The following is a 72,089-nucleotide window of genomic DNA, read 5'->3' as shown; positions in this document are numbered from 1 at the left end:
TTTTTTATGGGACTAAGTTATTACAGTCTCTTGGACACACATCTCTGTTCATGATGTACCTTAATCATTCATCCCAGGTGTTTACAGTTTTTCTCAATTGTTTACACACATTTTCTGGTACTTGAGACACAATTACCACAACATGTAACCAATTCACCAACCCCCTTAACCAATTCTGCTAAACTACAAGCACAATTCCTGCTTTTCACTCAAATTGCAAATCTAAAACACACTTTTCTCAAAACACTACACACAATTCTCTGCTGTTGGCACAATTTTCATGCGGACAATATCTTGTTTTCACAAGGAACACACTGCTATACAAATATGCACACTGACTCATCACAAGGGCAAACACCCATCACACAGTTTTACAGTCAGCCATCAGAGCTTTAGCATAAAAGGGCAACAGGTGAGTTCTTCTGTGTTGGAGCAATGGATGCCAACATTGGAAACGGAGGCAGAGCCAGAGGAGTCAGAGTAAGAGTAAGAGGAGGAGAACGAGGACGAGGAAGACGAAGGACCGTAACCTCTGATGAGATCCGAGCCACTTTGGTTGATCATGTGGTCAACCATGGTCTTACAATGAGGGAGGCTGGGCAAAGAGTACAGCCAAATTTGAGCAGGTACACTGTAGCATCCATCATCCGGACTTTCCGAAATGAGAATAGGTAAGAAATCTTCTCTCACTAGAAAATGGCAGTTTATCAATGCAATCAGTACTCAATAAGTACAGTAGTAATATTGCCTGTGGATGGTTTAGTTGGACAGTAAAAATCCTGTAAAGTATGTTTCCAGTATTTAGGAAATGTATACCTACTTTGTATTCACATTATTTTACTATTTGTTTGGCAGAGCTGAAAGATTACCAACACGAGGAGGTTGGGAGTGTCTTATGTCTTCTGAACAGGAAACTGAAATCCTCAGCATAATGATTTGTGCTTCACAATAGTGACCACTCCATATTTATTTCTGATATTGTAGAGGCAGCTGCAGTGGAGCACCAGTTCATCTTCATTGATGAGGTTGGATTCAGCCTCACAAAAAGACGAAAGAGGGGAAGGAATATCATTGGCCAGCGTGCCATTGTTGAAGTCCCTGGCCAGCGCGGAGGGAACATCACAATGTGTGCAGCGCTTGGCTACCATGGCATCATCCATCACCATGCTACCCTTGGCCCCTACAACTCCGCCCATCTGATCACATTCCTGGACGCCCTACACAACATACTCATTCCACCAGATCAGGTATATGGTCCAGAACAGCCCAGGTACGTTGTCATTCGGGACAACGTAAGTTTCCACAGGGTTGCTGTGGTTCATAACTGGTTCACTGGCCACCCACGCATTTTAGCTGTTTATCTCCTTCCATATTCTCCATTCCTCAATCCCATTGAGGAATTTTTTTCTGCATGGAGATGGAAGGTGTATGACCGACAGCCACAAACCCGTATACCTCTTCTCCAAGCTATGGAGGACGCATGCGGAGATATAGCATGATTCTTTTCATGGCTGGAATCGCCATGCTAGGAGATATTTCCCCCGCTGCTTGGCCAGGGACAACATTGCTTGTGATGTGGATGAGGCGCTGTGGCCAGACCGCAACAGAAGAGAGGATGCAGCATAGTTTTCTTTTTTACTGTAACTGTATACAGTAAATTCTTCAGTTGTATGTAGTTTATGTGTGCAACTTTGTGTTGGTTGGGAATGGGATAAACATTGTGTACAGTGTTTTGTGGTAAAAATAAAATAATTTCTACCATGTATTTGTGTGTTCAGAGTGTAGAAACAATATTCTGAAATAACACATGCATGTATATGCTGTCTGTAGTAGGTGTAACACTGAACCAAAAAGGCTTTAGTCATTATGATGAATGGAGAAGATGTGCTTTCCATTCATCATAGTGTTTTAGATTGAGCACATAAGTGTCTGCTGGTTCTTGTAAATGTCTATTCATATGATGGTTTGTGTGTGTCATTTGACAACAAAATCACATTTTGAGGAGAAATAACATTGTTTTGAATGGGAAGTTTAATTTTGCAGGTTAAGTGAGGGGTTTTTCCCATTGTGCATTTTCAGATTTGTGTGTAGAGTTCTGAGAATATGAGGCATGCTTTCAGGAAATGTGTGTAAACAATTGAGAAAAACTGTAAATGAACCTTTCTGATGAGCGGTTCCCTGTTTGGTGTGAGGACCAACTGGACAAAATCTTTTCCCGTTGTGTGTCACTTTCATACAAGACAATACTGAGGGGCTGTCTGTGAATCTTTAGTAACAAGCTCACTTGTTACTGAGCTCCTGTTTCAGCTTCTTCAACAAACACAATGAAATAATGCCTTGCTCTGTTTTCAGGAGCCTTTATTTCTGTAGCTCTAAAAATGAAAGCCAACTTCTGTTTTCTTTTCTTTTGTGAAACCGACCAAATCAGGGCGTGATCTCACCTTCGGCTTCCTAACGTGACCCTGCTCTCAGGCGCCTCTGCCAGTCTGATCAACTCACACCATTTGGTTCTAAGCACCATCTCCTGATTCAAGTGACGTGCTCTGAGGGACACTTTCACAACACTCACTTCTTGCTTTGTTCTTTTTGAGGTACTGCAGATTGGGTTAGAACTTTAACTCTACAAGAAATTACGATTCTTCTCTCTCTCTTCTGGAAAGGCTGAAGTTTTATTATAAAACCATCAAAATTAAATAGAAAACTTTCAGCCAAATCAAGGCTCATGGATTTCTGAAAATACCATCAGCTAGAGCAAATTACAATGGTACAATGCTTTGGTGAAGTGGAACTAAAGCTTCTTTTAATTTGTTTGGAATTTTAATGGTGTGGCTTTGTGATTACAATAAAAACACTCCTGAAATGTCCTCTTGAGCTAATTACTTTGAATCCAGTTTTATTCAAGTCTGAGCCTTAGTTTTGTGGCAGAATAAAAAGTATTTGGTGCTCTTTTTTCCTTACAGATTTTCATGCTTTATTTTTATTTATTTTGCTCTGTCATGACCTTTCTGATCTGTCATTTTCCTTTATGCTTGCTCACTTTCCTTCACATGTGTTTAAAGGACTCAATTGTGTTAGGGTACTTTTCTGCTAAGCTCTATGAAAACATAAAACCCAGAGAAGTATTCATGTCAAATATGTAAGCACCATTTGTTGTCAACCAAAATCCATTTGCCTCAAATCAGATAATATAATACGCTGTTTGCTTTTATCAGGAGAAAATAAAATGCATTGCATTTGGTTGATATTCAAATGCACCAAGATACAAAGAAGTTTTTGTTAATACATTTCATAGACATAAACAATTTCATCTTAGTTTAAACTGAGTTATAATATAAATGCGATGGCTTCAGATAGCACACTCAAAAGTCCAGTCCCAGGTTGTAGAGCCAAACACCAAATTCAAAAATTTGATTTTATTTTTCCTAGAAATTCAAACAGGAAAATATGATTATTTTTGCTTTGAAAAATAAAAAAAAACCTCTTGAGGTGAGGGACAATTACATTTAGAAATCTTGGGAAATAGTACATTTTTAGGTTCTATTCATGGGTGTTTAACAGATGTCCATTTTCTTTGATCATGAAAATTAATCCAATGCTGAATTACCCCAGCATGCCACTAGATGGGGAAAGCACATAACAGGGAGAACTTTAAGTAGAGAAGGAATGTGTTCTAATTTTAAAGATTTTGTCCTTTTGTAGTCCTTGAACAGAGTTTTTTTTTTTTTTTTTTTTTACCATTTACATTTAGGAATATGAAAATTCTCATGTGTAAAATCCAGAAATTTCAAATTAATTTTTAATATTACCATTAGTAGCACAGAATCAGTACCGTTCATAACAGAGTTCAGACACTGTCATGATCTGGGGAATACATCTAACCCAAGACATGCAGAAAAACAACAGCTCACAGATTGATGGTAAAAAAAAAATAAAATTTATAAACGGGAACTGAAGGTGCACTGGTAAGTCCAGTGGGGATCGAGAAACGGGAGCACAGCATCTGAGGAGGGGAGAGCAGATACAGGTGAGTCCAGGGAGGTAAGTCTTAACTTGGTGGGTGCAGAGAAAAGACTTACCTGGAGATGGGGAAGAATCAGAATGAGGGAGGGCAGGTTGAGAGCCAGGGTATAAAGTGAGGGGTCCAGGAGAGGGAGCGTGAGGAGGTCAGGAGAGCCAGTCAGTTAGGATGAATGGAGAACGGTTGAGAGCTGCAGAAGTCCTATGAAGCATGGGTGAGTAATCCAGAGGAGTCGCTGAATCAGAGACGTTCCAAAAACCTGGAGACAGGTAATCACAGAAATCCAACGTTCACAATAGTCCAAGAAACTCAAGAGCACTACCAAGCAGTAGTAATCATCCGGCGTCAAGGTGTGTTCTCCATCCTCCTTAAGTAGCCGGGCCCACTGATTGCCAACGAGATGCAGCTTGGAACCTCCCTCTCCTGCAACACACAGCTCAGAGGTGGAATAAGGAGGAGTACTCACCCTGGCTCATGACACACTCCCACTGACATCAATGAAAATAATGAAGTAAAGCGAGTCAGCTCAATAGTTCCAATCACCAGACGTTCCACCACTGAATGCTGTTTATTCATGATGTTTCTGAGGCCTAGTCCACACGTAGCCAGGTTTTTTTTTTAAAAAACGATTATCTGCCCCTCCAAAAACTTGCATCCACACCACCTCGTTTAAAAAAAAAAACTCTGTCCACACATACCCGGATAAATACGTTGTTAAGGACATACCAGACCTGTAGGCGGCAGTACTTCCCCCGTTCTTAACCTCGTCCTTCGTCTGTGGTCTTCCACAAGGAGCAGTAATTCCGCTTGCAAAAACAAACAAGCAAAAAGTGCTTGGACAATTGATAAAGCGAGCGCAGCTCTGAGGGCATCTATGCTGTCGGCTAGTGTAAACACAGGTCGCACACGTGATGTCAGCATTTTTTTGTCACGGAAAGTGACGTTGCGGAGCTTAAAACTCCGGTTTTGTCTGTCCACACACAGACACCCAAAACGGAGAAAACGCAGATCTTCACTTTGGCCGGAGTTTTTAAAAAGATCTGTTTTCATGTGAAAAACCTCCGTTTTCGTGTGGATGGCAGGCCAAAACGTAGAAAAATATCTCCGGCTACGTGTGGACAGGGCCTGAGTTATGTTCACCTGCAATGTGAGGAACCAAGTGTAAAGGTATGGCTCACAAGAGTCATTAGAAAAGTAGACTTGTTATTCCAACAACTCTCTTATATTAACAAAGATTAAATGTTGAGCTCATAAAAGAAGTCAAATTAACAAGACTGAGCTCAGGCAAATAATGCCTACCTCCCTGGCATATATATTATGATATATTATTTATTAATGTATTTAAATATATATATATATTTTTTATTTTTTATTTTGTGTGTGTGCATGTGTGTATTTGTTGTCTCTGTGTGTGTGTGTGTGTGTGTGTGTGTGTGTGTGTGTGTGTGTGTGTGTGTGTGTGCGTGTTCCTAAGGAAATAGGTTGTGGGATGGGGGGGGGGCGCAACTGTCATAATTATTTTTATATTTTTGGGTAAATGATGGGATTGTAGGTTATATGGGGTGATTTTAACCTGTGAAGCACTTTGAGCTGTATTTTTTGTATATGAAAAGTGCTATACAAATAAAGATTGATTGATTGATTGATTGATTGATTGATTAATTGATTGATTGATTGATTGATTGATTGATTGATTGATTGATTGATTGATTGATTGATTGATTGATTGATTGATTGATGTGAACAAACCTACTGGCTGCACAAGCATTACTGAACCAACAGGAAATGACACATGGGTAAAATGGCTGATTAAGCCAGTAGAAAACATTAGGAGTAACTAAATACAATACAATACAATACAATACAATACAATAACACAAATGATAAGAAAAAACAGAAGTTCAGTTTGTTTCTAAACTAAACATTAAAGAGGAAATTAACATGATTAAAGTTAACCACAAAATGTCAAAATGCAAGTGCTGGTTTAACTACCAGAAGAACACGGAATTCCCCCACACCAGAAGGGACTGGTGGTGTAGTTCAATTATCGTCCCAGTATTTAACTGCTCTGAGCAGCTGCCTTCCTTTGTTGACATGGGACTAGACAGGAAATCACACACGGTTTCAGTGTAAAATCCCCACTAATTTTCTAAATAAACATCTATTGCATTGTTCCAAAAGTGTAGCAGTGTGTTCTTCGTGGCTTTAAGGCAGACACTAGGGACTTTTTCGCTCATCCTTTGCCCCACCGACGTTTGTTCACACACAACAGAGAAGTGTGTGTGTGAAGAAGCCCGGCGCTACCCAACTATGCTGGCCCAGATTTGAAACTGGCATTGGATCATTAATGGAAAAAGATTTTATGGGATTAAGAACACAAATCTAATCCCGTAAGATTCTGGATACAAGTGGTTGAAATACTCTTCCTCTAAAGTGGCCTTGTTCAGCCTTAGGGTGAAAGTGAGGAGCTTCGTCATCCAGAGAGATCGGAGCAGAGCCGCTGCTCTTCCTCAGCAAAGTGAGGGGGTTCAGGTATCTGATGAATAATTGAACAAACAAGTAATCTGAGGATTTGTGAGGATTCAATTACATGAATTTTAGCTTGCTGTAAAAAGAAAAGTAATGAACATGTAAACAATCGCAACCTTTTGCAAACTCTGTTTCATCAAATTGTTTAGATATAAGGGCCTCGTATGATTAGGGATCAGTTTCTGTATGACGGATGCTTTTTAGTTTAAAATTAAATATTCTAAAACTTTTTTTAGTTTAAAATTTAATTGAATTAGTCAATAATAATATTCACATTCATTGATTAAAATGTAATGATATTTTAAGCCATACCAACTTGAACCAAAGAAATAAGAAAAAAAAAATGCAAGCATACAAGGGCTGAATAACTGGGCTGAAGCTTGCTTCACAACACAGAGAAAAAATAAAAACAGATCATGTTTAAATTAACATACTAGTGAATATGGGAGAAGTGGAGTATAATGACAAAAACATCATAAAACTGTCCATCAGAGAGGAGTCGGCTTTATGAAGGTGCAGCTGCAGGCAATAAATGATGAAGACATCAAGCGCTTTTTCTCTGCTCTGTAATTTCCTGAAAATTGAAAATGAGACTCGTTTTTTTTGTCCTTTATATGATGAGCTGAAGAAGATTCCTTGCAGCATAATTGCCTTAGTGTCTTGCTTATTTGCCTCGAATGGATGATAATGAAACACTCCAGAAAAGTCTGAATGCTAATTTTGGAAAATGAAACAACGAGGTGACAAGGACAGCCTCTTGAAGAAACCTGAGCTCAAGAAGTCCACGTTAAACCTTAATCTGGTCCCATTAAAAGACATTGAACATTGTCTAATAGAATCATTTGTAACATGACAACAAATCACTGTTTGAGTTGACCTTCATGGTCTTTGTTGAGGATTTGTTTCAGATTCTGAGAAAAGCTCTCAGATTCTTCCTGGAGTAGTAACGGCAATAAAACCAGAACTGGTAGCTGCGTTCTTTCATCATCACCAGCATGTGAATGTGTGTGCACGAGTGAATGTGTGTGCACGTGAGTGAATGTGTGTGCACGTGAGTGAATGTGTGTGCACGTGGGTGAATGACTGTGTTATGAAACAAACTCAAACTAGTATTTTTTAATTACCTACCTAATGCTCTGATCAATCTGGTTTAAAGGCAGATTGAAGGTTGGGATTTTCTTGGGCTCCATAAGCCTCTGAGCCGTTTCACATTGCATGCATCTGCGCTGAGGTCAGATATATTTACCAGGTTGCTTTAGGAATTCCATTTGAATCACAATGCTCCGTGACATGAATGCTGCCGTGCGAAGCAAACAAGGTCATCCATAATTGAAACTGTGACATTGAAAAGGCAGAACAGAGGGGTAATTAATGGGCTGTCTTGGAGTTTAAACATGAACCTATTCTGCCCCCTGGTGTCAGATACAGCTCACATCCTACCTTATGTGCTGTGAAACACTCTGCACTATTTAAACCCCATATAGGAGCGCCTCTGCATTTAAAGATAAGAAAAGGAAAAAAATAAAAATTAAAAAACACAATAATACAAGGATTACAATTAGCATAACCAAAAGGTGTAGGTTGAAGCCTAGCTTTTTATGCCTACACTATTTACCCTGTAGCATTAAGGATTGGCTACATATAAATCAAATGATCAATAAGATGTGATGTTCCATATAAATATGATATTAATCTTATTGGTCTTTGAATGTTTAATAAGACTTTAGTTTCTTTGACTATTTAGGGAACACACACCACATTAATTCAGAAAGAGTCAAGAATATAGTTATAAAAATGATTTTAATTCTATTTTCCTAAACTAAATGATTGTACATGACAAAGTATGACTGAAATGATGGTTAGACAGATAACAAATGATGAACAACATGATGAAATGTGAGCTAAATATTTTAGCAAAACATTTCTTAAGTATCTGAGAGAGCTTGTGGTGTCTGGGTTACAAAATCAATTTGGTTGTATGGTTTGATGAGCTAAAATTTATTTATGAAACCATCTGACGCAATCGTGCAAAGTCTACACACCCTTTGTGTGACAGTTGCCCATCGGTGGTCCGGACGAAAGTGGCACGAGTGGTGAGGTTCACCTGACATCGAGATCACAGGAACCCAAAGAGCTGCAGTTCCCTTTGAATTTGGATTTCTAGTCCAGCCATGAGGTGCAAGCAGGGCCTGCAGGTTAGATGTCTGTCTGAGGTGTTGAGTGGCCCTTAAAAGAGCCATTGTGTCTGCTATCACTCACAAGTGTTGCAGAGAGGCTTTGACCTTGGGGTCAAAATAATGGATGGTCTCAAAATGCTTGTTCACCCGAATGGCCTTATCGACTGAACGGCGAAGACTCAGTAGAGCAGGAAGTGTTCTCGCTTTTATTAACTTTTGTTTATAAACTAAGACAAATTGGATTTTGACACGTTTAAAAGGCATTACCAAAATACATCAGAAATCATGCCTTCCCTCAGATCTTCAGAGATCATATTAATCTTTTCTCTCTTTTTTTTCTCCGTGTCCTGTCTGGCTGTGAAGCAAACAGAATTAATGTCTGAATTAGTGGTGTGTCAGTCGCGAACGAACCGGCTCTAAGAGCCGGCTCTTTGAAGTGAACGACGGGAGCCGGCTCGTCATTGGGAGCCGTCCCCTCCCCTCCCCCCTCCCCTCTTGCTTTGGTGAAAGCTACAGGTGATTGGTCAACATGTGTAACTGTGTGTCCAGACTGTCCACTCACAGAGCAGTAGGGGTGGGGAAGAGGGAGGATCAGACTGAGACAGACACACAGCAGAGCACAAGTGGGTGGAGGGAGACGAGAGGGAATGAGGAGGAGGGAAAAGGCAAGCGAGAGGGAGGAGAGTGCAACGAAGACGGTGAGAAAATGAGCGCCAGCCATCGGAAAGTGGAGATTTCTTAAAGTGTTCAGTTATTAAATCCATAGAAATTATAAATATTTGATATATTGCTTTTTTTTACATTACTAAATTATTTTACATATAGTTTTGCATTATTTTGGTTATAAATGTACTCTACGCAACATAAAATCTGAGGAGCCACTTGGGAGCCGAAAGAGCTGGCTCTTTTTGGTGAGCTGAGCCAAAAGAACCAGCTCTCTAAAAGGAGCCGGAATTCCCATTGTTGCAAGTCCGAGCAACCAGTCAAGGCTTAGAAACAGTGGTCAGAGACAAGGGTCGCACAAGGGTCAAGAGGACAAGAGTTCAGGACTTGCTGGTGAGGGCAGAACTAGGCAAAGGGTCAAAAGACAGGCTGGCTTCTGTGGATCCACCCATGGACACACCCCTGGGCCCGCCCCTAACTCCACCTCTGGCGGGAAAAGAAGGACTGGCATGGAGTGAGAAAAAGTCCAACTGAACCCAGGAGCTCTCAGGAATGCTGAAAGAAGATCTACAATTTGCTACCAATATGAAGATTTATGACCTGTGCTCTCATTCCAGGAGTGCAGCATGTAACTTTTGTGCCCTCATGTGAATACTGCATGTAGTGAAATGATACTAAATGTCTTATGTAGAGCTAAAAAAGTGTATTTGGTAAATGACCCCTTGACCTAAACTGTCAGGAGAGAATGACTTGTGACTCTTACATTGTTTAGAGCAGTCTCAGAAGTGATATAAAAGGATGCAGCTCAGATCGAGCGGGGCTTCGTTCTTGGGGAGATTCTGAGAAGACAGGAGCTAGTGTAAACTAACTCTTATTTAATCATTTTGAACTAATTCCTCCGTGGGGGATAGCAGTTGTTTTTTATTTACACATTTTTGTATTTTTGATTTTGTAATAAAAATTTTTTGAAAAAGAAACATAATCCTGATTCTTTCAGGTTTTCTCTAAAGCTTCACGTTTGGGGCCCTGGCCATAAATTGCACAGAGGTAAGCATGTCGAAGATCGGTCTCTGAATTATCAGGACTTACTTTACAGTTTATAACAGAATAATATAAAGAAACCTTAAGATAAGGGAAGTTTTAACTTCCCCCTCCTTGCGAGTAACGAGTTGTCTTAAGGGCGATAAAAGCAAAATATTCGAGGTTATTTTGGCTCTGATTGCAGGTTGAAAAAGTCTCTAATCAGCTGGAAGGTTGGATTAATAAATAAATTGATAAACTTATGATAGCCTGATCAACTAGCATAAATCATTTTATAGTTACCAACCTCCCACATAAGCTGTTAGAGGCGCAATTAATTCCGGGTGATCCAAACAATTGCTGAGAGGCTTGGCTTGCCTCCAGACTTCTCTCTAGTATCTTAACCAAAAGGTAACGAGTTTAAAAGAAGTGTAGCACTCTGGGGCTGGCTATTCGTGCAAGTCATTTCACCTTTAAAATAAAAGACAAGATTCTAATTAGATAGTCCAAACCCGGATCTAGTACGATTATACTCGTCGATACACCCCCGAACCCTGATGGATGCACCGTCTCATAAGTTCTAACGGAACTGGGTTTTAAAGGAACCGGTAAATGGGACGGGCACACGACATGGCGCCTGCAACGTGGGGCTAATCGGCGAAGGTTCAAATATTAGATACCGGACTATTCGACGTAGAACTATGTCTTTTAGGCTGATAAAAGCTTACGCATTATGGACCTGATACGCTTATAACCTTGGAGCGAAAACCGCACCAATTTCTCGAAAAGGAAAGAAATTTGGGAGAACGGACGATTAACTCAAAGAGGTATAAAGAAATCACGGCTTTCCGACGTAAGAAAAGCCAAGGATAAAAGCTAGGCAAAAAATAAAAAGGAATAAAGAATAAGAATAAAGAATAAGACGTGAAAACGAATAAAAATAAAACAAATAATAAAAAAGAGAAACTTTCAACCAGCCATGGCAGATAGATCTTTAACGGTAAAACCGGAAAATGTTCTCCTTAATGTGAGATTTGTCACCGGAGAAATAGCGACATTTCAAGGTGAACCACAAAGCGTTTTAGCAATATCCTGTAACCGGAGTTTTCATAACAAGGCCGAAACGGCTCAAGCCGCAGCGGAGCGCTGTCCGAATGCTGAAACTCAAGTAAAGAATAATCATGTATTTCCGTTAGTGGGTGATTTGGTGATTCTAGCAGAACAACAAAATGATCCTGTTTTTAATCAGATAGCGTGGTGTTGTTGGGAAAATCCAGCGAAACTCCCCACGGGCGAGCAGTATGAGATCCTTCTGGGATTACTTGAGCAAATACCAACTGGACCGGAACCTTTAGTTCTCACTCCATTTGGAGTCGGGCAGTACCGATGTGATCAGGGAGCGATGTACTCTGCTATGGCGGAGTTCGTGGTTCAACGGGCTAATAGTAGAACAATTTACTTCTTATCTAGAAGCAAAAATGAGGCAATTCAAATGAGACAGGCGTTATGTAACCGACTGGGGATCACGGAGCTCCAAGCGGAAATGTACCGGAGACGAGCTGCAGTTGAAATGTCGGACTCCTGGGATGAAGCCCAATCGGTTCCGACCGCGCCCCCTTTGTATCCAGCGCTCCGCGGGGAATTCCCTGTGAGCCCCGGTTCCGAGAGCGGATTTCCTCCACCCCCACCGAACCCGCCTGACGCGGTTCGGCCGGCGCAGTGGAACCCGTTTCTACATGTACAAACCCCTTCTCAGGTGCCCATGAGAGGAGCGGAGAGACCGCCCACTGAACAGCATGTTGCTGCGTGGGACAAAGACGAGACTCAGAGACGGTCAGGGGCTGAAAGGACTCCAAACCCAATTCCTTTTCCCCCGTTAGAACCGCATAGTCCCGCGGCTCCTCCGAATCATGTTATGATAGGTCAAGAACCGGTGATAATTTTATCAGGCGAGAAAATAGATGCGGAGATCCGAGAAGAAGATGTGTTGATCTTTCTGAAAGATCCACAAAGTTCTGCCAGTACTACGTCCTCATTAAGTTCTCTGAGGAGACTTTTAGGGGCAGAAAGCAGAAGTTCTATGATTCCGCTGGTAGATCGTAATTACGAAGCTGGAGAAATTACTACTCTCTTAGACAAGCAATTAGGGAATCTGGAAGGTCGTGTCAGCGCTATTTCCATAATTAACGTAGACCCTCATAATCCCGACATCTCTTTTCACCAAGCTTGGGAGCGGGTGGTGTCAGAAGCCTTGGATTTAGGAGCGCGACGGCTAGTGTTTAAGCTTAATAACAAACCCCAGGTGTGTCGGATAACTGAAGCATATGGTGCAGGTTTGGTAATTTATTCCGAAGCCTCTAGCAGGCTAGGAGACATCCCGGTTGTAATTTTAGTGGATAAGTCAGCCTTGCCGCGAGTAGAAAAGAAAGTCAAACATTGGTTTGAGGCCAGAGACAGAAGCAGCGAGAGTGAGGCTGAATCGGAGGAAGAACAGGGTTCCCAACTGGTGGTGCGTGGCACACCCAAAGGGACGCTCAGGTCAGAATGCGAATCCCATCAAAAATGCAGCACTCGGATCCCTGGAGGCAAAACACCTGAAAAAGTGAGTTGGTTATCCCCAGTTACAGCCCATGAGCAAGGTGAGAACAGAGAAAATGTAGAGCAGCAACCCCAGAGAGCAGAAAAAGGAGATGAGACAAATCCTATGGTTTATGGCATTAGAGGACTAAATAAGAAAAGCCGTCCAGTACAGATGAAATATTATGACCCTCAGGCACCTCCTAACATAGGCCCAGTTAGACCGGTTCCAGAACCAGGACGAGGCCAGTTTGCAATTAATACAGAGGGAGACCAGAATTATGCAGGAGAAGAAGCAGAAAATCCTTTTCCAGACTGGTACCCTGTAGATGGCTTCACGGCTTCAGCAATTCAAGCAGCGAAAAGTAGGGAAGAAGTCATGTTGCAACCAGGATGGGGGCAACCTTTTAAGCATGCTTATTTAGGCCAAGGATATGATTTTTATCGCGGTGGATGTATGGCTAGAGATTCGGCAGTGAAAACTCACTGCTACTCGCCGTGCAGCCCCTCCCAATCTTTGGATGTAAACCGAAGCACACCGCAGGGAGGACAGCTTAATCCAATGCCTAAAGAGAGAATCCTAGAACAGGAATATTCCCCATATTGGCAAACTGCTCAGGAACAGTCAAGAGTAAGCTTAGGACATTTTGATCATACCATTCTGCCACAAAGAGCATCGGGTGAGACAGACGCTGGGTATGTACAGAGACTTCAGGATCGAGGCATGACGATTGAACAACTTTCAAGTCCAGAAATTTCTCAGGTTATAGCATTAAAGAACGATCTGCGTTTAACCCCAGGAGCCTCGTTGATGTCCCTGGCGGAGAGTTCTCCCAGAGGGATCGGTGAGGATTCTGGTGAACGACGGAGGAAAGCTTTAAGCTCTGAAATCAGTACAGGAAAAGTTACATTAGCTGGGTGTTTGGGAACAATCGCAGGGCTTTCACAGGTCCAGCAGGAAAAACTTTTAGCTGATCTGCCAGGGGGATTAATGATGGCTGCGATGTGGCCTAATCTCTCCCCTGCAGAATAAATCAGACAAGCGCAGGCGTGGGATCGCACGAGGGAATTTAAGCAGTCAAAAAACGAATTAGGACGGCAGGCCGGAAACAGATTGAAAGGTCAGATACCATCCCCTCTGCCCCCTCCGCACCAACAGCAAGGGAGCCAATCAGTGAGTTCTCAACCGAGGCAACTCCCACCCAGAACAGAACCGAATCAGAACCAGAGAACCAGGGGCCAAATGGACCCAAATGCAAGGCCGTTTTTCATGGGACCCCCCGGCTGCCCTGTGGCTCGACCCAGGAGAGCGAATCCGGAGGAGTGGGCCCGGATGACCAGAGAACAGAAGGAGAAATTGATCCAATCAATCAAAGATTGGGACGCGAAATACCACAATCAGAGAAGACCGCCACCACAAAAGTAGAAATAATTGAGGCGCTCTCATCTCATACGCATTGGGATGGGGAGTGGCTTAAAGTAAAATACGAAAATACAAAATACATTTTAGATACCGGGGCATTAATATCAGTAAAGCGTGAAAATAATCCGATGGAACAAATAGGATACAAGAATGTGATACTCGCAGACGGCTCTGTACGTAACATGGCAGTTCATAAAGATGAACAGGGAATTCTTTACATAAAAGGTGCAGAAAACTTAATTAGTTTAAAGGATTTGGTTAAAATAACGAAAGACCCAGCACTGCATGTGAGTTTTTTAGGTGAATTAGATATGGATAGTCTCATTAAAGAACAACTGGAGAAGACTAGTTTGGACCCGCACAAACTCAGAGAAATAATCCAAAAAGGTAATTGGGCTACACACAAAAATGATTGTGGCAGAGTAAAAGAACAATGCATTATTAAAGGAGCGATGCCTGCCAGGGAAAAGCAGTATCCGATCAGAGAAGGAAGAGATGAGATTAGATGTACTCTCGCTGAGCTTAAAGAAAAAGGGATAATCGAAGAGAAAGATACATTATCCACCTGTCTTCCCATTCAAGCTGTTCCTAAACCTGATGGCACCTACAGACTGGTACACAATTTAAAAGGTTTAAATAGAGTGACTCCGCACGACGTGCGTAAAACTTTTGACCCATACATGCAGCTCCGAACCATGCCTATTAAAAAATATAAAACATGCATCGATTTGGCTAACGGTTTTTGGTCTGTACCTTTAGCGCAAGAAAGTCGAGCTAAAACTGGATTTACATTTGAAGGAAAGCATTTTCAATGGTGCGTTCTACCTATGGGATGGGTAAATGCGGCGAATAAATTTCAAGGTGTCGTACAGTCATATCTGGAAGGTTTACCTGTCGTTCAATATATTGATGACATATTTTTCACGCATGATTGTGAAAGCGAACACCTGAAAACTTTGGACGAGGTGGTGACCAGACTGACATATGCAGGATTCAAACTCAACTTGAAGAAAAGCCAGCTAGGACGCACAAAAGTCACGTTCCTAGGTTTTGAGGTGTCAGATTCAGTGTCGGTACCTTTCACCTATTTGCAAAACATAACACCCCCGCATGACTTACTGACGCTGGAAGGTGTAATCGGACAGCTTCAGTACATTTCCAGCAACGTCCGTGATTTTCGAAACATCATTGATCCCATAATGTCACTTAAAAAAGGTCTCAGAACCAAAGTGGGTCAGAAACTGGTGACGCACAACCGCAAACTGAGCTCACAGGAGCGTGAGACTTACCAAGCAGTGATGGTTAAAATAGGTGCTAATCTAGTGAATCTTTCAAATAGAGAGCATCACGAACCGTTAGCTGTAAGAGTGATTGTAGGACAGGATTTCACAGAGTGTTTATTTCAGAACTATGACAGCAAGAGTCTGATAACATGTAAAGGCTATAAACTCGCACCAACAGAAACCCGTTACACGCCCAGCGAAAAGGTGCTGACCACCCTGATGAAACATAAAGATATGATGTTCGCTCTGGCCGGATCGCAAAAAATCATAATTCAATCTACTGATTATATGATTAAAGAACTTCGGAAAGATCTCCTCCCACAGGCGAGGGCCGTTTTACCCAGATGGGCAAAGTGGGAGATGTTATTGGCAAACCCGCAGATTCACGTGGAAGGAGAAACAAAACTTAAGCCTGACAGGAAAGAGGTTGTTAAACCCATAAAACCAGAGGCAGTTTACTACACTGATGGATCTAAGAAAACAGCAGATGCAGACTTCTGTAAGTGGGGGTTTGTGAGACTGCTAAAGGACAGGAAATATCAACAAGCTGGACAGACTGTCGGATCCGCTCAAACTGCAGAATTGACGGCCGTTGTCATGGCGCTTGCTGACGCGTGTAAGCTGAAGCTCAGATCAGTAAGATTGGTCACAGACTCTAAATACGTTAAAGACGGGCTGGATGATCATTTAGCATTTTGGGAAGCTAAAGATTTCCAGAAAACTGATGGAGAAAGATTGGAACACGCTGACTTGTGGACTTTAGTATCGTGTTATAAGAAAAAATTACAGATTCAGGTGACACATGTGAATAGCCATACAAATGGAAAAAGCGAAGATGAGATCGGAAACGCAGAAGTGGATGAATTAGTACAAGCTCGCGCTTTGTTTCTACCCACAGCGTTTTTACAGAACAGGAGCGCTGCAGCTGATGAAGAGCTGGTGACATTTGCGCATAAAAATTACGGACACGTAGGAGTATTACGGTTGCGTGAGATTTTCAAAAAAGAAAATATTTCTGTACCAAAGCTGAAAGAACTAACAGCACGAGTAAAAGCGACGTGTGAGTCGTGTAAAGTAAAAGGAGGGGCTCAACCCGTGATTTATGACCATTTGCCCATCATGTGTGATGTGCCGGGGGTGCATTTCAGCACGGATGTTGGTGAATGTGCCTCTAGAGGAGTGAACGGACATAAGTTCTTTTTGGTAATCAAAGATAATGGACCAGGTGATCAGAGCAAGATAATACCGCTGAAACGTGTCACAGGAAATACGGTCAGCATGGCCTTATCTCTACACCTGCCCCTCACGTGTGAGTCACTCCGTTCGGATGGAGGACCTGAATTTAAGAATGACAAAGTTTCTTGTCTGCTTGAATCGAGAGGGATAAGACACATTTTTTCTATCCCTTACGAGTCCCACACTAACGGAATAGCAGAAAGAGCAGTTAGGACGATAAAAAATCACATCCTGACTAACCTGAGCCCCCGATGGGATACCCCGGAGGGAGTTTCAGAACTAAATGTGATCCTTAATATGACGAAACTGAAAAGAACTGAGAAAAAAACTAACCTGGAACACGTCTCTGTGTTACAGAAAGGTGAAAGAATTTGGGTCAAAAGAGGACCGGTTCGAAAAGGAGATTGCATTAAGCATAACGTAAGTGGTCCCTTTATAATAAAAGACGTAACTGGGAACGTGGTTTTAACTGACACTGGTTTGCGCGTTCACCCTCATCAAGTTATAAAATAACTCTGAAAAATAAAAGTAGTTAATTGAAAAAATAAATAAATAAATAAATAAATAAATAAATAAATAAATAATTTTTTTTAAATTAATTACTTGATTAAAGGTAATGGCTGGGCCAAAATCTAGTGAAGAAATGACTTGTAAGATCTCAGGTGCTACGGGCCTAATTTTGCTAACGAAGGGGGATTGTGTTAAAGATTGTAAAGTGGCTATGTTTCCGGGCTTCATAGAATCTGCAAATGCGTATCGTTACGCGCAATGGGGAGGCTTGAAGCCGGGCACATGCGTGATATGCGGATATCTGTGCACCCTAATTAAATGGTCGGGGCTCCGGGAGCAGAAGCCCACTCACCTGGAGAGAGGAACAGACTTGCATACAGGTGCGGTGGAGCTGTCTGCTCCCATTAAAATATGTTTTTGCGGGACCTGCTTGAGGAATAATCCAGGCATCATCTCCTGGCAGGTCTGTGAATGCACCCACAGAGGTGAAATCAAAGATGGGTGCTGTTTCACGAAGAATGGTGTTTTGACTACCTGCTTACCGACAAGCCAGCCAAGTATGTTTTTTGTAGGAGAGCTGCTCAGGAATCCAAGCCTGGTGAAGCCGGTTAGAGATTTATGGGTGGAAGCTTATCCATTTGTGTTCAAGCTCAAGACCAGAGAAAAAGGACTGGAAGAGCTTCAGGCTCGGTCCAAATTTGAGTCTATTAAGAGCTTGATATTAGGACAGCAATTTGGTACGCTGGCTGATGCATGGGAAACAGGTACACAGATTGGGGTAACTCAAGAGTATAAAGACGACAGATGGGGAACTTATCTGTCAGGGACTCTGGACTGGCATACAGGATTGTCTGTTCAGGAGCCCCCAGGGATGCGTAAGCGTGTGACATCATACCTGGTTGAGCTGAAGAGTCTTGGACCAGGGGCGGAGCGTAAGTTCATGCCTTATCAGTTAACTTTGATAGAGGTAATAGACCTGTCGGGTCGCGTTTGCAGCTCGGCTGTTAACATAGTGACCACCCGGAGAGGAGAGACATATTGGCCTAAGATTTATGGGACTGCTCACACTAGAATGTCTCGTAGAAGGCTGGTCCCCAATCTGACTCTACCTAACTAGAGCAGGGCGCTTTCATTTCCTGCTGATTTTTATGCTTCTGTCTTACAGATGTTATCTACGCAGAAGCATAGGAGGGAAAGCAGCAGAAAACGAAAAGTGGTCAGGTATGCAACTCCGGCGGGAGTTGACCCCAAAGTTAAAAATAGAAATGTAAATATTCCGAAAGGAAAGGATTGGATAATAAAATGGATTAAATGGGCCTTTTTTATCCTTTTCGAATTTAGCCTCATAGGATTAAGTATAGCGATTGCATATGGGGTACATGTATATCTCCGAACGTATCATGTGTCCTCAGTGACATATAACATAACTCACGGAGGACCACAACAATTAATAGGGAATTGGAATGTATCCAAAATTAAGCTGTTATGGCCCAAAGAAGATTTTACTGAGAATATAACCACCTGCATGATAGCAACACAGATTGGATTCAAGATTTGTAGTGTAACAGGGAACAAAACTGGCTGCCTGCGCTTGCCCTGTGGAGAAAATGGATTTGACCGGATCATGGCTACACCCTCCGTGACATAATTTTCTGCAGCAGAGCAGGAGGAGAAGAATAACACGGAGTGTGGTGAGACCGGCCCATGGGCGGAGTATATGGCAGTCTTAATGGATCAGACAGGATCCACAGAGCTTGATCGATCTTGTCAGATAATATTGAGGAAAAAGAAAATCTTAAATCAAACTTCAAGTGAAGTAGAGTTGTGGGTTTACAAATATTGCCTTAGAAATAATTTAGAATGGGGACACAACTTCACCACTTTCAAAGTGATAAAGATAGAAAGATGGTGGCCTCGTAGAATCGAATTTGGGTGTTTTCAGACCAAAGACAGTAGTTTAAGTTCCTGGCAAACAGGAAATATTACGCATTGGTATCAAAGATTATCAAGAGGGAGGGAACGAAGAGATGTTTGCCCGACCCCCCCTCCTAACACAACACTAAAATATGATTCCTTGTCCATGATAGGAGAGAGTCACATGTGGCAGAAAGTAAAAGATAATGTGATTAAATGGTTATCAAAAGTACCCCCTGCAATGTCTGATCCCCTGGCTGAGGCAGAGGAAGGTGAAGAGACCGTTCCTCTCTTTCTAGAGCCCGGTGTGCGGGGTAAGAGATCTACTTCAGACTTAGCTCGACTCTTACGTAAAGGTCATAGTGAATATGCAAATTACACAGGATATCAGAATTATATACTTCCCACTAATAGTACATATTTTAACTGGACATTTTTCTGCCTCCATAATGAGGTAGGCCTTCAGCCACAAGGATGGGAACTGCATCCAATACGACACACTCTTTATACAGAATGGGTTTATGAGGTTCCTAATTTTAAACACCCAAAAGTAGTGCAATGGATGAAAAAGGATCAATCTGATCCCACTAACTTAGATACAGGATTTCATGCATGGAATGAGGAAACTAGACTCTGTTTAACCAGGAAAGCGAATAATAGCGCTGTATGGCAAGGAGGCGAGCCACTTAGAATAAGGATCGCAGGAGCATATTATCAAAAAGGTACAGCTACTCCTGATAGTATAATTGAGGCAGACTCCATCTTCGAAGCAGTAAATGAAATGATTAGACCAACCCATAAGAAAGATTTTTATCACAGTCCCACATGGGCTAGAAATTACACCTTAATGCTTGAAGGATGTCAGGTGGAAGTCTGTAATAATACTAAAGGGTTAACTAGAAGGATGTGTATTTTTTGGTATTCACAACTATATGGATTAACAGTTGGAGGTCTGCGTCCAGACACATTAGGAGATCGAGAGTTTTTTAAACCTAGGCCTCCTTATCTAAACATAGCTACTTTAGGAACTGGAGAATTATGCTATAAAGTCTTACGTGGTTATATGCAAAGAGATATTCCAGAAGATTATAGATATTATAGAAAAGGAATGTACGAGACATATCCTATGACATACTGGTATGGAGAGGGATATAATAAGCAAAAATATGATTATTACCCCCAGGACACAAGGATTGAAGCAGAAACCTTTGAAAGAAAATTAGTGGGAACTAAAACTCTTGTGATGGAACATGGTCAACTTCGAGTTAAAACAAATTGGTTTTCTATTGATAAAACAAATACTTGGGAAGTAAATGATACAAAAACAGGAAATGGTCTTTTAGATCGTATAATGATTATGAATGATAAAGTTGGAGACTTAGTGCCACCTGGATTTACAGCGCCAGGAACGACGAAGTGGGGAGCGTTTAGTCTGGTCAATTTCAATTACCTTAACGGGTTAGGCATAGACCATCATGTGTGTTTTAATGAACCGAGAATAGGGAAAAATCCTCAACCTGAAAGATTCACAATTGACCCTGATGCACCCAAAGAGTTTCCTAACTTCAGAAATTTCCCAAATTGGGATCTGAGAAGTGGTTTTTGCTCACCATTTCGAAGATCGTTAGATCAGCAAAAAGCTGACTGGTTTGATTATTTTGCATATGGCATAAATGGCACATTACGTCATGTGAGTCTGATAGTACGTGGTGTGAATGAAATTATGAGTGACAGTGTAGTGCAGGTTTCTAACAATGTAATTCAAGGAACTTCTGATTCAATGGGCATGTTGGTAAAAGGAGTGAGAGAGCACATCATTAGGCCTGTCTGGGACGCTCTGTTCTGGCCCCTCTGCGCTCTCGGATTAATGTGTGGGGTGATTATTTTAATAATCGGTATGATTTTGGCCTGTAAAAACAACAAGTGGCAGTTGACAGGAAGAAAGCTGTTAGGAGAAAGGAAAAAGGACCTGGTAGATCCAGATAAGATGGGAAGAGAGGTGTCAAGGTAGAGGGAGTATTAGCCCCCCTTCTTGTTGCTCCTGTTTAAGTGCAGGCCTCTCTGCACCGCGTGTCACTTGCTCCTTAACTGTCAGTCTGTAACTTGAGGTGAACAAATGGCTCATCAAACTCACCCTGAATCTGAGCTGATTGACGCCCTGAATCTGGAGGTATGTCAGGATTTTGTAACTATTTTATCCAGTTTGTCTTTAAGATGCTGTAGACATTTCATAACTGGTGTACACTTGTTGTGAGGATTATTGTTGTAAAACTATGCCTGCAGATAGGAATTGTAGTGTGGTTCTTCCTGCAGCTTCTGATGATCTATTTTCTCCTATAATTAAGAAGTGTTTATGCAGTAATGCAGTTACTTATTGCTTCATGGAATGAGTTATATATCTCATGTGGAACATATTTTATGTTCCTTCCAGATGGACTCAATTCGGCAGAATATCATAGAGGGATTAATCCCCTCCGCAGGTCCATCAACTGTTTTCTCTCTGAATGGCGCATACTATTTGTGCACCGTGAATCGCGGGAGGGATGGATTGCCTCAGACTAAGACAATCGGGCTCCAGTGTGAACATGCTACGATGAATAAACGCTGCGTGTCTTGCAGGTTTATTCAGTACATCCAGACCAAATGGAAAAGGGATTCAAGCGGGAGACTGATCAGGAAGACGACATACTAATGTTGTCCTCCCCGGGAGTACATGCCCTGCTTGAGCAGGCCCACGACGAGGAGCTGACAACGGCGCCCTCATCTGACGTGGCTGAAGAGGTTGTATCAGTAATGACGGCAGCTTCGACATGCGTCCCGTGTCCTGATGTGATATGTGAAATCCCTATGGTCTGTCTAAGTAGTGAGCCAGCAGGCATTCCTTCCCCTGTCCGAATTGCACCTGGGAGAGAAATGAGATGGAGAATTAAATCCCAGAAGGGGTGTTACTTTGTTTGTCAAGGCAAGATTATAGATTGCTTTCAGTTTATGAATATTTTGTCTGTAAAGACTGGATGGTTCGGCCCAGAAGTCTGTAACTCTTTTGGGACCGCACCTTTGTTGGATACGAAAAATCATGTTTTGGTTTTCAGCGCCAGCTTCCCACCTCAAATGATGGGATCGCTTCCGCGTGGAGAGGCTCCAGTGATGGATTTATCTTTATTCTTTCTGGGCGAAGATCCCACAGATGGGAGAAAGCAGTTTAAAGGTTATGTAACAACCCGCAAAGGGACCTTGTGCTTACCCGTAGCTGATGATGGCATTATGATGAGAATGAGGGTTGATGTGGAGGCCACAGTTAGGTGTCTGAGTGTTCAGCCGTTCCTGAGTGAGATGGATGCTAGATTTATGAAAGCTTGCATTGCTGCTCTATCTTTTTATGGTCCTTTGCCTCAGTTCGTCCTCATGGGGGATGTTGCAAGTCCGAGCAACCAGTCAAGGCTTAGAAACAGTGGTCAGAGACAAGGGTCGCACAAGGGTCAAGAGGACAAGAGTTCAGGACTTGCTGGTGAGGGCAGAACTAGGCAAAGGGTCAAAAGACAGGCTGGCTTCTGTGGATCCACCCATGGACACACCCCTGGGCCCGCCCCTAACTCCACCTCTGGCGGGAAAAGAAGGACTGGCATGGAGTGAGAAAAAGTCCAACTGAACCCAGGAGCTCTCAGGAATGCTGAAAGAAGATCTACAATTTGCTACCAATATGAAGATTTATGACCTGTGCTCTCATTCCAGGAGTGCAGCATGTAACTTTTGTGCCCTCATGTGAATACTGCATGTAGTGAAATGATACTAAATGTCTTATGTAAAGCTAAAAAAGTGTATTTGGTAAATGACCCCTTGACCTAAACTGTCAGGAGAGAATGACTTGTGACTCTTACATTGTTTAGAGCAGTCTCAGAAGTGATATAAAAGGATGCAGCTCAGATCGAGCGGGGCTTCGTTCTTGGGGAGATTCTGAGAAGACAGGAGCTAGTGTAAACTAACTCTTATTTAATCATTTTGAACTAATTCCTCCGTGGGGGATAGCAGTTGTTTTTTATTTACACATTTTTGTATTTTTGATTTTGTAATAAAACTTTTTTGAAAAAGAAACATAATCCTGATTCTTTCAGGTTTTCTCTAAAGCTTCACGTTTGGGGCCCTGGCCATAAATTGCACAGAGGTAAGCATGTCGAAGATCGGTCTCTGAATTATCAGGACTTACTTTACAGTTTATAACAGAATAATATAAAGAAACCTTAAGATAAGGGAAGTTTTAACTTCCCCCTCCTTGCGAGTAACGAGTTGTCTTAAGGGCGATAAAAGCAAAATATTTGAGGTTATTTTGGCTCTGATTGCAGGTTGAAAAAGTCTCTAATCAGCTGGAAGGTTGGATTAATAAATAAATTGATAAACTTATGATAGCCTGATCAACTAGCATAAATCATTTTATAGTTACCAACCTCCCACATAAGCTGTTAGAGGCGCAATTAATTCCGGGTGATCCAAACAATTGCTGAGAGGCTTGGCTTGCCTCCAGACTTCTCTCTAGTATCTTAACCAAAAGGTAACGAGTTTAAAAGAAGTGTAGCACTCTGGGGCTGGCTATTCGTGCAAGTCATTTCACCTTTAAAATAAAAGACAAGATTCTAATTAGATAGTCCAAACCCGGATCTAGTACGATTATACTCGTCGATACACCCCCGAACCCTGATGGATGCACCGTCTCATAAGTTCTAACGGAACTGGGTTTTAAAGGAACCGGTAAATGGGACGGGCACACGACACCATCACTAGTCTGAATGCTGGTGACAAGCCTTACAGATTTACTCTCAGGTGGAGCATCAAAGCTTCTGCTTTTAATGTCACGCCTGATACTTAAAGGGACTTTATGGAGTTTTGAATTTATTTTTTGCTCACGATTGCCCCCTCAGGCCAAAAGCGTAATGGCAGCTTCAATAGTAGGCTCGTGCACGAGACGCGCATGCTGTACGTGCACACTCCTTAACGAAAATAACAGCTGAGACAGTCCCGCGTGTGTGTGTGTGTGTGTGTGTGTGTGTGTGGGTGTGTGTGTGTGTGTGTGTGTGTGTGTGTGTGTGTGTGTGTGTGTGTGTGTGGGTGGCCTGGAGGACAGAGGACAGGAGAACGCGCAGCTAATTAATTAAATAATTTGGTTCGGTACCTTTTCTCTTCAGAGCAGCCAACAAAGGTTTATGATGGGTCAGTCCTGCATGCTCAGATCATGCCCCTCCCTTGCTTGAAAAATTGTTCCAAAATGAAAGTTGAACCCACATCTTTTTTATCTGTGAATTCAATGCCGTTCGGCAAGTCTCAAATAAAAATGTGGGCACCTTACTGTAAAAAAAAATACAATTAATGTAAAAAAGAAACTCTAAATAAACTATGTTCACACCCAGAATCAAACCCAGGTCTCCTACACGAGAGCCCGATGTCTAACTAGATGAGCTAAAGCACCAACGACGTCTTTGGTATCTGTAATATTTATATTCACTGACGTCGTTAGGTCTGTTTTAGGGGGGCTTCAGCCCCCCTAAAATATCACAAGCCCCCCTATCTTTGAGTTTTTTAGGGCTGGGACTTTAACGCGTTATTTTGATTAATTAGAAAAAAAACGACACGCTAAAAAAATTTCACGCATTTAATCGCAGCTTGCATTTCGAGCACGACGGAACCTTTGTCATTGCACGACTTCCTCGTAGACAGAATATCACTGACGCACACAACAATGCACAGTGCTAATGGCTACTAAAACGGAATAGTTGCCTTGCTTGGACTGATGCAGGATTTAGAAAACACATCCGCCTCTTTTCTTAACTTGAAAAAAAAAACTTCCAGACAACAACGGAGTCCGTGTCGCGGACATTTTTCAGAGATCGTCTCTTCTTCGGCTGCCCGATGGCACTGGAAACTTTACAAAAGTTGCGGTAAGCTATATTTTTAACATTTACGTAACATCTGTGCAGCGCTGAAAGCACCAGACAGAATAATTCTGTGCCTTAACAGTAGTTCATGAAAGTAGTTAAACAAATGAGAGGCACCTGGCTGCCGCTGGGAGAACGCTCCGTGTTCTCACTACTCTAAACAATCACAAACAACGTGAAAGTTAAAGTTGAACACAGAAGTTTAAGTTAAAACAGAAACACTCTAAAACTTTTCTGATGATTTTCTAAACAATTGTGTCGGGGAGTTATACGTTTCTGAGACGAGTCTCTGTCTAAACATCACATGCATTACTATCATTAAGCAGCGAGGTGTGTTGAAGCTGTCATCAGCTAAGGGGCGGATGCTTGAGTGTATCAGGGGCAGCGAGGAACGAGGAAGTTGTGATCAGGCTGGAGATCACACCAGATTCGCTGCTGCAGGCGTGAATCTGCGGGTCTGCAGTATCCCCGTATTAACGTGACAGCAGAACTTCCCATGTAAGGAAGGTCCGCTCACCTGTTCGTCAGATCATTATTTCCTCGCCATGATCTTTTATCTTCCTATCATCCTCCAGTCATCCAACTGGAACCAGTTGGTGTTTCTGATCATTCTCAGAATATGTCATACCTGCTCTGGTGTTAAAAGTTAGCACATTTAAGTCCTAGTCAGGGGTGTCAAACATGTGGCCCGCGAGATGGTTGTGTAAACTTTATTTTCATACTTTACAGTGTAGAGTGAAAATAAACTTATCTTTGTGAGCAAGTTTTCTCTGTAATGAGTATAAATAAAACAAAGCTGCGCTCAAGGCTCACACAAGAACTTGAATCCCATCCTGAAGTTGGCCGCCACTCAGGATGTGACTTCTGATATTGATGTTCTGGTGAAAGCTAAAAGATGTAAAGTAAAATGAGTCAAATATACTTTAAGTGCTGCATGAAACTGATCTAGCCATGTGATCTGTAAGCTCTTTGAATCGCTAAGGAATGTTTTTTATTTTTATTTACTTTTCAAATTTTCAAGTACACTTCAGGTGTTGTACTTGTACTATTTTGGATACACTGACCTCAGGCTCCAACTTTGTTTTATATTGACTGTATTAAAACAAAGAAACCAATCTGAAGTTGTTTTTAATTTACCGGTCCAGCCAACTTGGGACTAGATTTCCCTCAATGTGGCCCCTGAGCTAAAATGAGTTTGACACCCCTGTCCTAGATCATATTTGTGCCTGTTCTACTGTCATTTTGAAGGATTATTATTTATGTGTTTTTACTACATTATGAGTAGAAATGCTAATAAAAACTCCCAATTATACAAACAAGTAAAACTGGAAAAATTAGAATCTGGTGCAAAGTCAAATTTATTTCAGTAATTCAACTAGACAGAGAGACTATTTAAAGGCTCAGGAACCCTTTGCAGGCATTTTCTATTTGTAATTATAAATTTTAGTTGATTTGGGTCTTGTTTCAAATCACACAGTGACATTTGATTAACTAAAATGCATTTTTTTTAAAAGCTTTAGTTTTACAGTAATAACTATGTCTAATGTTTAATTCTCTGTCTCATAATTTTAATTAAGTTTTGCTTTGAGAGCACATTTTCCTGAACAATTAAAATGCAATTAATTTAGATTAATTAATTACAAAGCCTCTAATTAATTAGATTAAAATTTTTAATTAAGTCCCAGGCCTAATTTTTATATATACTGTTATTTTGTCTTGTAATTGTTAATTACATACTCCTTTATTCCATATCATAACAGTGTTAGTCATATATTAAAACTGTCAACTGCACACTCATTTGGCAGAATAAAAGTTTGACAATTATTCATTTGTTCTTTGTCATATTTCAGTAACATTTATAATCAAGCAAGTTGTAATTAAACAAATTAAACAAATGACTGCAACATTTCCCCCTGTTAAGTGCAGTAGACTGAAATGAATAGCTTTATTTGGAAATATAACATATCTAATTTTTAATGGACTTATATAAAATCTTTCTTCAACATAGACCCCACTAATGAACTGATGAAGTGTTTTTTATAAAAAGAAGAGAGAAAATGCACAAAGGTAGGAAAGGAAAAGAAAGTGGTAAAAAAGTAGGTTTTGTTAAATGTTCTTCATGTAATGAATTAATTGACAAAGTTTTTGCAGGGTGTGAAAAAAATGTTCAAGGTCAACCTCCTGGGGCTAAGCCCCCCCTATATCTCAATCCTAGTGACGTCCATGTTTATATTCCTGATAACAGCTAAAACAAAGTTCAAAGAATCGTTCGGAGCGAAAATGGCTATTTTGTTGCTAATTTGCAGGAAATATCTAGAAGAAAGTAGCTAAGGGTCCTCAGAAATGTAGCTAGGTTCATCACTAGGCATTAGGAACAGCGACAAAGTCGCTGAGTTGGCACTGCCTCTCTCTCTGCTGCTAAAGCTACTGATAGCAAATGCTACGGGCTATGCCTGAGCGTGAACGCGCATGAAGAAGCCTGCTCGACCCGAGCATCTCTCTTTTTCAGTGATTTTACAGAAAAACAGGCAATCACAGTAAAAATGCCAGGGCTCATTCTACAGGACCAGGGCATTGCAGGAGAATGTATGAAGAAGAAATGTATTATTTCTACACATGTTTTGGCTGTCATACTTCCATAATGCCCCTTTAAAACTTTATTGTTGTTCTTTTTTTAATACTTTGTAATCCCGACCAGACACGGAGACAGAGGTGAAAGAGAAAGGAAGGGACAAAAGTAAAAGGGGGAGTTTCACAAAAAAACAAACAATCAATGATGAACAAGAGTCTGCGTCTAGACCTGCAGAAAAAACAAATAAGAAGAATAAAAAGGACACACAACAGTACAACAGGAGCAAGCTATCACTGAGTCAACTTCATGAGGAAATATAAAATCAACATTGTTTTACTGAACAATCACACGATAATAAATCACAGTGCATTAAGTGCCAACCACAACCTTAAGACGTGTTGAAAGTGCCCAAGTCCATACTTATGAGAGCACCATGTGAGCACCTGTGTGTGTACACGCGCTTGTATATATATAAGGTTTCTCTATAGGAACATCCAATAGAGAGTGTGAGGGGCCACAGATCTGGCCCCCAAAGATGCGTAGGAGATGGAGGGAGCTCTAAGTCCCAGAGATCCAGGAGCTGCCCCAGAGCACATGGACTCTAGGGAGACTGCAACCAGAAAGGTCCCTGCCCCCCTCAAGTGGTGCAGAGGATTGCCCCGGGGGGCCACATTCAGCAGTCCCGGGGATATCAGCGGCAAGCCCACAGGCTCGCCCGCAGCCTCCCACCCCTAGCCGGCCGAGCCCAGAACCCAGCGACCCGGGACCCAGGGGCGACCAGCCCCGCCAGGGAACCAACAGAGCCCAAGGACTCAGATCCCACCAGGCAGCCACCGGGATTAATCAGGCAGACATAAAAAATCTTAAACCCCTGACCCAGGAGCCATGAACACTCAGGCAGACCAAGGCACCACACTCCACACCAAGTGTGGCAGGGGGAGGGGAGACAAAGATGTATTGACCCTTTGCACCAACGTCACCTAATCACGTGGGTCCACCATGCTGGACGGCAAAAGCATGTAAACAGTGAGCGACACGATTACTAAACAAAGGGAAAAGTAGAGCCTGAAATTGTTTTTGCAATCAAAACAAAAACAAAACTCCTCCAGCATTCCTTCAACTAGTTCATGGCCAGTTCAGTTATCAGAAGAGGTAGCGCATCTAGCCAGGACTCATAGAGAGCGGTATGTTAACTAGCTTACCAACGTTAGCATACGTTCTCTCTGCAGCTGTTCACCGATGTAAACATGTTGCTGACTTTGCCTAAATTCACCCCTCTGGATTTACAACATTATGTTATAAACAGCGTTTCACTTTATACCAAAGCTGATTTTTAAAATGTCCGGATCCCTACCAGCTCCTGTTGCTGGTGGTGTTACCGGGTTCAGCTGCTGCTCTCACACCAGAATGAGAAGCTCTCTGAACGCCGACGCTCATATAAATAAATAACATAATTTTAACACACGTAATCATACATCGGAGCTTTAATATTGTCAATAATTATGGCCAACCACGCAGCAGGCTAAAACCATTTTACTGTCAAATCACCTAAATAAAGCGATAAAAGGCTACAAACTGGCTTGTTTTGACTAGCTTCACTGGAGTTCCAACGGGTGTAAACAGTCTTTTTGCTGTCCATCATGGCGAAGGGGGTGGTCACATGAGTGGTGTGACGTCACGTGCAAAGGGTCAATAGCATCAAAAGAAGTCCCAGAAGAGGGGATGAGTCAAAGGCCCCACCTGACGTAGGCAGTAATACACAGACACATTCACACACTCCCTCCCTCATGCTCACACATACACATACAAACTAAGATGTAAAAAATTCATGCCAGACACCCACTGATGCTCCCCATACACACCCTATTCTCTCTGGTCCCGGTATTGCTGCACAAAGGGTACAACAATCACCGGTTCCCAGGGTTCGACCCTTTCTGCTGGGGTACTGATGAGCAGGCTCCCCCGCCCAATGCTGAGTAAAGCAACTCACCAACCCAGACCCCAATCAGACGGCCAGATCCCCCTCCCAGCCTCCAGCCAAGCGACAACAGAGGTGTGCTAAGACCCCTAGTCTCTCTCCGCCTGCTCTGATACAGTGTTAGTGTGTGTTGATGAGGTGTATTCCATGGCTGTGGTGAGTGGGCAGTGCAGGCATCGTCTGGCCTATGCCAGCTGATGCCACCACACCACCCCACTTCCCCCCACAGCCCTCTGTGTCTAAGTGCAGTTTAAAATTGGAAGTGGGCAACGGAACTCGGGATGAGGCTGAAAAATCCCCCTGCCAAATGCCGTTGAATGTGCTCACTCCCAAGGCCCTAAGTGTGTGTTTGCGTGAAATGTCGTTGGTGGAAGTGTTTAATGTGCAAATAAAATTGGGGGGGGGTCAGGCTGCCACAGTAATGTGGAAATGGGGTCCATACCCACACCCCCTGACTTGTCCACCCCCCAAGGTCCTATGTGCATATTTGTGTGATGATGTGAGGGAGTAGGAGGAGAAAAATATCTGGGGATAGGGAGGAATGGCTGAGGGGACTAAGCACTCCAGGGAGCCAGCTCCTCCGCTGGCCCCAATATGCACCTCCATTTCTAAAATACCACCCGGGGCATGGAGATCCCAGCCCATCTCGCCAAGACACAAAACGGCAGCATCAAAGAGCCCCACTGAGTCTGAGGCCACCAACCCAGCCCCACCCCAGCACCTCCCGCCCCACGATGGAACAGAATTGTTACCATTATTTTAGATGACCCAAGGTCCACCTGGGGCCCTACAAGCCTGATCCCGGCTCTACCATGTGTTCCTGCCTTTCTCCCAGCAGCCTTCAAGTTAGGACTCAATCCCAAGGACCCCACCCAGATCCCCACATGGGACCGGCCGCCTCCTCATCCCGAGCCACCAGGCCCTCATGCAGACCCACCCAGGTACCGAAGTTCGTAGAAAAGACCACAGTACAACCAGGTCAGTCAAGAGTCGTCTCCCGGATCACAACAGATAGATGAAATTGTCTGCGTCTAGAACAGCTGTTTCTGAAGAGCTGACGGAGCCATTTTGCTGTGTCAGCTGCCGCGTGTAGCAGGGTTTATTGATAAGGTAACTGTAGAACCTCATCTGTGTTTGAACCGTTTTGATCCAGTTGAGCTTTCAGAGTAATCAAAAATATTAGCTTCATCGAAACCTTCCACTTGCATTTTAGATCCAATCCCAACCAAATTCTTTAAAAATGCATTTCCTTTGGTTACTGCCCCCATTCTAGATATAATCAATCTATCCTTAGTAAATTGGTATGTACCACAGGATTTTAAGGTTGCTGTAATCAAACCTTCACTTAAGAAGCCTTCTCTGGATCCAGATGACCCAATGAATTATAGACCAATATCTAACCTTCCATTTTTATCCAAAGTCCTGGAGAAAATAGTGGCCATCCAAGTATGTGAGCATTTAAACACTAGTGCTCTGTTTGAGAAATTTCAGTCTGGTTTTAGAGAGTCTCACAGCACTGAAACTGCATTAGTGAGAGTTACAAATGATATTCTCTCGGCCTCAGATAAGAATCTTGTGTCTGTTCTAGTCTTGTTAGATTTCAGTGCAGCTTTTGACACAGTAGATCACAATGTTCTTGTAGAAAGACTTGAACATGTTGTAGGGATCAAAGGAACAGCGCTAAGCTGGTTTAAAGCCTACCTGTCTGACAGATTTCATTTTGTAAATGTACATGACAAATCTTCATACTCCAGGGTTACTTGTGGAGTACCACAGTGTTAAGTGCTTGGACCAATTATTTTTACTATATATATGCTCCCAATTGATAAAATCATTAGACAGCATGGGATAAACTTTCACTGTTATGCTGACGATACTCAGTTATATTTATCCATTAACCCTGATGAACCTAATCGGTTAGGTAGATTACAGGCTTTTCTTGAGGACATATAAATTTGGATGACTCTAAACTTTTTGCTTTTAAATCAAGACAAGACGGAAGTTCTCATCTTTGGACCAGAAATCCAGAAAAGGAAATTGCTTAGTCAATCACCTGACCTGAATGGCATTAAATTAGTCTCCGAGAACAAAGTAAGGAACCTTGGTGTTATCTTTGACCAGGACATGTCATTCAAATCCTAGGTTAATCAGGTTTGTAGGTTTTCCTATTTTCCACCTTCGGAATATTGCTAAGATTAGAAGCATCCTTTCCAGGAGTGATGCTGAAAAACTAGTTCATGCATTTATTACATCAAGACTGGATTACTGTAATTCATTACTCTCAGGAAGTCCACAGAATGTAGTTAAAAGTCTTCAGCTTGTCCAAAATGCTGCAGCTAGAGTTCTGATGAGAATTAAAAAGAGAGATCATATCTCTCCTGTCTTAGCTTCCCTACATTGGCTACCTGTTAAATTCAGAATAGATTTTAAGATCCTTCTTCTCACATATAAAGCTCTTAATAATCAAGCTCCATCATACATCAGTGATCTGATTGTTCCATACGTTCCTAATCGAGCACTTCGCTCTCAGACTGCAGGTTTACTGGTGGTTCCCAGAATATCTAAAATTAGGATGGGAGGCAGATCTTTTAGTTATCAGGCTCCTCTCCTGTGGAACCAGCTCCCAGCTTAGTCCGTGAGGCAGACACCTTGTCTACTTTTAAGAATAGGCTTAAAACATTTTTATTTGATAGGGCCTATGGTTCAAATCTGATGTTAGCATAGATCTGGACAAGTGGGGGAGTAGAGGGAGGTGGAATGTACAGTCGGTAAAGACGGCTCTCCCTTGCCCTGCCTTCAACATGCCTCCGTCTAAAAAGGCTAGGTTATCCAGAGTTATCTCTGTAGTTATGCTGCTATAGGCTTAGACTGCTGGAGGATACACTGACCACTTTTCACACTCTTCTACTTTCTTCTACAATCTGCTCTTTAACTGCATTATTTCCTGCTATTTCAGCTGTTAACTTTATTTTTTCTCTAAGTGTTTTTCTCCCCAGAAGAAGCTACAATGATGTTCTGCTGAGCTGTGGTGGCCTCATGGAGGGGGCCATCGTCTAGCACACTGCTGCTAACCACTTAAACTTTCTCCCTCTCCTGATAATAACTTTTTGCTTTCCTTGACATTGGATGCGCTACTGAAGGTCATTAGAGACCCTAAAATGAGCTGTTTCAGTAGGATGAGCTCTACAAAAACCTGTCTGGAAGCTATCGCCATCATAGTCTTCCGCTTATGCGGGTCCGGATCGCAGGGGCAGCATCCCAACTAGGGAGCTCCAGACCGACCTCTCCCCAGCCACCTCCACCAGCTCCTCCGGCAGGACCCCAAGGCGTTCCCGGATCAGATTGGAGATGTAACCTCTCCAACGTGTCCTGGGTCAACCCGGGGGCCTCCTGCCCGCAGGACATGCCCGAAACACCTCCCGAGGGAGGCGTCCAGGAGACATCCTGACCAGATGCCCAAACCACCTCAACTGACTCCTTTCGATCCGGAGAAACAGTGGTTCTACTCCGAGTCCCTCCCGAATGTCCGAGCTCCTCACCCTGTCTCTAAGGCAGAGCCCGGCCAGCCTACGGAGGAAACTCATTTTGGCCGCTTGTATCCACGATCTTGTTCTTTCGGTCATTACCCAAAGCTCATGACCATAGGTGAGGATTGGGACATAGATCGACTGGTAAATCGAGAGCCTGGCTTTCTGGCTCAGCTCCCTCTTAGACCTCAATAGATCAGCTCAGCGTCTGCATCACTGCAGATGCTGAACCAATCCACCTGTCGATCTCCCGATCCCTCCTACCCTCACTCGTGAACAAGACCTCGAGATACTTAAACTCCTCCACTTGAGGTAGGACCTCTCTCCTGACCCAGAATTGACAAGCCACCCTTTTCTGGTCGAGAACCATGGTGTCAGATTTGGAGGTGCTGATCCTCACCACAGCCGCTTCACACTCGGCTGCGAACCTAACCAGCAAGAGCTGAAGGTCAGAGCTGGATGAAGCTAAGAGGACCACACCATCCGCATAAAGCAGAGACGAGATTCTCCTGCCACCAAACTCGACACACTCAACACCATGGCTGCGCCTAGAAATTCTGTCCATAAAGGTAATGAGCAGAACTGGTGACAAAGGGCAGCCCTGGCGGAGTTCAACCCTCACCGGGAACAGGTCTGACTTACCACCGGCTATGCGGACCATACTCACGCTCCTCTGGTAAAGGGACTGAATGGCCCTTAACAGAAAGCCACCCACCCCAGACTCTTGGAGCGTCCCCCACAGGGTGCCCCTGGGGACACGGTCATAAGCCTTCTCCAAATCCACAAAACACAAGTGGATTGGTTGGGAAAACTCCCATGCCCCCTCCATCACCCTTGCAAGGGTATAGAGCTGGTCCACAGTTCCACAGCCAGGACGAAAACTACATTGCTCCTCCTCAATCTGAGATTCAACTATCGATTAGACCCTCTTCTCCAGTACCTTGTAGTAGACCTTTCCAGAGAGGCTGAGGAGTGTGATCTCTTATAGTTGGAACACACTCTCAGGTCACCCTTCTTAAAGATTGGGACCACCACCCCGGTCTGCCACTCAACAGGAACTGCCCTCGATGACCATGCAATGTTGTAGAGACGTGTCAACCACGACAGCCCTACAACATCCATAGCCTTGAGATACCCAGGACGAATCTCATCTGCCCCCGGGGCTCCGCCGCTGTATAGTTGTTTGACTACCTCAGCAACTTCTGCCCCCGAGATTGGACAGTCCATCCCCAGGTCTCCCGGCTCTGGTTCCTCCTTGGAATGCGCGTAGGTGGGATTGAGGAGCTCCTCAAAATATTCCTTCCACTGTCCGACTATAGCCCCAGTTGACGTCAGCAGCTCCCCATCCCCAACGTAAACAGTGTGAGCGAGTTGCTGCCTTCCTCTCCTGAGGTGCCGGACAGTTTGCCAGAACCTCTTTGGAGCCGATTGATGGTCTTTCTCCATGGCCTCACCAAAGTCCTCCCACACCCGAGATTTTGCCTCAGCAACAGCCACTGCAGAACCCCACTTGGCTATCTGGTACCTGTCTGCTGCCTCCGGAGACCCACAGACCAGCCACGCCCTGTAGGCCTCCTTCTTCAGCCTGACGGCTCCCCGAACCTCTGGTGTCCACCAGCGGGTATGGGGGTTGCCACCATGATTGGCACCGGCCACCTTGCGACCACAGCTAGCAACAGCCGCCTCAACAATTGCAGAGTGGAACAAGGCCCACTCTGAGTCAATGTCCCCCACTGCTATCGGGACACGGTCAAAGCTCTGCTGGAGGTGGGAGTTGAAGACCGTCTTGACAGGTTCTTCTGCCAGGCATTCCCAGCAGACCCTCACTAAGTGTGTGGGTCTGCCAGGTCTATGCGGCATCTTCCCCTGCCATCTGATCCAACTCACCACCAGGTGGTGATCAGTTGACAGCTCCGCTCCTCTCTTCACTCGGGTGTCCAAAACATACGGTCGGAGGTCAGATGATATGACTACAAAGTCTATCATCGACCTGCGACTTAGGCTGCCCTGGTACCAAGTGTACTGATGGGCATTCTTATGTTCGAACATGGTGTTTGTTATGGCCAAACTGCGGTCCAATAACGAAACACCACTCGAGTTCAGATCAGGCGAGCCGTTCCTCCTAATCACACCCCTCCAGGTCATGCTGTCAATGACCGCGTGAGCATTGATTTCCCCCAGCAGGATAATGGAGTCCCCTGATGGAGCACTATCTAGCACTCGTCCCTGGGACTCCTAAAAGGGTGGGTTCTCTGAACTGAAATTTGGTCAGTAAGCACAAACAACAGTCAGGACCCGCCCACGACCTGAAGGCGCAGGGAAGCTACCCTCTCGTCCCCCGGGGTAAACCCCAACACACAGGCAGAGAGTCTTGGGGCTAACAAAAAGCCAACCCCAGCCCTCCGCCTCTCAACCAGAGCAACTCCAGCAAAGGAGAGTGTCCAACCCCTCTCAAGGACTTGGGTTCCAGAGCCAATGCTATGTGTCGAGGTGAGTCCGGCTATATCTAGCCGGTACCGCTCAACCTCTGCCACAAGCTCCTGCTCCTTCCCTGCCAACAAGGTGACGTTCCATGTCCCATAACCCAGTTTCCTTGTCCGGGGATCAGACCGTCAAGTTCCTGCCTCGGTCTGCCACCCGATCCACACTGCACCGGACCCTTCATGTTCCTCCTGCGGGTGGTGGATCCACAGTTGGATGAGCCCATGTATCTGGTTCGGGCTGGGCCCGGCCGGGCCCCATGGGCGAAAGCCCGGCCACCAGGCGCTCGCTCATGGGCCCCAACCCCAGGCCTGACTCCAGGGTGGGACCCCGGTAACCCTCCAGGCCAGGTACTCTGACTCTTTGATTGAACATCCATGAAAGATCCTCTGAACCGTTCTTTGTCACTGGGACCGATGGACTGAAAAGCACTTTTAAACAAAGATGAGGGTAAGATATCGAGGGGGCATGCAGAGGTCTTCATAGAGTTAACTAGTTTGGTTAACTCAGGGAAAGAAACAGGAGCAAAGCTGTCTAGGATGACAGGTCGGGTTGGAGTCGGGAGAGGCAGAGATAAGGCTGAGGGAGAGATAGATCTAACCTTATTGACTTTGTCCACAAAGAAAGACAGAAAGTTTTCACAGTCTGCAACAGAGTGGATGGAGATTTTAGGAGAAGCAGGAGAAACAATTCTGCTGATGGTGTTAAACAGCACCCTGGGGTTCCCTTTGCTCTGGTACACCAGGTTGGAAAAATAGGCAACCCTCGAATCTTTCACTACGGAGTTAAACAAAGTCAGAAGATCCTTTAGATGAGTACAGCAGGGTTCACAGATTAGGGGTCAGGACCCCCAAGGGTGTCCCCACATATTTGTTTTCATTGAGGTTAGGAGGTTATCAAGGTTTTATTTGTAGAAATTACATTTATGTCCCAATAGCACGCTCTAATGTATAAGTTATACACATTAAATGTGTGTATGCATGTAGGAGTTGGGGTTGGGGGTCCTGACTTGTCCTGGACACAAGCAAAGAGGTCCTCAAAAAAAAAAAAAGGTAACCACTGGATTACACCAATAACATATTTTATGGTATCCCATCCAAAACCGTCACCAGACTTCAACACATCCAGAATTCTGCTGCCTGTCTCCTAACCCACACCCACCCCTGTGACCTTATCACTCTAGTCTCTTCATGACCTCCATTGGCTTCCTCTTCCTCAGTGCATCACATTCAAAGTCCTCCATATCCCGGCTCCCTGCTACCACTCTGCCCCATCCCTCTCCCTCCTCTTCCTACCCCCACAGGACCAAGCTCTGAACTTGGAGAGACTCAGCTTTCTCCATTGCTGCCCCCACCCTACCACAACCCCTCTGGCCTCTCCATCTAAAAAACTATTGTCAAGGTTCATTTCAAAACAGTTTTAAAGTTTATTTTTATTGTTGGATAATCTGCCAGTTTTATCTTGACTTTTTACAGCATCTTTGAGTGTCTATAAAAGCTCTTTATGAATAAAATGTAACTTTATTCTGTATTATGACCCCAGACCTGTCCTACTATGGTGCCCCACCTAAAGGCTGAGCTTCTGCTGGTGCAGCTCGTAGACTCACTGAAGCATGTAAAACCCCAGACCCCAATAAAGTAGCAATGCCTCAGGAGGAAAGTGAAAAAAATAGTAAACAATGGAATTACATATCCTTTATCAGGTTTTAGGACCTATAAACATGCAGATATACATCAATGAATCAATCAACATAGTTTATTTATTTATTTATATATATTTTTCGTTATTTTAAACATTCTATACCTTTGACCCTCCAGACTGTTATCTGGAAATGTGAGTATGGTTGAGAAGTTCAAGCAGTTCTGGAAAGGAGATGGTCTGGACATAAACCCTTCAGAAGGAATTCCAAAAAGATGTTATTTAATAATTGATGTGAGCATTGAGTGTACATGCAATCATTACTGATTATTTTTGTGTTTCCATTATATTTTAATACAAAATCCTTATAATTGGTCCTTTGGTTAAAATTGTTAAAAACATATTTTGTAAAATTAGGTATTTCAAATAAATATTAATTATAAATAGTTCAGAATTTTTAATAAAAATCCAATCTTTACACAAAAAGCTACTTGAAAAGTTAAAGGTTAAAGTCCTCCCTCGTGTTCTGTTGATGAATCAAAGACAAATAAAATGTTCTGTTGACACTTGATGTTCTTGAACAGATAAGGATCAGATCTGCAGCAGGTTAACAAACTTTACACAGTGAGACACAAAACAGGCTGTATCATCAGCACAGTGGCTCAGGAAGTGGCTTTGTCAGCTGGAAAACTGATATGAAATGATGTAATAGTGAAACGGGGTCAAGTACACCACTCCTAGAATGAAACATCTTTCTAAAATCTTTTGAGAAATAAATCACTTAGGGAGTTTAAAACACCCACAGTTCATGCGTCACTGAACTTCCTCAGTCTTTGATAATAGTGTCTCTCCCACATTTACTGAGAAATCAGTTGGCCTTATGATGTTGTACAAAATGTAATTAATCAAAGTAAATGCATAATTAATATTTCTTAAGCTGCTTAGGCCTTTCTGAAAATTAAATAGTGGCTTTGAATATTTTTTTCTGTAAAAATGTTAATTACAGTCTTTAAATGTTAATATACCCAACACATTTATTCCATTTTTCAAAGTGAAGTCAATAAATCCAAGAATGAAAAGAATTGCTCTCTGCTCAGCAGCACCCTCAAACTTCTTCAGCAACATGGTTGGGATACACCCCAAAAGGAAACAGGGAGTCGCTTCTACATTGGCTCACCATTTGAGACCAAGTTCTTTTTTTTTTGTTTGTTTGTTTTTTTTTGTTTGTTTGTTTTTTCAATCAATCAACTTTATTGTCACTTCAGCCATATACGGTTTGTATACAGTGAGGCGAAAAAACGTTCCTCCAGGACCAAGGTGCTACATGCAACATAAATTTACAACATGAAAAAAATATAAGAAAAACAAACTATCTAATTAAGGACAGAACATGAGTGTGTTCGCGTGTTGGTGTGCGTGCGTGTGTGTGTGTGAGTGTGTGTGCATGCATGCGTTTATCAGTTCAGTCCCTTTTCGTTGAGGAGACGAATGGCATGTGGGAAGAAGCTGTTGCACAGTCTGGATGTGAGTGCTCGAATGCTTCGGTACCTTCTTCCAGATGGCAGGAGTGTGAAGAGTGTGTGAGAGGGGTGTGACCAGTCAGCCACAATGCTGGTGGCTTTGCGGATGCAGCGTGTGGTGTAGATGTCCTTGATTGAGGGGAGAGAGACTCCTATGATCTTCTCTGCTGTTTTCACTATCCGCTGTAGGGTTTTGCGGTCAGAGATTGCACAGTTCCCAAACCAGGCAGTGATACAGCAGCTCAGGATGCTCTCAATAGTTCCTCTGTAGAAGGTGGTTAGCATCGTTGGTGGAAGCTGGGCCTTTCTCCGTCTTCTCAGAAAGAAGAGACGCTGTTGGGATTTCTTGTACAGGAAGCTGGTGTTGAGGGACCAGGTGAGGTCTTTGTCCAGGTGCACTCCCAGGAATTTGATGTTGTTGACGATCTCCACAGAGGAGCCGTTGATGCTCAGTGGTGAGTGGTCACTCCGTATCCTCCTGAAGTCAACAACCATCTCTTTTGTCTTGTCAACATTCAGAGACAGGTTGTTGACCTTACACCAGTTTGTTAACCTCTGCACTTCATCTCTGTATGCTGACTCGTCGTTCTTGCTGATGAGACCCACCAAGGTTGTGTCATCAGCGAACTTAATGATGTAATTTGATCTGTGTGTTGCTGCACAGTCATGAGTCAGCAGTGTGAACAGCAGAGGACTGAGCACACAGCCTTGTGGGGCCCCCGTGCTTAGTGTGGTGGTGCTGGAGGTGCAGTTCCCGATCCGTACTGACTGAGGCCTTCCAGTCAGAAAGTCCAGGATCCAGTTGCAGAGGGAGGTGTTCAGGCCCAACATGCTCAGTTTTCCGATCAGTTGCTGGGGGATGATCGTGTTGAATGCTGAGCTGAAATCTATGTACAGCATTCGAACATGTGTGTCCTTCTTGTCCAGGTGTGTGAGGGCAAGATGGAGTGCAGTGGAAATGGCGTCATCTGTTGAGCGGTTATGGCGGTATGCAAATTGCAGTGGGTCCAGTGAGGGGGGCAACAGGGTCTTGATGTGTGTCATGACTAGCCGCTCGAAGCACTTCATGATGGTGGGTGTAAGTGCAACAGGACGGTAGTCGTTGAGACAGGACACAGAAGATTTCTTGGGCACTGGGACGATGGTGGTGGCCTTAAAGCACGTGGGAACAACGGCACTGCTCAGAGAGATGTTGAAGATGTCGGTGAGAACATCCGCCAGCTGTTCAGCACATTCCTTTAGCACTCTGCCCGGGATGTTGTCTGGACCAGCAGCTTTACGTGGATTGACTCTGCGTAGAGTTTTCCTCACCTCTGCTGTAGTGAGACACAACACCTGGTCGTCCTGAGGAGGGATTGACTTCCTTGCTGCCACGTTGTTCTGCCTGTCGAACCGAGCGTAGAAGTTGTTCAGCGCATCAGGGAGGGAGCCGTCACCATCACAGGCAGGTGTTGTCGTCCTGTAGTTGGTGATGGCTTGTAGGCCCTGCCACATTCGCCGTGTGTCGCCGCTGTCCATGAAGTGCTTGTGGATCCTCTGGGCGTGTGCGCGCTTCGCCTCTCTAATGGCCCGAGATAGTTCAGTTCTAGCTCTGCTAAGCGCCACCTTATCTCCCGCTTTGAAGGCAGAGTCTCTGGTTCTCAAAAGTGTGCGCACTTCCGCAGTAATCCACGGTTTCTGGTTGGGTCGTGAGATGATGGTCTTGGAGACAGTGACGTCATCGATGCATTTGCTGATGTAGCTCGACACCGATGACGTGTACTCCTCCAAGTCAGTAGAGTCGCCGTAAGTTGCAGCCTCCCTAAACATGTTCCAGTCAGTGCACTCAAAACAGTCTTGAAGAGCAGAGGTGGCTCCTGCCGGCCAGGTTTTCGCCTGCCTCAGAACCGGTTTTGCTCGCTTGACGAGTGGTCTGTATGCTGGAATTAGCATGACAGAGATGTGGTCTGAGTAGCCAAGGTGGGGGCGGGGCTCTGCCCGATATGCGCCGGGGATGTTTGTGTAAACCAAATCCAGCGTGTTTACCCCTCTCGTTGCAAAGTCCACATACTGATGGAATCTAGGAAGCACTGATTTGAGATTTGCATGGTTGAAATCTCCAGCAACAATGAACAGTCCATTTGGGTGTTTGTTTTGCAGTTCGCTGATGTTTGTGTACAGTTCTCCTAACGCTTCCTTAGTATTAGCGCCAGGTGGAATGTACACTCCGATAATGAAAACAGTGGTGAATTCCCGTGGTAAATAAAATGGTCTGCATCTGACAGTCACAAACTCCACCAGCGGTGAGCAATAGCGAGAAGCTAGCAGAGCGTTCTTGCACCATTTCTCGTTGACGTAAACACACAGGCCGCCACCGCGAGTCTTGCCGCACAGAGCTACGTTTCTGTCGGCTCGAAACGAGGCCATCCCGTCCAGCTGAATAGCGGCGTCCGGTACTCTGTCGCTGAGCCATGTCTCCGTGAAAATATAGACACAGCAGTCTCTGGCCTCACGCTGCGTAGCCTGCTGGAGTCGGATGTAGTCCAGTTTATTATCCAGGGAGCAGACGTTGGACAAGATGATGGACGGGAGAGCCGGCCGGCTAGGGTTTGTTTTTAGCCTGTGACAGATTCCCGCCCGCTTGCCGCGCTTACGCTTCCTCGCGCATCGCTTCCGATGTCCCCTCCTCCGGACGCCAGCATCAGGCAGCGATGAGGCATCGAGGCCTGGTGCGCGGAGGCCTGGAGGCCTTGAGGCCTGGAGGCCTGGTGCGCGGAGGCCTGGTGCGCGGAGCAAGCCGAGTTCTCGTAGCGTTTCCCGCAGCTCCTCTTGGATATCGTTGTGCGGGTTTTGAAGGTAGCAAAGTGTCTGGCTGCTGTATGTACAGGCACCAGTTCCGACGATATCCATAGTAAAAAATAAGAAAGATAAGATAAGATAAAAAACCATGATACACAAAAACGTAGGCACCATTTGGCTCCGGAGTGGCCGCTGCGTGCTACTGCCGCGCCGCCATCTTCCTCATCCAATCGATCCATTTTCTCAATCGATTTGCAGTGGCCTCTAGTATAAACAAACACCTTGTGAGTCTTTGTCCATAGGGAAAATGCTCTGGGGCTCCTGCTTCAGTTAGCCTGAGCAAAGCTGAGCTGAAGACACCAGGTTTTGGAGTCTTATTTCCTGATATTTGGACATCTCACCTCTGATTGCAACTCAACTCTACCACTGACTCTGCTCTGGATGAATTTTGGGAGATGAAACTTTTGCAGGTGTATTTTGAGTTAAATAAAATCAAATACATTAATTCAAAGAATAAATTTTCAGTGTCAAAAATTCTATGTCTAAAAGAATGCATTTTCTGGTGAAACTGTGTGGATACTTCCACACCCAACAATGTTGATGTTTTATTGTCACAAATAACATGAGGAGTTCTGGAATGTTGTGGAGTTCCTAATGCTATAGTTGGCATGTACTAGCCAAAGTTTACTCTGCTCTCTTCTGGACGCTAAACCAACAGCCATATAGAGCCCAAGTCACACCCATCTACTTCCGGACCATAGATCCCCCGAAGAACGAAAAGAAGAATGCAAGTCAATGGTGATAAAAACGCTATTTTCTAATTCCGCATGTTTTGTGCCATGGATTTCACATATGATGTCCATGAATTTTAATGAAGCATTTTGATACCAAGAAAGCGCTTATTTCTGAATGGGGAAAACGTTATTTTAGGTTTTGTGTGAAAATAAGTCCAGGACTACAAATGCGCTTTATGAAAGTGACGTCATCGAACCAGATATGGTGAAAAACAGAGGGGAATGGCTGTAAGTTCAGCAGACTTAAAATCCTTCGTTCAGGAGAAGAAAAAAAATACCATAAATTTGGCCATGTGGTAAGTAGCAGCTACGCTAGGGGAGAAGAGATTCTGTGGTGACATATGTGACGTGCCAATGTCTGGTTTGAAGTTGTGTTAATTTTGAACTTTTACAAGCTGATAAATCTCAAAGTACATGACAGGCATAGTCGAAACACCCATCATTAGTTTTCAGTTAAATTACAGTGCAACATATGTGTGATCCAGGGCATGAAGTAAAGCAGATTAGAAAATAGCGTTTTTAGCACCGTTGACTTGCGTTCATTTTTTCATTCTTCCGGGGACCCATGAGCCGACCGGAAGGAGAGGAGACTTAGGCTCCCTATCCCTGTTACGAACCAAGATAGGTGAGTTCATGAATGCTAATTTCACATTATCACGTCCATTTGTTAAGCTTTTTTTTATCCAAGGGTTTCTTCATCATGTTCTATCGGCGGCTTATGTAGGATAAGACTAACGTCAGCCTGACCAATTATACTTCAAAAATAACAAGTCACTGAATTTGTATGAATTTGTCCTTTAAACAGAAATGAAAGCTGGCTAGTAGGTGCTCAGGGAACTTGGGTGTGTCGATCCACTGTATCAGGAACTGCCTTAAAGGTGTGGAACACGGAAAAGAATACATAGATATATTTTGTTATTTCTGATTATAATTGGTCACTCTGAGTTTTTCATGCAGGCTAAACATGAAAATAGTCTCCTACACCTATCTCCTGCATTAGCTTCTGATAGAAAATAGATGGTGAAACTGTAGGAATCAAAAAGCCTGACAGATCTACATCACACCGTCACTTAACATTCACAGACTCACCCATCTTGACTCGTGATGGGGAAGGCTATTTAGTATCCAGGAAACAGCAGAGAACGTCTCTGCTAGTAGAATCTAACAGTTAGCATTAGCAACTCCACCACATAGCTGAAGCTCCATCAGGCTTTAGTTATTTAGTGGGAAAAAACATCCATGTTTCAAGTCAGTGGTACAGTCATGTTGCCATTATCCAATCCAATGCAAGATGTCCAAATATCAAGAACTAATATCCCAAATCCTGCTGGCTCTGATTATCTGCAGATTTCAGAAGAAAGAACATCTTAACAAAATGATTTGAGTCTTGACCGATCATTTTAATATTGAGCTTTAATTTTTTTCTAGATTTGAGTCAAAAGTTTTAAGCATTTTCACACCTTGAGTTCTAAGTCCAAGTGGACACATGAGTCATGATGACACAGTTCTGCATGCAGTCAGCCTTTGGTGATCTCTTTATTGAGATGGTAAACTCAACCTTACATGCACTATTCCTATCAGCCACGCCTTTATCTCTCCACCAATCAGCAGCCAGATCCAGAACACACCAACACATTTTAAACCCAAACAAGGTTCACAGAGTTTGCACACGTGCACTTGTTTTGAAGCACAAAAGTGTGTCGTTGTGTGGGCTGGTAACGTGCGTCTCCCTTTAGTTAATAATAATGTCTGGACTTTGTCTGAGCCTGATAAAACCAATGGCACCAGGATAATAAACACCTATTTAAAATGTTTTTGTAAACTTTATTTCTGTAAACCTTTGGTGACATTGCAGCTTTATTTTATGTAAAGTCAGAATCGGAAAAGCAACAGTGATTATTTATATCATCAATTACAAATAAATATCAGCTGCAGCAACTTGTCATATTTTTGTGAATTCAGGGTTCAGGTCTGAAAGAAATTTCTCAGTATTTCAGCAGAAAAAATGACAATGAAAAATTGATTGTTTGAAGATTTACAAAATGATGTCACATCACTGTAAAACTTTGGAGATTGGTGCTGTTTTGAGATGACAGCAACACACTCTAGTCTGTGCTAAACTCTGACTAGCTCTTAGCTCACAAGGCCTGAAAATATAATTTCCGTTTTTCTAAAGAGACGTCATTCAGGAAGCATTCCATGGTGGGTAAAACTGATTATTTAATTTTTTTATGACTTTAGCACAGAAATACATTTAAAACTAGGAAAAACACTCTTTTGATTTACAGGTGAACTTGAAAAAGTAGAAAATCATGCAAAAGTTATTTCATATTAGTAATTCAACTTAAAAGTCTAAACTAATTTAGATTTTCAGCCTTTGTTTGTCATTACTAATGATTATGGCTTACAGCCAAACCACACATTCAAAGTCTAAGAAAATTAGCATATTGTGAAAAGGTTCAATATTCTAGACCCAAAGTGTCACACTCTAATCAGCTGATGAATCCTAAACACCTGCAAAGGGATCTTACACCTTTAGATGGTCTCCCAGTCTAAGCTGGATTACTGAAATAAATGGACTTTTGCACTATTATCTATTTATTTCAGTTTTGCCCATATTTTATAAAACCTTTAGTGCATTTTTAACGTTGATTTACTTATTGATTATTATTCAGCTTATATCTTAAGTGACACATTATTTGAAAAACAGAACATAACCATTTCCTTAACAAGCCGAATAAAGGACACACTTCTCTTTTGCTGCTTCAAACTTTAGGCTCTGTAGCAGTTTGACAACACTGCCCCCATTAGGTTGGACAGTGAATTACAACAGACATTTACATCCATTGAAAAAGACAGAATGGAAACTAATTTTTGAAGATAAGAGAGAAGAAAAACCTAGAAGGTAAAGTCAAATATCCCTGCATTGTACTCTATACATGGCATCCACTGAGACTTTGGAAGCTTTTATATTTTAACTTGGGCTGGGACTTGATTAAAAATTTTAACCTAATTAATTACAGGCTTTGTAATTAATTTATCTCAATTAATCGCATTTTAATCATTCAGGAAAATGCTCTCAAAGTAAAACTTTTAATTAAAATTATGAGATAGAGAATCAAACATTAGACATGGTTATTACTGTAAACTAAAGCTTTTAATAAAAAATGCATTTTAATTATTCAAATGTCACTGTGTGATATGAAACAAAACCCAAATCAAGTAAAATTTATAATTATGAATAGAAAACACCTGCAAAGGGTTCCTGAGCCTTTAAATAGTCTCTCTGTCTAGTTGAATGACTGAAATAAATTTGACTTTGCACCAGATTGTAATTTTCCCAGTTTCTCTTGTTTGTATAATTGGGAGTATTTATTAGCATTTCTACTCATAATGTAGTAAAAACACATAAATAATAATCCTTCAAAATGACAATAAAACAGGCACAAATATGATCTAGGACTTAAATGTACTAGCTTTTAACACCAGAGCAGGCATGGCATATTCTGAGAATGATCAGGAACACTAACTGGCTCCAGTTGGATGACTGGAGGATGATGGGAAGATAAAAGATCATGGCGAGGAAATAATGATCTGACGAACAGGTGAGCGGACCTTCCTTATATGGGAAGTCTTGATGTCAAAGTGTCTAGCATTTCTTATTTCCTAGTTCCTACTGCATGAGTTCAGATGTATTAATCCATATATATATATATATATATATATATATATATATATATATATATATATATATATATATATATATATATACATAATTAATTTTTCTTATCTGCAAAACATGATTGACTAAACATTTGAGTTCAGTTGAACTTCAGGCCAGCTCTGACCTCGGTGACCTTTGAGAGCAGCTCTTCGGTCAGTGAAATGTGACACAGAGACCGTCTGAGCTGCATCATCAGCAAAAGCTCAGCTGCAGCCAGAATGACACATCTATCATGTGTGGACATCCTGTGTGATAATATATTTTAATAAACTCAGTTATGTTTTTAACATAATATTTTCATGTTAAATGATAAATCACCAAAATAATCCATAAGCAGTGTGGAGTCGTGTTTTTCACTTTATATGAAAGTAAATGAGGGGTGCAAGGGGGTGCAGTTGCCTTGCAGTGAGAAGGTTGCAGGTTCAAATCCAAGCTGCAGCCTTTCTGTGCATAGACAAAAAAATGCAAGCTAGACCAATTGTAGACTCTGTGAGTGAGATTGGTTGTGGCCCAGTGATGGATTGGTGACCTGTCCAGTCCAGGGTGTCACCCACCTTTACCCGATGACAGCTGGAAATGGACACCAGCTCCCAGTCACCCCAGTGAGGAATAAGCTGCTACTAATGGGACAGAGTGAGTTAGCTAGCAGGGTTAAATGAAAAAAATAGAAGTCTCTTTGGGCTATTTGCTTCCTCTGTGGCAGCAGTTGGTTAATATTTAGCAGTGATTACAACGCTTACCAGAAGGAAAGTTAACCTATTAACTCAGATTCTTTAACATGTTTATTTGTCCTTTCATTGAACCAGAATGGCCTTTTAATTATTATCAATAGTCACTTACCCTTAAGTAAGCAGTTGTGTTTTTCATTAGCTGTTTTCTGTTTCTGCAGCATGTGGTTGGATCCTGGAAGCCTGACGGGTTCTAAGTATATCCAATCAGACCCACTGTGGTCTTGATGAGAGGTTTCACGACACACGCACCCTATAAAAAAATGTAGTGTTAGATTTCAGCATGTTCTATTTCTGCTCTAAAGAATTCAAGAACCTAAGAATTAGCCACGCCACCAGAAAGACCATAAAACATTTCTGCATTTAGTCTGCATTCACAAAAACATAGTGCTGAGAAAATGTTACTGTGTCCTCGCAGAATCCTGTCTCCTTTACATGTTTCAGATCAGTTTTCAGTTGGTTAAATGAATAAAATTATCCAAACACAATACCTCTAAAGCTAACAACTGTTTGTAGCATCCTTGGAGGCAACAACTGCCATCGAGCATTTGTGATGCCTGGTAATGTGTGTCTCGCATCACTTTGGAGGAATTTGATTCTACTTTTCTTAGCAGAATTGTTTGCATTCAGCAACAGTGGAAGGTTTTGTTTCAGTATGAACTTTTTTTTATGTCAAAGGTCATACATTCTCCTTAATGATTTTTGTGGGGAGCAGAATTCGTGGTTCTATTAGTTACAGCATGTTAAATGTATTAACTGTGGCATGGTTCGTTGCTCTTTAGATTGTTTAGCCTCATATTATCAGACAGGTTTTATTAAAGTGTTTTTAGAAACCAACCACTCACTTCCTTTATCTCATTGATATTGAGCAGGATTGAGAGGACTTTACATCGCAGGGCCATAAACACATTCACACTAATTGTCCTTATACTTACAATATGCATTTTGGTGCAGTGGGAGGATGACAGTCCTGCATGTTTCTTGTTGCAAGGCAACCCGCATAATCAAGTGTGAAACCAACAAAGACAATAATTTGAAACTAGGATTTTTTCAAACCAATCTGTCAAAGGTTTTGTCAATGTTTAGACAATGATTAAACTTGCATGATCATGTCCTCCTGAATCAATTGTTTTAGTCAATAAAATTAGCTTAGTTGACCTTTGACAGGAAGAACACATTTGAATAAACGACAGCATCTGTTTGTATAGATGTTTGATGGATTTCTTTGTGGTAGAAAAACACGAAGCTTTTTATACAAACTTAGACATCTAACCTTTAAAAAATTCTACTACTCCTTGACATTAAACCTGATGCCTTTTGTTAATATTATTCAATATTTTGTTCTTAAAATTATTGGATATTGCTTTTTGTGTTTGTTTGTTTTTTTTACACTGCATCCCTGGCCATAACTCATGGACATTGGTTAAATATTCTGTTCCTTGCAAATGAAGATAGATGGTTGAATAGTTCTTTTGTCTGGTGCTGGTATCTGAAACAATGTGAAACAGTTTAGTATTTTCATCAGAACTCTGAGACAATCCAACTTTAAACTCCCAGAAACAACAAAAGTTTCACAAAAACAACTTTTTTTAATCACAGAAAAAAACTACTGAGCTGAATTGTTCTGAACAACCTGGGCTTTAAATATTGCCTTGATAAAAACTATATTTCTTCATCAAGTTGACGCAGTGATAGCTTGATCTTGTTGTATTGTTGTTGTGTCCCAATTTTTTTGTTCTTTTGCTTTTCTTGTCCATTTCTGCAGCTAGAAGCAGACTCTTGTTCACTACTGTTTATTTTTGTGGAAACCCCCCCCCCCCCCCCCACACACACACACACACACACAACTTTTGTCTTTTCCTTTCTCTTTCACCTCTGTCTTCGTGTCTGGTCGGAATTACAAAGCATTCAACAACAATAACAATAAAGTTTTAAGTATCAGGCGTGACATTAAAAGCAAACGCTTTAATGCTCCACCTGAGAGTAAATCTGTAAGGCTTGTCACCAGCATTAAGACATCAATTCTGCTTGCTTCACAGCCAGACAGGACACGGTAAAAAAAAAAAAAAGATTAAGGGGGGGGGGGGGGGTGTTATCCTAATGATAAAGAAGCTGCATATCAGAAACTTGACTCGTCTTTTCTCAGCTGTTTAGAACAAAATGCACAGACTTTATCTCCATGTGTGTGTAATTCCTGGGTGGAGTCGTGAGTTGAAGGAAGAAGTAAGGAGTGTTTTTGAGAACAACTCAGAAACATTAACTTAAAGGATTTATTCAGACTATTTGTTCAGTTAACCCTTTCACATCCTTTAGTTTCCAAGAAATAAAACAATCCTGCAGTAGCTAGAAGCCGGGGGTTAGTCAATATTTGGTGAAAGGAGAAACTCAGTGGTCAAGTATATCTTTGAGTTTCTTGTTTCCTTTTGTTGAAACGACTTGTAAATCATCATGAATCTTAAAGGTAAATGATAAAAAACCTGCACTTGTACAGCATCTTTAGGAGTCAGGGGACTCCACAGCGCTCACACTACAAGATCTACACTGCCACGACAGAGGCAGAGGAGTTAAGTGCCAACCCCAAAATCGGAAATCGGAAGACTGCAGGTTTGAGCCCTGCTCAGTCTGTCACAGCTAGTGTGTGTGTGTGTGTGTGTGTGTGTGTGTGTGTGTGTGTGTGTGTGTGTGTGTGTGTGTGTGTGTGTGTGTGTGTGTGTGTGTGTGTGTGTGTGTGTGTGTGTGTGTGTGTGTGATTAACTGGTTTGGTTGTGAAGCACCTTGGGCAGTTGTAGGACCCTAGAAGGTGCAAAATCAGTGCTAGCCATCCATCCATGCGTGCACACACACACACACACACACACACACACACATGTGCACACTGGTGGTGATGAGCTACAATGTAGCCACAGCTGCCCTGAGGCACACTGATAATGGTTGCCATACACATATGCAATCGGTTCCTCCTGCACACCATGCACATTGGGTAACTTGTAATTTTCTTTGGATGTAAACATATGAAAATAAATATAAATGTGGTATCATATGCTAGAGTCATTCCCAGATAACTCTGGTGTGTTACAGATTGTGTACAATCTTTGATGTTTGCAGGAAGGGAATTAAAGCAAACCATCTTCAAATATAGACACTGATTGTTACACGAACATAACAAAATGGAGCATTGAGTTTTCATACCTAGGAGAGAGGAATCTGACAGCTAAAAAGTCTACATTTAGAGATGGGGACCACAATCCTAACCAGTGCATGAACCAGTCTTCCAGCATTGCTTTGGGACAGGGTGTTCCAGACTTTGGTAACATTCTACAGATAAAAAGAAAGTCATTGGAAAATTTTCATTGTAAGTTTTTGAAACAAATTGTGAGAATGACTCATGTTTCATGGAAGATAATCCTGTGAATGTTTAACATTTTATGATGATCATACATACAGAACATGCCATCCAAAAGTTTGTGTACACACGCTGATGCAAGGATCCAACATGATCTCAGATCAGTAATGTATTCTTATGTGATCTAGTCTGTTTCACTGCTGTGAGAATGTCAGCCCAAAGCTCTGGGTCACTGTCTGTTCTCAGGTGAGTGAGTTTCCAGCACGTTCATCTGTTTCCCAGGGGTAGACAACTCCCTTCCCCGAGGACAGGCATGGACTGGGACAATGAATTTAAGAGTGTAAAATAATAAAAACAAGGCTGCACATGTGCCCAGTTTCATTCAACAAACATCACGGCAGCCATAGCCTGCACTTATATCGCATAAATTCTATTTATGTTAAATGTGCCTCCTGCTCATTTTACTGTAGATTAAATAAAATCGACACCATCATTCACCCAAAGTTGAGTCTAATTCTAGTTTACCAACAGACTAAATGTCACTACAGTGAGGAAGATTCTAGTGCATTTTAACAGGTTTTTAAACTAATGAGCTTTAAAAACAAACTAAATTATCACTGGAAAATACATCTGCACCAATAAATAAAAGGAAAAGAAAACTTTGGCCTAGTTTTTTACTCTGAATTAGATAAATGTGTAGGAGCATGAACCATGGAGAAAATACCAAAACACACACACACACACACACACACACACACACACACACACACATTTATATATATATATATATATATATATATATATATATATATATATATATATATATATATATATACATCCAATAAAAAGTAGGTGCTTATTTTATCATTGCTGATACATGATACCAACGGGAGGCTGTGGGCTGAAATATTAATTAATGGTAGCTTAGTTATAATGGATCGCCTTTAATAACCAACAAACTACAAATCTTTTTTATAACCTGCCTTTTTGGGGACATTTGAACTTTTATTATCTCCTTATGTTCTTATGTGTCTGAGGCAGAGACAGATAAGACAAACAAGAAAACCATCTACTACAACTTAAGATAAACTAAAGCTTCCTCCCAATTGCTTTAAGTTGAATTTGATGTAACCGAATATCATATCGGGTTATAAAACACAAGAAAACTACAACTTTTCTTACTCTTATATCGTCCATGAATAGGAGAAGAGTGTGATGATCAGTTCCAGTTCCTTCTGAGTTAGGGGAAGGGTCAGAAAGCAGAGAACAGTTTTCTCTTGCTTCCGAGAGTAAAATCAGGTCAGCGCCTGTGTCCTAAAACAGACTTTTGTAAAAACTCTTTCTCCTCATGGCTCATTTCCATGATTACCTTCCTATTGGCTGCTTGGCTTCTCAAGCCCACGTCTGATTGGTCTGGAGATCTGTCCCCCAGATCCATGCTTTGTTCTGATTGGTTGTCGCGTAGAGCTGCGGAGTGCTCTCCTTATCAATTCAGACAGTGTTAAAAATGTTTTCTCAGAAAGGCGTGAGGCTGCGACCGTATCGATAAAAACCGGTTCTCGTTTCTCCCCTCGAACACAGCAGGCGAAGACTCTGGCGGAGTTTTGTTGGAAAGAAGAGCTTTTAGTCCGTTTTGAGTAAAATATGCAGTCTTCAAAGAGTTTTCGATTGGATGATTTCATCGCGGGATGGATCGGAGGTGAGTAGCAAGCTGTTGTCTACGTCATCAAGTCAGAGGTGCTTTTTAAAGTTGCGTCTGCAAAGAACATTAATGCATGAGACCATAGTTACTTAAACATGTTAACACGCTTAATTTATGTGTATAAAAGTTTTTGCGAGGTGGAATAACCGGCTTCAGAAACGCATATAAACTGGCGTTCACGTCCAAATCGATGGAAAACTACTGCATCCACATCCTGTGTACACAAAGGGGGTCTGTAGACGATTCCTCTTCTTCCTTCCATAATTGAACAGTTTTATTTTTATTAGTGCCTTACATAATGTAAGACTATAAATAATTCACTTATTTTTCACTTTAGAGAGGTTTTCCAAAACATTTTCTGCAGGATTTATCAGTATTTGTAGTGTTAAAGCGGTTTTCACGTACAGTACCAAACGCTACCGCTAGGGGTGCTGCTGATTTAGTTGCATAACAAAAAGTGCTGTTCTAATTAAATGCAATAACATTTGCAGATTATTTTACATTCGGAGATTTATACCAATAAACCAACAAAAATTAGCAATGTAAACAGCCCTGTAAGAGCTCAAGTTCTCCAGTTGGACTAATGAACACTCAAAAATGGAACTTTTACTCTTAAGTTCTCTAAATTCTCATCCTATTTTTGACATGATAATATTTTATTGGGTTTTTGATAAATTGAGAAAGAAACTGGTGAAATAACAGTTTTTAGCTGCACACATATTCATCAGGAGCAGCACATATTCCTGTTTTATATTTAGTCCTGCTTTACTTTCATAAAGAAAGCATTTGCAGCGAGGTGTCACATTCATAGCTCACATGCCAGCCAGCTGAAGTGATAAAGAGGGCTTTATCTTCAGACGTGTCTGTAAAGTGTGCAGCATCTCTACTGGAACTTTAACAACCCAGAGCTGTGCCTACAGCTTCAGCATATGGAATGATGTGTTGATGACATGCATAATCCACATTCACTAGGTTCAGGAAAATAAATTATGCTGTTGTGCATTTGTGTGCTTGATGAAGACAGAGGCTCAGAGAGGGGCAAGAGCAGACGGCGTCGGTTAATAAGGCCACAATAGCTTGTTATTACCCCAGGGCTCTTATGATCCCCATCTAACAGACATTAATATGTAATAGACTGACATCAGCTCATGCTTTGTGCATGGAAAACTAACCACAGCCTAAATTTTATGCACCTGCAATAAACCTAACAATTAGTGAAGTAAGCTTTAGTTGAACATACTGCAAACCATGGTTTAGAAATAAAATGGCTGTTTTTCTGTTAGAGATGTTGGGAATCTCATTTTGAAAGTTCCCAAGTTGTTTTTGTGCTTCACCGACTTTCAAAATAACTCCCTCCTGTTTACTAGTACGTCTGGTTCATTCGTTTTTGTTTTGTTTCTTGGCTGCAGGAGCATCCAGTGTGGTTGTAGGACATCCGCTGGACACAGTGAAGGTATTTAGGACATCATTCCTTAACTTTTACAACCGTCTCAGCCAGATTACAGCTGTTATATAAAGACACAAACACCTTTTCCTCATATCGCATCATAACCTGTGTGTCACATCTCATAAATTTACTGGACAGATTTTAATTAAACTCTGAAAGAGTAATGGTCTAACTGATCGCTTTTTGGAGTCAGTCCTATTGAATGTGTCTGCTATAATTGATAACAAACACATAAAAGGCTAAAACTGCATCAGTTAAACAATAGAAATGTGTATTGGTGAAATTTTGGTGATACGATACGTATCACAATACAGGGGAGATGAGATGATATGTCGCCTATCAGTGCCAGAGGAGTCAAAGGGCTCTATTTACATGCATGCTAATCGACTAGTAGAAGCTAACTGTTAGCATTAGCACCTCCACAACATGGCAGACATCCTTGATGCTTGTGTTATTTGTGGAGACAAAACAAGATTTGTGTGTGTGTGTGTGTGTGTGTGTGTGTATGTATATATATATATATATATATATATATATATATATATATATATATATATATATATATATATATATAATATACATTTGACAAAAAACAAGGAAACTAAGAATGACTCAAAATGAAATTTTTTTAAAGATTTATTTTTCAAATAAACCATCTTTTTTATTTGTCTGCAGATAAACCATCATTTTTAAAGAGCAAGTCACATCAAAATCAACCTTTTTTTTAGCTAATAACAAGTATAAATGAGTGTCTACAGGGTTTATCCTGGCTCAAATTGAGGCAGAGGTGGTACCATCCAGACCATGCGCCAGCACAAGCATTCTCTGTGCATTCAACTGCCTCACTTTTTTAAAGGCAAAATATTTTTTCGTTACGTGTTCTAATCTAAGCTTCTGTTGATTAATTGATTATTCCATTTGACAACGTTTCAAGTGAAACAAAACTAGTTTGCTGCTAAAGAATATGAAATAAAACAACAAAATTATCAGGCTTAAATAACAGACTCTTATTATAAAAGGCTCAATGATATGCATTAGATTGGTGTTGAGTTCCCTCTTTCCCATCTGATATTTATAGTTAAATTATTTTTTAATATTTGACCTACATTTCTGTAACATTTTAGGTTTGTATTAAGAACACTCATCTTAGTCAAAATAACACAAATATATCCAGTAAAATATAATGCATTTCATTAACATGCATTTGTATTGGAAATGGTAATAACATTTAATTTCTGCTGCTAACCATGTAACGGTGACATGTCTATTATGTACGGGCTGGCAATAATCCAGTTTAAATTATGTTCAAAGACAGAAGCGTTTTTGAATTATATACTACAATGGCTTGTCGTACTTCATGCGAATGTGACTCGTATCTGCAGCGGTTCTGATCCATGGCACTGCAGCATGCAGAATAAACAGGATGGTGGGGATTTTTCATCTGCTTGCAGAGTTTAGTCTTTCTTAGTTTTACCATCATCATATATTTTTCGGTGCGCCACTTGATTGACTGCTACCCATTAGCTTTAGCATTAGCCAGTCTGCGTGTAGCTGCACTTTTGATCCCAAACTGTGGGCCGGTTCTGCCTTTATGCCTTTGCTGGTTCCTTTATTTTCCTCCACTGCATCCAGATGACCACACTGTGCGCCAGTAAAAAGCATTTTTTCTTATACGTAACTTACTTTTGTTCAATAAAGTTCTGGGGAAAATAGTAATTCAAAGATGTTGCACCAGTGCTACGTTTAAAAATTGACAGACAAGCACGGACAGTTTTTTTCGTCGCACTGTACAACCCTGCTCTGATATAGAAGAGCCTGGGGGGAAATCAGGACGTCAATAGCACCAACCATAGATTAGTACCAACTAGCGAGAAAATAAATTTTTGATCATTTTCTGCAGCGGTTTTAGAGCTTTTCGGTGCACCGTTGCTGATGCAGCGCCCCTGTAGTGGCACAACGCTGAAACTGCAGTTAAAATAACATCCATTTAGCTGGGGGCAGAGTGAAATCAGACTGGGGCGGCACAAAATTAGCTGGAGGCGGCCGCCACGCAAATTTGAACGCAGGAAAAACCCTGGTCTAATAGTGTTGTAGACATGTGTAGTTTTTTTTTTTTCATTTTGACTCATTTTCTTTGAAAACTCTTCATTTCTGTCCAAAAACGTCAGTCTAGCGCTATCTTTAGCTCATAAGTATAGAACAAGTTTATTCTAAGTCTGTTTTAGCCAATGGCTAACGAGAACGATGCTACGTATCCAAGAACAGTACTACGTAGCAGCTCTGTGGCTGTAGGTTATAAAATCACCGCGGTCTCAACCAGTCTTGTAGCAGTCGAGGTTTGAATTAGCCGCAAGTGAGTTGTGCTGTAGTTAGCATTAGCATTGAGCCAGAGTCCCAGCTAAACTTCTAGTATTATAGTTATTTAGTTCTAGTAGCTTGGCTGTTAATATTGTAGTTAAGTGTATTTTACATGTTACTCTTTCACCAATTTGATGGAGTTTGAACTGGGTTATGCTGGTTTGAAGAGCATTTCACAAATCAGTCCAAACCGTTCCAGTAATTAGCCGGATCCCGCCGACTGCTGCTTCCTCAAAACGGAGATTTTGGGCCCAATTTGAGGTGAGTAAGCTAAATAATTACTTTTAACAGCTTCTAAAGATCGTTCCTTACCTGTAATTTTGCAGCTATATTTGCTATATTTATAAATGCAAAGTAGGAGAGGCGTGGACGTGGTTCACGTAATTTAGACAATCAATCCACACTGCCGCAGGCTCGAAGCGAGTGTTGTGTGTGTGTGTGTGTTATAATGTCACAGACTGGTTCAGGTTAAGTTTTTGTGCCAGTTAATAATATCAGCGCTGATGCAGAGCAGGAGGGACACTGACGAGCAGCTCCTCCCTCTGCTAAAAAGCTGACCCGGTTCTGGACAGGTGCTGAGTCCGGTTCTCATTAGAACATGTCTGATTCTGGACACTGAGTTAGCTCTGAGTGCAGTCAGATCACTCACCAGCCATGTTATAAAGCACATACAGTATATTAGACAGGTTGTTTTGTACACGATCTAAGTTAATAAACTCCCACAACAACGTGATGTTATTATATTTTTCAAGCTAAATCTGCCCAAGATGGATGTAGTCCTCCAAGCCTGCGCTGGTCCATACTAGAAGCCTTGCAGGTGAATTATTTAACCATCTGTCTTTCTTTACCTTCTAGTTATAACATGTAATTATTTTAGCTTATTGTTACACACGTGTGTTCCTGCTCTTCAAAACAACTATAAATATATTTGCTGTTTCTTTATATTTCACATAGCCTCCCAGCAGCTGTGTGTCTGACACTGGGACCATGATGGGAATTCCACCCAGAGCAGCTTCTCCACTCCTGAGCAGACCCAGGTGTGGTGGAGAGCTTCTGAGCAGCTTCCATCTGAATGACAGGACAAGCTCTATGAACTGATCCAGGTGAAAACATTCTAAATAGTAATATTGTACTCTGTTTCCTGGCTTTTTCCTTACATCTAAGCCTGGCTGGTCACCACTGGAGAGGAGTAGCTTCCCAGACTCACACTAGCATCCCATTTTACCTCAGGGCCTCCTGATCTTCTAACAGAAAAACCTGTAGCTCCATCCTCACTCCACTCTCCACATGTTTCTCATCATCTCTGGAAACTACCTCCCACAACACTTTGATGTTGTACATAATTTTTTTCTTTCAGGCTAAATGAACCCAAGAACTCTGCTGTCAGACTGACTGTTGCAGCTACAAATGGTCCAGACTAACATGAAGCCTTGCAGGTGTAGTAAAGGTGAGTTGTTTTTAATCATCATGTAATCTTCATTACAACCTTTGAGTTTTAACGTCATCTGTTTTTGTTTCATAGCTTATTGCTACACGTGTGTTGCTGCTGTGAGCTTGGAGCTAGATTACATCATGACATCATGAAGGAGACTACTGATTCTGGTCCTGTGACACTTGGTGACGTGTGAGCTGATTTGCCTGGTTTACAGCTTTTACATTAAATATTTTGGATTTTTTTTTTCTATCAAAAGTAAATTAACTAATAACCAGCATTATTGTAGGACACTCAGCAAAATATGGACTCTACACCATGAGGCAGGCACACGTTAATACTCTAGAAGAGCACATAAGGTGAGCAACACCACATATTATTATTGTTATTATTGTACACTGTCCTGGATTTGCTTTCTTTCTGCATCTCATCATTAGCCTGGCTGATCACCTGATAACCCCTGTCATCTGGTCATGACAGCATGAGGATGTCCTCACACACCTGTAACCTATCAGCTCATCTGGCAGAATAGAGAGAGACAACACCACATCTCCTGTTCCTGGAAAGCCTTCAGCCATCCTTCGATGACTGAGAACCTCCATCCAGCTCTGTCTCCTGTCTGCCAGCAGTTATTATAATAAATATTGTGTTTGACAAGTTCTTTGTGCTGCCAAATATCTCATTTTGATTCCAGTTTTTATATTTTTATGGATATTTATAAATTGCATTAATTGAACTATCACATTGTTGTATGTTGAACTAGCTCTATTGTGATAAATTAAACTAGCACCTCACTGTTAAAAGCTCATTTTAAATTCAAGCGTGTTTTATGGACATGAACAAAAACAGGAAATATATAAATTGCGATTTATTTAATTAATATAACAAATAACTGTTTAGAGGCGAAAGGAATCATTCAAAGGCACATTCTTCTGGGAGCTCCTGATCCTGACGACACCACCAGAGGATCACCCACGACCAAGAGAACAGCTGGTATCAGTACGCTTTCTCTGCAGCAGACAGTAACTTTAGCCCAGGGTAGGTGGCCGTGTCCTAGAGAGCTGCTATCATCATGTTTTAGTGGTTTTCCTGCTTTAACATGTTGGATTAGCTGTTCAGCAGCTCAGCTATTTGCTGCTGATTAAAATCAGTTGTGTTGAAGCAGATAAATCTCTAAAACGTGCTTGATAAAAGCTCTCTAGGGCCGTGGGGCCGAACCCTGCAGCTAATCTAATCTATGGCTAACGGCTACTTACCATTCAGAGCTGGTTCTGTTGGGTCGGTTCCGGTAGTTTCAGGCAACGCACAAGCTCAAAACAATAAGGCTCAGGTCCACTTGTCTCCTCCAAATAGACTTGGTCCCTTTCTTCTCGAGTGTCTGGGTAAGGAGGGGGAGAAATGTCCTCCACTTCTAATGACTGCTCAGAGTGGAAAAAGCTAGCTTTATCTCGTTACCCATCCGTCTTCGTCACTGCTGCGGCTCCGCCCTCTCGGTCCACCAGGCAACGCCTATTAATGTTGCAATTTTCAAAATTGATATGTGGGTGGAAAAGGACTCTGAGGGAGGGTTGACAACCCCTTTAAGGAATTTAATGGATAAGAAACATGTTTAGTAGTACATATTTATTAAAAAACCTCACTGGCATGCTCTTTTCAGCACACCACTTGTTAAATTGCGCCCCACCAAAAAAAAGTCACCAGCCGTCACTGCTTTTGGCGCTTCTTCTTGTTGTGGTTTTAAAGACATGCCCAAGTAACTTAGAACATAGGGAAGAGTCGCAGCGAACTCCGCATGTTTATGAGAAACTGAGCATTGTGATGTGTGATGCTGCTCAGTGCTGATTGGCTTGGTTAGAATTCTCAAGGTGTGGGGTTATTTGAATGTGAGCATTTCCAGGCCCTTTGCTTCTCATAAGGAAGCATTGGCATGGCTGGCTAGGCTAACGTTTGAGGCCGCAACGTAGAAAAAAATATTTTGTTCTTTAAAGGGAAAAACATTCAGGATTTACTGTCTACATGACAAACAGGACAAATGTTTATTGATCTTAAAGTCAAAGTTCAGACGGAGTGATGAGATGTCACTCAGGAGAAAATAGTTGATGGTGTTGGAAACAAATGTGCTTTTAATTTGAAAGTGCAAACTTGCTTTCAATTTTTGTTGAAAGTCAAAATTCTCAAAGCCCTAAAACAAAAAATAAAACCACTCAACATCTGCCAACAATATGTTGAATTTTTATTCTTTTTTCTTTTTGCATTGACTTTTTGTAAAACTTTACAAAAAGCCTGCATTACAAGATTTTATACCCGTCATTGTGACACAGTCCTCCGTAACTCTGCATCTCCAAACAGTTCCCTAAATGGTTTTTAATCTTATACAGACTTGAACTTTTTTTAATAAAAGGTTGGTGTTTCCTCAGTATGATGCTAATGCAGTGCAGATGATCAGATCCTGGTACAACATTCTGACTAGTTTCTTTTTTCAGACGCGGCTTCAGGCTGGAAAAGGTTATAAAAACACACTACACTGCATCCTCAGCATCTACAGGAAGGAAATGGTAAAGCATTCTCTTCTTCTCCACAATCTACCATAGATGACTTCTGTGTCTGTGTGTTAGTGTTTAAACATGTCAGAAATGTGTATGTTTATCTGGTGTTGTCACGTAGAAATAAAGAAACACCCGCTAGTTATATTCTGTCACTGTAACAGGGTTTTAATCGCCATTAGCTGAAGGAGTGTGGTGTTTGTTTCATTCTTTGCCCTGATTTTCTAGTTTTACTGTCTTTTTCTGCTCTAGATGTTTCAGTTCAGTTTTCCACATAAACCACAGCTTAACTTCCTCCAGAGTTTACATGATTTATTCAGGCTGTGGTTTTAGTTCCAATATGAGTCTTCATAAACTCAAGCTCCCTTGCGGCGAGAGGAGAAAACTTTCTACAGAGAAAAATATTTGGCAGCATCTCTTTACAGTCTGTACATTTTTGGCAGCAGCCGACAGCCTCAGAGTCTCGACTGTAACATGTTCTTTTCCCTTCTGCTACAACAGTGTTGTTTTTTATTCATCTAAAACATTTTATAAATATTGACTGCACTGTTTTCTTCATTTTGGATGTTCAGGTGACAGGCTTCTTTAAGGGCATGTCCTTCCCGCTGGCCAGTATCACGGTCTACAATTCTGTTGTGTTTGGCTTCTTCAGTAACGTTCAAAGACTAATAAGCAAGTATCGCTATGGTGATGGGCGGCACCCATGTGGCATGTTGGACCTGACGGTGGCTAGTATGCTGACCGGACTGGTTTCAGTGGGACTGGGAGCGCCCGTGGATCTGGTCAAGATCAGGTTGCAAATGCAGACGCAGACGGTACTGGCAGGTAAATGTTTACATTTTATTTCACTTCACAAAGAAAAAATAAGCGGTTTTATGTATTAGAAACAAAAGTTACATTTGAATAATGATGAAGATAACCAGCAGCAGTATAACTGATGGTGTGAAAGACCTCTAAAGCAGAGATGGGAGTCACCATGGTGAGTGTGTCTCACTCGTTTTGTCAACTCTGCCGACTGGTTACTCGAATATTGCAGCATTCAGATGAGTCGTGTTATTTTGGGGGGATGCGCACAAACAATGTTTCAAACAAATGTTAGTTATGCATGGCAGCCTTTTTAAATGTGTGTATGCGTCATTAAAACATCAAGTATATTCCGGCCCTTAGCCTGCATGTACAGCTTACAGCGCTGTCTGTTAAAATCATCATCATGATCATCATTACCATCGATGGAGCTCACTTCTTAATTATAATACTTATTAATAATTGAATGTCAGAAAGCAAATACCCACGGTGCAAATGTGCACGTAATTATAAACTGAACTGTGAAGTTACCTGGCCTGGGCTCGGGGCTAAAGAACTCCTCAATAACAGCTGGAGATGACTTGGACGTGATTTTTTTTTAACAAGTGAAGAAGTGCAGGAGGTCCATGTGAAGAAGATTTGTTGGGTTTGAACTCGGCACTGCCCTCTGGTTGCTGTGGTGCCCAAAAACCAGGCCAGTGTAACTCAGTCATGCTGTCGTCTGAAACAAACACACCTATTTATGTACAAAATGTGAACTCAGACATTTTAACATTAGGGTTAGAATAAAATCATTGATATTAGGGAACATTTTGCTCACTGAGCTGTCCTAAAAACTTGCTGGTCATGTTAATAAACTGAAGACATTTCTGCTCACATTTAAAATAAAGTATATTTACGAACAGTGGGATATATATGTGTTCACCTGTCTATTATCAAAATATCTCCCGAAACACCGGACAGATTATAATGAAACCTAAAACTTGAGTTGGCTGCTTCGGCTAATCTACATCAGAAAACACAAAATGGCTGCAAATAAAGTCATTGTTACTGTTGTTGGAGCGTTAATAGATGAGTCATCTATCACCCTCGGAGCACTAATAGATCACTAAAAATCTTGTTCAACATTATGCGATCATGCATATTGTTGATCAAAATAACTATAATTCCACTGTTTCTCAACATCAAATGATGAATCAGCATTAATGAGATCGAGCTGGGTCACAGTTGGATCACATATTTGTGGTCCAACGGTGGGATGTTTTCTCAGACAAAGTTGGGAGTTGTGTTGTTTGGGGTGGGAGGCTTTGTTAAGCAGTGAACCAATAAGGTTCAGGTTAAAGTGGTTCAATTACGAGATAAAACTGCACGTAAACATCCACACTTCTGACGTCTGACCTCCTGGTACTCCAGTTTATTTTATTCTCTTCTGTGAAGGAGCTTTTGCTTTAAGCCTCAAAGGGTTTTTATGATGGTGCAAAGTGCCAGGAGGTTTGGTCTGAACATCACGCTTTGATAAACCTGAAATGGTAGGATGATCTTATCACTAGAATGCTAAAAATCCTTTTAATCAGCAGCCAAGATCTGCTGCAGTTGGTTTAGATGAAAGCTTTTTGACATAATTACAGCAAGATCTGATGGTTCTTGTTGCTTCGGACAAACTAACCGTTCTGTGGAGGAACGACAAAACACGGTTCCACTCATATCATGAATCTTTGGTGTGAGCATGCAGGAGTGAGGGACTTTGACGTGAACATCAGATTTAACTTTTTAAAACCGTTGCCAAATTGCAGAAAAGTCAGAAGCAAAGTTATCTGTTAGAACGAGTTTAGTGAGACCAATTTATTCTAAGGAACCTTGCTACAATCTTTTTACTCTAATAAATATCCGTGATGTTTTGACCATCAGTCTTTTTAAGTCATAATTTACAGCCTCATAATTTATAGCCTCACTCATGTAGAAGATGCTGAGTCTCTCTTTGTACAAACTTTTATTGAACAATTCACACAAATCCCACAAAATAAGCACCACGCCATCATCATATAACAGAGCAGCAGCATAAAGATTTCACGCCAAACTCAAAGCAAAACACTTTGAGGGCATTCCCGCTGTGGCATCAGTTGGCACAAATTGTTTTTCTTTTGAGGAACAACCTGCTGTGGCTCATGTTTTGAATAAACCCGGGCCTCACCACAGATGGGAAGTTCTGCTTACTGCTGTCCTGTGGTTGCTCATTTTTCCTCCATATATAAGAATTTGATTAAAATGAGCATTTCTGGTGGGATACTGGTGCATTAAAATGATTTTTATATAGCGTGTCAAGATAAAAATCACGAGGCACTTCACAAGAACAAATTAAAAAAAACATTGTAACAAAAAATGGAGAAAATGCAAAATCTGGCTGAAAAATGTGAAGAAAGAAACAATGACGGCAATCACAGCATTATGAGAGACAGAATTGGTTGAAACAGCAGCATGAAGAGATGTACATGCATATTTGTACATTAAAGGCTTTGTGGTCCTTTCACACTGGAGCGTCAAACCAGCTGGTTTTGGCAATTTGGCTATTTTTCTCATCTTGAAAACATACAAAATAAATAGACCAATGCAAACTGAGGTGTATGTGTTGTGAATCACTCTGCTTCTAACAGTTAGTGAGTTAGACATTTGTGTGTTTGCTTAGTTTAGCCAACTGTGGCTAATTGGGTTGACTCTAAAAAGTTTACCAGTAGTAGTTTAACATTCTGTGGTTCATTTGAGACAATTTTTATCTATCCGGTGGTTTATGAGATACTTTGCAAACAGACAACCAGGGTTGAGTCACGACAGCCGACACCAAGGTCATCAGCAAAGATTTTGTGCGATCAGTCAGTGTCCAGCGTTTGTTGGATTTGACTCCCACCTAACACAGCATCCAATTGTTCCTAAAGGCGATATACAAGTTCAGGTAATTTCCCATTTCATTTTCAGAGAACCTCCACCTTGCTGGTAACGTTCCCAATAGCACCAACATATCTCTCCGTGCCATGGACATCCCCAGCCAGCGCCTCTACAGAGGTCCAATCCACTGCATCAGCAGCATTCTGCAGACCGAGGGCATCCAGGGACTTTACAGGGGGGCCGGGGCCATGATCTTGAGAGACGTCCCCGGATACATGCTCTACTTCATCCCCTACGCCATCTTCTGTGGCCTGCTGACTCCCGACACTTCGTCGAGCCCTCATCCCTTCTCCATCTGGCTTGCTGGAGGTTTAGCAGGTAAACTCCACCATAAATGTTTGAACATACACCAACCTGCATCTAGCAGCCTCAGAAAGAGGACTATTTTCACCATTTCTTCCTTCAACATTGCGCTGAAAGTAATGACAATTCAGTCACTAGCTGGTCTGTTTCAGAGATGAGAGAAATGCTTGGCATTACTTTTTCATTTGTTCGTTAGTGTGTTTTTGTGTACGATTTCCCAGTAATTCCAAATAAGATGGATTCTGGCTTCAGTGTTCACGTGGCTGCTAGGTTGGGACTCAAATCAGATCATCTGTGAAGAATCTATGGACTTCTGGGCTTGTGGATGCCAGACCCTCAACTTATGCCTTATTTTCTTATATACCATATACCTTATCTAATATACCTATTTATTAATGACTTCAAAACAAAAGTGCAATTTTCAAAATCTGATACAAAAGAAATGTGTGAAATTAAGCATTTGAAGTAAAGCAGTTCATGGTTTATTACATTAATACACTCCTTAAATGATAAATTATTGGTCTTAATTTTATATTTACAACCTTTTTTTTTTCTTTTTATGTTGAAAGGCTTTTGTTTTGCCGTTTATAGGTTGTTTCATGTTTTATGTGTATTGACTTATAAAGCACCCATGACCCCTTTTATAAAGGTGTGATGCACATGACTTCAGCTTATTAAAGTTTCCTGCTTTCTGAGTGCAGTGACCCCTCTTCCAGGTAGAGAAATTCAAAGAAGTGTTCACATGGAAAGATAAAAATGTTTTTTCCAGCAGGATTCCATGTCTAGACTGTTCTGTTCAGCAAGTAGAGGCGTGTAAAGATTCAGCCAATCACAAGCAAGAGAGAGCTGGCCTTGTATGTGCTGTGTGGACAAACACTGTGTTGTTAAAGCACGATTGTTCCCAGATGTAGGACAACCAGCTGTGAGTCAACATGAAAGAGAGGGTTGGACAGCGGAGTCCTGTAGATTATTGAGATCCAGATGTTTGGTTCTCCTAAACGAACATCAGGAAAAAACCTACATTTAACCTGGTAATAAAAGTAAAAATGTGATGTTTATCCACTCAAATGTTGCTCATCAGCCCTTTTCTATTTTGTTTTTAGATTTATTTCATTTAAGTGCATAGCTAGTTTAAAAAATTTGCCATTGCTGCTTTAATAGCTGAACTGGTCATCTGAGATCTTTGCTGAGGTTAAACCATGTTATCATTTGTAGTTTTCATTAGAAACTCTTCTTACTCAATGCATCCATGACCTGGTTTATTTAACGAGATAACCTATTGTCTTATTTGATGAGCTGCAGAAAGTTCAGAAAATGGATTGGGGTTAAACTAAATCCCAGCGTTAATAAAAAATAAATATATCAATGTGTGTGTGTGTGTGTGTGTGTGTGTGTATATATATATATATATATATATATATATATATATATATATATATATATATATATATAAATATGTAGGTGTTAGGGGCTCTTATCTGGAGACTGGTTTGGGAATTCCCCTGTTTTCCCTTGGGCCAAGATGGAAAGGGAATCAGGATCTCTGCTCAGGTTGCTAGTCCCAGAAAAGCAAGGATGGATGGATTATTTCTTCACTGAATCACGTCTAACGATTTTGACCCTCTTCTCTTTCTCAGGTTCTATTTCGTGGGTCACGGCCACACCTGCGGATGTGGTGAAGAGTCGAATGCAAGCTGATGCTCAGCTTCAGAGGAAATACAAGGGAATTTTACACTGCATCTCCCACAGCTACAAAACAGAGGGAGCACAGGTGACACTTCAGTTATCTTCTACTAAAGCAGCCTTTTCTTTTTGAAATTATATTAAAGGTGGAACACGAACACCAAAGCAACAACAGAACAAAGTTTCCAGCTGTAGGGACACCAGATTTGCTGCCAATACATGATGTTTTTTTTTTATTTGGGTCCATCTGTTGTAGGCTTCACCTTAACTCACTCTGATTTTAGATCTTTTAGGGTCACCCACCTCTTCTGAGAAGGATAATCACATCTTCTGGGCTCAGAAACGGCTGCTTGACTCGTAGAGTTCCATTTTCCACAGGGCCAGCCTCGCTGTGTTGAGCAGACTGTTTTGAAACCTGCAACGGTGCCCTCTATTGGCTGGTGGATGTAAACAAACCCAGTGGTGTGCCCATCAAAACAAATATTTGCTAATTTTTTTAAGTAAAAATATGATTTTTAAAGCAAACACTGTACCTTCATTCTACACAACTCCAAACACCCTGTGGAGGTATTGTCTTTAAAAATATATCTAATTAAGATTTATTCCAGAATACAGATTATTTTGATATCACATTTATGTTTGTAATGATACAGTCTGGCATAAATTCTAGAACATTTAACAAAAGTCTGAATATGTGTTTATCATTAGCTTAGTTTTTTACTGTTTTTACGTCATTTTAAACTCCTTTACTAAAATAATAAGGTTGAAAAGAACATTTAAGAAATTCATCCTGAACAAAAATATCCTGGTAACTGGAATCCGCCAGTATTCATCTTACATTGAAAATGTAATTAAAGTTACAAATTACTTTTTCCAAAAAGTAATTGAGATAGTAACTCAGTTACCACATCGTAAAAGTAATTGGTTACCTAGCAAAGTAACTGGCTTTACTTTTATGTTCTATAACGCAGTTTCATTCTTTATCTATAAAGTGAAAGATTTTTTTAACTGAATGATTCTTACTATCTAGAATGAACATGTCAGATATCTTCATGTTCATTCAGTAGGAATGTCCTTATGGATATCTGGAGTACAGATCCAGTCTGCCTAATAAATGTTAGAAAGGGATTCTGAGATGTTTCAAACTTAATCCCTACTAGTGAAGTTGTTATTATGGGTATTTTTTAATTATATAACTAGTACGAACACAGCTGTTGTCTTCATTTGCAATTTTGACTAACAAGAATACAGTTAGTACTAGGATAAATTCAAGTGTTGCTATAAAAAAATGGGAGTTGCAGAGAGGTCAGATTGTTGATTAAATGTTAAAACAGCTTGCCAAAGACATGGTATTGTCTTGCCTGTAATGCTTTCACTCATCTCCTCACCCTTTCTGAAGTGCTGTTTCTTTCCTTGTCCGTTACGGATTTGTCCCCACCAATATTTACAGATCCATCGCGTTAATGTAATAATTGTCCCAGGCATTTTGCACGCGCCAACCCCTCCCTGCCTTCGTAGCGATGGGAGAGATGAGCGTGTGCACGACACTGTGCACACGCTCATCTCTGATCTGCAAACTAACACCCTGATGTGTTCGGTGCTGTGTGTTCCTTTTTGCGGTTTGTAACACCGGCTCGGGGTGGGATTGCAGGTAAAGCCGGTGTCCTTCACTCCGGCTCCGGTCGGCTCAAGAGCCATTTCATGCGTGCATCACTGGTGTGGCTGTCAGACAGGGCAGTTGCTGTGCTTCATTCAACCATGTTATAGTAACGGAGTAACGCACCACTTTACATGCCAAGTAACGGTGTTGCGACGATGGGAAAGGTAACAATTAGATTTCTTCTTTACCTAAAGAATAATGCTGTTAGCAACGCCGTTATACTTAAATGCCATTACTCCCAACACTGATCGGTACATCCCACCACGACCAGACACCAATTCATGCTGGCACTTAGTCCTTCCATGTGATGGCTTTACCTTGAATGTTAGAATTTTCTAGTTAATCATGAATGAAATATTAATCTGTGTTGTGTCATTTGTAGTTGAAAACAAAAATTGTTGCATCTCTGATGTACTGGGATTCTTCATCCCTGTTCACCTAACAGTTTGTTTGTAAGCCTGCGTGGTTCTGGTCCAAACTCTCCTGGCTAGTTTATGCTTCATTAGTTTGTTTGCAGATGGAAAACAGTCTTTATGACCTGATTTTAATCATTAGACTGGTCATATTTTCCAGGTTTGGTCATTAAAAGTAAACTAAATAAATGAATAGCCAACAGGAACCAGGATCTCCTAAAATATTTTGTGAATTTTCTCTTGGAGTGAAGAAATCGCTCAGAATGTGCTCAGCTATGGCTGAAAACCTAGTTGTTGGTAAAAAGTCCTTCATCAGTATTTCTGTTTGTTGTTCTGGTGAGTGTGAAGCTGTTTCCTGGTAGTGACTGGAGGGGCTGAGAGGTCAGGTGGCTGCTTGCATCACCAGCGCCTCCTTAACCTTAGGTTGACCTCTGATCTGCTGTCCAGATGTTCATTCAGTTCTGTTTCAGTGTGTTAGTCATGTCCACCGTCTCCAGGTTGAGAAATCCCTCTGGTGTTCTGAGGAAGTGGACTGAACTGTGCAATCAGGTCACCAGAGGATGTCCTTCAGAGTCCAACAACATGTCAGGCTCATTTTTGGTTTATTTTTTCCTCATTTCCCTCTGGACTGTTGGCCTTGTCATGAAATCATTTTAGTTGGTAAATGTCTGCTTCTTTGGGACTCATTAGTTCAACAGAACAGTGTTGATTTCTACAAACATCACAATCAGATGCTGGAAACATTTCTGTACTTAAGTCACGTTTTTTCTGTGCAGGTTTTCTTCAGAGGAGCATCTGTGAACGCCATCCGAGGATTCCCCATGAGCTCCACCATGTTCCTGACCTATGAACTTTCTCTGCAGTTCTTCAGGAGTCTGTAGAACTACTCAGATGAAGGAACCACACCAGCTGGTTGGTACTGGAGCACAAAGCGCACGATTTTATTGTAGATGTGAGCACTTTATGGTGGCTGCAAGTCGGCTGCTTTCATTAAGAGATTTGAGTTCTGAGCCAAAACATGAAGGTCACTTTGTTTTCACGTGTGAATTGTTAGAGTTGGACACAAAATAAATCATCCAGGTGTGTTCCAGCTCAGACTTCAGGTCTCACTCTGAGACATGTGTCGGGGACAAAGGCATGTGGAGAATTAAGAGACATGAAAGTGAACATGTAACTTGTCGTTTGTTGGCTTCAGGTGAAAAGAGGAAGGACAGTTTCACCCAAATTTTCTGTTAAAGTTGATGATCAAACTGGAGTTGGTTTTTAGGAGAATGATGATTCATGGATGAGCAATCTGGGGGTTTTAAAGAGATTTTATTCTTCCAACTAGTAATTTTATCATCTGTAGCAGCAAGTGAAGTTGGTTTAAAATCAGAACTCTGAATCAATAAAATTGGCACACCTGCAGAAAATTATTATTCAGTACTTATGTTCTAATCTCTTCCAAAACTAAGATACTAACAGTTAGATGACATCATGAAAGTGGGACGATTTTTACCTCTGGGATCAATGAAACCAATTTTGACAAACAAGTCTTAAATTTGACATTTTGATGTGTTATAAATTACAAACCAGCACACCATTGCTTTTAATCACCTGTTTGTGTTTTAGTATAAAAACGCTGCACTTTTTACCGAATTAAGAGATATAAATAAGATGTCAAGATATAAATGTTATTTTTATATAATTCATATACAAAGATTTTAAAATGTCTGTCAGATGTATAAGGAGTCGGCAGTGAAAAGTCAACTTTTATGTTTTATTTAAAAGTATTTTGATACGTTTGCTCATGACGTTACCTTCCACTGTCCGACTGTAGGAACATCATGTGATATCCTCCACTATTACATCTAGTGTTTCTTATATTAAGAATATTTTATTTTAAAGTTTTCTGATGTTTTTGAGCCACAGTGGTACATTTCATTTACTTTTTCATTTAAGTTTAGTGCTGCGGCTTATTATTGTAAAAATGAAAACTTTGAGGGACTGGATCGACATTAGTACCAGAAGGTGAAATCAGATACCGATGTTAATGTTGTCAGTGGCTTTCTCATCCTGTATTTACAAGTAAATTTGTTTAACTTTCATTCCAGATGTTTATTCGCCATGTGGGGCTTGTTGTACTTAAATAAAAGTATTAAAACACACCAGTGGCTTTGTTCTTCTCTTGATCTGTTTTTTTTTTCAGAATAAAGCAAGTCATGTGATCACTAGTCACATGTCAGCTGATTAATGATCACTGTGTTGCCATATAAACACTTTTAAGATGTTTACACATGTTCCAGAGAAGATAGGTTATCTTGTTGTAACAGATTGATTTCAAAGCTTCATTTTGGGCAGAAACTGTGTAAAGCTAATGATGTAACACTTTTTTAACTGCTCTTCAGTGTTGTTTTAAGCCATGCCCACTAAAGTTTAGCCTTTGCTGTATTTTACCTGCTTCAATATTTGTTTACATCCAAACATTCTTGTATTACATTTATATAATTTTATTTACATATTGAAATGTACATGTATACCAGTTACTTAAATATCTCTTATGAACCCATATCCCTTTATTTCTACTGAATAATGGTGTAATATGGTTTTACTTGGAAAAAAAATAGTTAAACCTGAGAAAATCTTGGATTTTTATTTGTGGCTATTTACCACCCTCTTGTGGACATGATGATTTCTTCAGGCCTGGGTTTATTTTTAAGTTAATTCCTTTTGAGACGAAGCTCAATCACAAAGCGACAATAAAAATGCAAGCTAGATAATAAAGCACCGAGTAAGTAACTGATTCACAAGAGTTCATGTGGGAATGTGTTAATGTCCGGAAATACAGCTGTAGTGTTGTGTCCTCAACCATTATCACACCCAATGTAAATGTCTGGGGGGGGGGGGGGGAGAGAATCTTTAAAACCAGTAACTACATGACATTTCCCACAAAGAAACTAAACTAGTGGAATAAGAAAAACATTTATTTTCTTTTTTTTTTGCTTCCAAGAGAATAATATTCTTGAAAACTGAGAAGTTTCTTTCAAATCAAGCAGAAAATCCTGTCCATTAGCCTGTCAGAGAAAAAAATGTTTATGAAATCTATCCCCATAACTAAGCTCCTTGGATAAAAATCAAAAGAAGCGCCTTCTTGAACAGGGACAGCAGTGTTTGGGGTTGGCTACGTAGGCTCAGGCCCCAGATATTTTCTGCAAAGCCCCGAACCTGAATTTTACTTTGAAAGGTAAAAAAAAATAAAAAAATAAAACATTTACAAGTAATCTGCAGTACAAAAATCTACCATTAAAGGTGCCACTAAAGTTGCCTCTGAAAAAGACATTACTTATTTAAAGGGATACTATGTGATTTTGGCTTGCTTTTAGCACCCTCTAGTGTTAGTTAGTAAAAGCTAAAATGAAACTTATCTCCTTGTTGTACGTTCAACTTTTTAACACCTTAATCTAAGTGCTGAAATTTCTCCTCACAACACATTCTCACACCCAAAGTGTCGAAAAATGACAATGGATGACCAAGCATTTGTTTCCGACATGTTGGGGCTCCCAACAAGCCGACGCGCTGGCCAGACCGATTGAAGCTGATAGAAGAGCAACTTTGACTGAGATGACCACTCGTTACAACCGAGGAATGCAGCATAGCATTTGTGAAGCCGCAACACACAACTTTGAGGCGGATGGGCTACAACAGCAGAAGACCCCACCGGGTACCACTAATCTCCACTACAAATAGGAAAAAGAGGCTACAATTTGCTCAAGCTCACCAAAATTGGACAGTTGAAGACTGGAAAAATTTTGCCTGGTCTGACGAGTCTTGATTTCTGTTAAGACTGTAGGGTTTGAGAAATTGAGTGCTTTAAGAGCTCTCTATTACCTCTACTCTACCAATAAGCTGTGATACTCTATATAAATATAGAATAGCAACCTGCTTGGTCTTTACTGTGTTTAATCAGAAGATTCTAGGATTCTTTGTTTTATTCAGGGATTGTAAACACTTCGTTTTGATTCAGAAAAGAGTCAGGTTTAAAAAAGTAAGAATTTATTTTACAAACAATTAAAACATGACAAGTTAGCTAATATTTACTGTGAGTGGATGGCTCTAGATGAAGCAGGTGTAGTGTATGGTGCCTATGTGTGAATGCGATGTTGTCAGAACTTCCGTATCTAGGAGAGCTGAGTTTTGGGTGTAAAAGAATTTGGTTTGCGTTAAGCTATGAAGTTGATTATTATCAAAAGGCATCAGACACTATAATTGTGTCTACTTCACCTGTTCTCGGAGACCCTCTTCGTGGATCCAAAGGTCAGAGAGGTCGGATGACCTCTGGCACCGAGGGCTGTAGAATACCATAGCACCGACTTTTCAGTCCAGAGATGTCTCGGGTCACGACAGATGGTTAGAACCGCACGTCTGGGACTCTTAAGGAGTCGGAACAGAATCAGCTTTTTCTGCAGGA

The 72,089-nt window shown here is 41.5% G+C and overlaps 1 protein-coding gene and 1 long non-coding RNA gene across 7 annotated transcripts; both read left to right on the top strand.

The window, feature by feature from the left end:
• The first annotated feature begins 51,861 nt into the window (after positions 1–51,861).
• On the top strand, positions 51,862–69,789 carry slc25a48 (solute carrier family 25 member 48). The gene is made up of 7 exons (XM_015975294.3): positions 51,862–52,056; positions 53,469–53,512; positions 59,780–59,851; positions 60,412–60,664; positions 63,614–63,901; positions 65,524–65,657; positions 68,419–69,789. The coding sequence occupies exons 1-7, from the start codon at positions 52,002–52,004 to the stop codon at positions 68,521–68,523; spliced, it is 951 nt and encodes a 316-aa protein (XP_015830780.1). The 5' UTR covers positions 51,862–52,001; the 3' UTR covers positions 68,524–69,789.
• On the top strand, positions 54,067–59,772 carry LOC107395826 (uncharacterized). Of its 6 annotated transcripts, none has more exons than XR_011520248.1 (5): positions 54,067–56,681; positions 56,819–57,311; positions 57,387–57,488; positions 57,586–57,655; positions 57,777–59,772. It is a non-coding gene; the product is annotated as an uncharacterized lncRNA (long non-coding RNA). The 6 variants fall into 6 exon arrangements; XR_008562947.2 differs by having other exon boundaries at positions 57,734–59,772; XR_011520247.1 differs by having other exon boundaries at positions 57,387–57,655.
• Positions 69,790–72,089: the final 2,300 nt, after the last annotated feature.

The sequence above is a fragment of the Nothobranchius furzeri genome, chromosome 1 (genome assembly GCF_043380555.1).
Source record: "Nothobranchius furzeri strain GRZ-AD chromosome 1, NfurGRZ-RIMD1, whole genome shotgun sequence".
Classification (NCBI taxonomy): Eukaryota; Metazoa; Chordata; class Actinopteri; order Cyprinodontiformes; family Nothobranchiidae; genus Nothobranchius; species Nothobranchius furzeri.
This window is presented reverse-complemented; position numbering and strand designations above follow the sequence as displayed.

What these genes read in the sequence shown, in the direction of transcription:
- slc25a48 (XM_015975294.3), top strand. Translation starts at nt 52,002, where the DNA reads ATGCAGTCTTCAAAGAGTTTTCGATTGGATGATTTCATCGCGGGATGG. An exon ending in CATCGCGGGATGGATCGGAG is followed by an intron (nt 52,057 to 53,468) that starts GTGAGTAGCAAG and finishes TCTTGGCTGCAG; the next exon opens with GAGCATCCAGTGTGGTTGTA. An exon ending in GCATCTACAGGAAGGAAATG is followed by an intron (nt 59,852 to 60,411) that starts GTAAAGCATTCT and finishes TTGGATGTTCAG; the next exon opens with GTGACAGGCTTCTTTAAGGG.